Genomic DNA, 71,962 nt, shown 5'->3' on the forward strand with positions numbered 1-71,962 from the left:
ATTTACTGTTCTCAGTTCTAATTAAGTAAATTGAAAATACCAAATCACTACAACTGCTTCAAGGCTCATTAAGCTTCAATAATTCCCTTCTTGTCTTAGGGATAGACTGAAGCAAAATGTTCAGTATTCCCCTTTCACTTGTGAAAGATAGCAGAGGTTTCCATTATTTTTATTATTGTTTATGCTAGAACGGGAAAAGAACAACAAAAAGCTCAAAAACACATGCCTTTTTCAGAATTATTTGGAATTTTGCACTACACCATCCAATCATTATTGCTGTGTTCCACAGTCCCTGAGCTGCAAATGCATTTTGATATTGGTGCTAATAAAATCGTGCAAAAAGCTCTGCCATACTTTATGTTTATGGAAAGTTTAGGGAAAAACATGGTATTTCACAATGAAATTGGGGCATGTTAGATGATTGTAGCTCAGTTAAATCTAAAAAAAAAATAAAATAATGTGTTTTCATTTTTCTGTCTAACCCTACTCAACCCCAAATTTAGTTTTTAACAAGTGAGCCAATACAGCTTTACTCACATTGCCCAAGGGTACCTAAAGTTATTCTTTGATCTTATGAAGGGCTAGTGGTGAACATATTTTATTTTAGTCCATAGACAAATTGTGTTTCTCAGCTGCAATTTAATCATAATAGCAGCAGCATTTAACCCTTTGTAGTAAGATCTCAGAAGCTGAGCAAGTCAGGGGTATCATCAAGATAAGTATGGAAGAACTCCAAGGAAAATCAGGTATTTTGCCAGTAGGTGGCACTCAGTCCTCTGGACCAGAATTTCCACGTACTTAATTTTAGTGATGCCACTGTAGGAGGTACCTTTCTTTGAATGAAGTATTAAAACCATACATCATCCATATGGGTGCTACAATTCAATGCTGGATCTTTGGAAGTTAGTTTTCTCCTACGTGTAAGGCCTTTTAAGATCCTTCATGAAAAGTGCTATATAAACACAAGATTAAACAATCTCTATATATATCTATTAAATGATAACTTGCAAAGAGTATTCTTCAGGTCAGCTTAAACTCTAAGATATGCTTAACCAATGGTCAGGTGCTTAAACTATTCAAGTAGAGGTAGGGTATTCTGATACCAAGATAAAGTTTTCAAAGGTAGTTGAATTAAATTCTGTTAACATTACAACATATACTTAGAAAATTACATAATTTCAAAACAGCATAATTCAAAATGATTTTTAAGCATTTAAACATTTGAAACTGTAGAAAAAACTATAGACATGCAACAGAAGTCCAAGTTGAAAAAAAAAAAAACTTTTCTGTTATTTCAGTTTCTGGAAAAAACTGAAGCCAAACCCTAAAGTCAAACAAACATCTTGTGAAAATCTGAATATTTTTTTTTTCTGTATATGCACATCCTTATGTTAAACTTTTTTTTAAAATTTAGCTTCATCTCTGTTCTGTAAAGATCAAAAATACTTTAAAAGGGATTATAATATAATTCATATGCAGAGAGTATTTCATGTAACCACATCATGCTTTCCTTAACTGTGACTTTATTTTCTTTGTATCTGTTTTTTTAGAGAGAATTTGTATCTATTATGCTACAGATCCAAACAACAATGCCACACAGCTGCACCCCAAGGACATCTGTACCAGAGACTTGCATGTCCACAAGGCAAGAGGCAGGTGTTTCACTGGATAGTAAGCAGGCGGTGGAATGATTCAATAAGCCCATTGCTCTGAGGATGTCCCTGGCACATATCAGCAATATTCTACCCATGATGACTGCATCAAACCTGGTGAACATCCACTCCAGCTGTACATTGGGAAAGGTGATGGCGCTCTCGTTCATCAAGGTATATGTTTCAGGCCACTTCAAGAAACAGTCCCTCACGACTATGAGCCTTATTGATGGGGGATGCATGTCAACCCCTCCTACTCTAGCTGATGATGTTGAAGTGTGTCAAGATCGATTCAGGGGACCTTTTTGTAACATGTACACATCACAAGTCTGTCAAGGTTGTTGTGTGTCCTAGTGGCTTAGTCCCCAGTAGAATAATATAATAAATAACCTTTATTTTATATACTGTAAATCCAGATCTAGTGCGGGATTTTGGTAAAGCTGAAGTGTCACACTCTTAGCTATCTTTGCACTGCCCAGAGCATGTCCTCCTAGAGAACACAAGGAATCAAGGAACTGCAAGCTAGTCGCCAAACTAGATATGGAATCCCATCTCTTACCATCTAAGGATCCCACATGGAACACAGCACCTTGATAGCTCAGTGGCGGGGAATGAAGTACTTCATGAAACAGATATTAGCCTCTAGACTTACAATGAAGGTCTAAACCCCTCTTGGAGTCAGCTTGCCCAGGTGTACTTCCAAACTTACCAGCAGCCAAGATGCTACTTACTAGGTAGTGAGCAGAGCTGTTTTTCCTCACACAAGGGAAATAAAAATATGAACTGCAATATACACAATTATGATACTATTAAAATCCTATTTAAAAAAGAATGTCTTGAAATTTGCCAGGTCATATTTTCTGCTGTTTAGTATGATACTTCCTCAGCAGGTTACTTCAATGTCTGTGTCTTCTCAATGCAAACCCAGTCCACTCACTCTATATTGGACATTTTATTAAGCTTTAATTCCTGTCAGACTGGAAAAGCTTGGAAAAGCTTCTTTTCACGTAAGAAGGTCTCACCGGTAGGGTTGCAAAAGTGTATTGTAGTTGGAAAATATTTTAAAGGAATTTGAAAACAATTATGTAAATTTTCCAGAACACTCTACTGAACATACTGTATAGTATTTTTTCCATTGAGATTATTATGTTGCAATTTCAGAATCCATTATTGTCAAAGAGGATGTTGCATAATCTGGGTAAAAGTTTGAAGGAAACTCTTCCAATAAAATATGAATATTTAAAAAGAAAAATGCAAGAACTACTTTGTTGTGTAAAATTCTCCTGAATTTTGATGTGTAAAAGTCAAACAGAGTTATAAACAAATGCTGCTGATAGTATATTTCTCATGCTGTTTGTGCATCACACTGTCATCCATTGGATTCTGCAGAGGTCTGAACTGACTTTTTTACTGAGCTACTTGGGCACAAGTTTTGTAAACAAAATCTTTGAATTGGCTCTTTGCATTACAGGACAGTTTCTCTGCTTGTTCCATCATTGTAAAGGAACTGTGACCGGGGAATTGTTTGTGTCAGCATTTTTTCACAGACATTCAATTTTAGCTTGAATTCAGCTTTAAAAGTGGCATTGAAAGGCAGATTCATTGCATAACTCCCCGAAATTTTATACTGATTAGTTTACACTGATTTCTGTGGGCAGAAATTCAATTTCAGCTGACATACTGTGACATATTGTGACAAGTTATAAATGATGTACAGATGCTGTACAATAAAATAATGTTGCAGAAAAGTTACACTTTGGCTTTGAACCTCACACGTTTCTTAATGTATTTTTTCCTTAGAGAACATTATGCACACATTAACTTTCTCTATTACTTCATTATTCATGCTCAACAACCTTAGACAAGTGTTCAGTCCTCTAGCGGTTGGAGTCCAAATAACACAAACTGTATGCCAAATTAGAGAAATGTGAATTCCACATCTCTCAAATACACTATCTTGGTTACATTCTCTCTCCACAGGGAGCGGAAATGAATCCAGACAAAATATCTGCTATAAGGAACTGACTCACTCCTAATAATCTAAAACATGTTCAACGATTTCTAGGTTTTGCTAATTTTTACAGGAGATTCATTTGCAACTTCAGTTCAGTCATCACATCCATCACGGCTTTGACCCACAAAGGTCTGAATCAGGGTAAGTGGACTCCTCAGGCCAAAGGGGCTTTACAACGCCTCAAACATTTATTAACTACATCATCCTGACCCCTCTTAACCTTTTGTCATTTTGTCGCCTCAGGTCATGGTGTTGGTGCAGTTCTCTCCCAACCTCATGCTGATAAGGGTATCCTTCACTCTTGAGCTTTCTTTTCCAGATGATTGTCTCCATCAAAAATGAATTATGATGTTGGTAATTGGGATCTACTGGTGATAAAACTGGCTCTGGACAAATGGAGGCACTGGCTGGAAGAAGTGCAACACCCCTTCCTTATTTATACAGATCACAAACACCTTATTGTGACTTATTGTGTAAGATCCTCCGTTCTCCAGTGGGGGCACGACTCACATTTTGCGGGTCACCCAGGTATACGTCGCACCCTGGAACTCCTGATGAGGTACTTCTGGTTGCCCACCAAGTAAGAAGACATCTCCGACTACGTCCAAATATGCTCCATCTGCACCAGAATCAAGTCACCTTGTACGAAACCAGCAGGCCCACTTCAACCCCTACCTGTACCCGATCGTCCCTGGTCTCATATCTCAGCTGACCTTATTACTGACCTACCCAATAGTCAAGGCAATACCACAATACTGGTTATTGTCGACAGATTTTCCAAAGCTGTACATTTTGTACCCTTACCTGCATTACTCTCTGATCTAGCGATGGCCGACTTGTTTGTCCAGCACGTCTTAAGACGTCATGGACTACCAAAAGACATATTCTATGATCGTGGACCCCAATTTATTTCCAAGTTCTGGAAAGCTTTTTGTAATTGATTAGGCACCTTGGTTTCCTTAATCCACAATCCACTGGGCAAATGGGATGAATTAACCAGGAACTACAGACTTACTTAAGTGCTTAAGTCTCATCTACCGCAGAATGACTGGGTGCGTCTCCTACCTTGGGCAGAATATGCACACAATTCATTGTCAACCTCTTCTACAGGTAAGTCTCAGTTTTGTGCTCCTGATTTGATAGGGACAAATCAAATCTCCAATAACTGCAATCTAAAAACACTCCAGCTTCAGTGTATACATTTAGAACCATCAGTTTAGACTGAGTTTGAGTTTTGTTTGAGTTCACACATGAAGCAGGCACACTTTGTAAAGTTACAGCATCTAAGATCATCAGACGTCATGTCTCTTAAGACAGTCGCATCGAATGGAAAGCTAAGAAGGTGTCCACACACCTCTTCCACACTGTACAGTTCGGTTCCGAAATAGCAACTATCTAGAGCCCAGTAGCTACCTCAATATGTTGTATTTATAAGTGCAATATGTGTTTTTGTGGTTTTTATCTGGGCTGCACTAGAGCAAATTTAAATCAACTTTGTTGACATGCCCCCTCAAAAATTGAATTGAAATCCAATCTCTCAAACATGAGCAAAAAAAAATCCCACAGATAGCACCCTAGGCCTGGAATTGAACCCAGGACTCCAGTGCTGCAAGGCAGCACTTATAACTATTGCACCACTACACCATCCTAAAATAGGACACTATTTGAATAATATATAGAATACAGTACTTTATTAATAAATTTTTTCTTATCCATGTTAAGGCCAGCTTGCACAGCATTACTACCTTGGCAACTGGCAACGTTGCCGTGGTAATGGAAGCGGGATGGTTATTGAAACCACCAGACCACTATTAAGCCGATAATTACCTTGTACCAGCAAGTAATAAAGCCCAACAGTAATAGCATCCATTGCTCAGTCATCAAGTCATTTCTTTGCTCATTGCTTGCTTGTTTTCCATGACTAACTTACCTTTGTCTTTGACCACACCTCTCCGATCTCCCTTGAATTTGATCGTCTTGTCTGTGTTTTAACTCCCGCTTTCCATGACCTTGAATGAAATGAGCTTCGTACAGTATTTAGACCCTGCCTGTTCACTGAACTTGCTTCTGGATTTTCTCTTACTTTCGCTCTGTTACCCAGCTTGAAATCCTACATTGTCTGACCACGGCTTTGGTTACAATTCTGAGATATTTAAAAATATCTTTTACCACACATACTGTACATCTTCTCTGTATGTTTGCTTGCACTTTTAGAGAGAGATGCCTTTACTATAAATTCTAAATTAAAGTGTACAATATTTGGTTTTCAGTGTAAATAGAAATAGTCTCTGTGTGTCATGGAATCTGAAATGTATCTTTCATACTAGACGTAATGTCAAATTTACATTCCAAAGTCACTGTGAAGCAGTTCAAGTAGGTAGCTGTGTCAGCATGCATAGGCTGCAAAGGAACAAGTAAAAGTTTATTCCATGCTGAAAAGACAAGAAAAGAGACACAATGTTTCAGCTGTTTATTTGTATTTGTAGCTGCTGACTTTCCTCTCTTTCTCACACCAGAAGAAGGCTCCACAGCCGAAACATTGTGTTTCTTTTCTTCTCTTTTCAGCACAGAATAAACCATTACTTGTTCCCTCACTGTGAAGCATACAACTCTGTAGCATAATTTGAAACTACCGAGCAGTGGTCATTTCAGTGACTCCATTTCAGTGGAGTTTATCACATTGTAATCTGTGATGATCCATTATACAATTTGGAACTAACAATTGACAATTACCCAAGACATCTTTCTTCAATTAACTTTGCTCTGTGTATCCTCTTCCCATTTTCAGCCCCCTAGGTGTGGGAGCCTGGATTTTATGCACTTTTGATGATAAAGTACCATAACATATTGAAAGTGACTTGTGGTGCTCTTTTTCTTCCACAGGATTTCAAAACTTGTTTTATAATTTTATAAGGCAAATATGCAATTTCAGAGTTCACACTGAACATGTTTGAGGCAAACTCTTAAATTAAATTAACTAAAGTTGAAATGTGAATTTGTATCACACTGCCTTCAACCTGTTTCACTATTTTTTGAAGTAAAAATTAATTTTCCTTGATGTAAGATTAAGTTCACAAATAGCAATTGAAATTATTTTTTAAATGTTTAAATAAAATGATTAGCCCATACAGTATGTCAATGTCCTTGTGTTTTACAGGTTGAAAACCACTGCTCTATAGGATGTTCTGCTCTCTAAGATTAATAGTAAATTCTGAGAACTGTACACACCTCTTTTCCCTTACATTCACTGGTTTTGACACAGCAAAAGACACTCAGCGCAACAGACCTGAACTGCTGGAGCTGTGGTTTGTAAGAGGGTGAACACCCTTGGCACTCCTGCTCTTCAGTCCTGGGGACAGAGAAAGAAAGAGACTGGGAGGAGTCTCCACTAATAAATTAATACATGAAAAGCTAGGTTTCGCTTTGTGAGGTTGAATAATGGATTCTTGAAAGAAGTGGTCATTGCTCACACATTCAATCTAAATCTGACTTTCTGTTGCAGGCCCACCTCTGGGTGATGGAGAGACAACGCCTTTCAATTCTGCAGACAGTGGAGATGATAGATATCTATAGAGACTTCTTCACTAAGCACTTTGAGCTCAGTTTCTCTGATGTTCCTTTACCCAGATATTCTCTGCTTTGCTGAGTGTGGTCATTTTTTTTCCAGTAAAGGTCCAGGCCTCAGATAGCAATGGGATGAATTCCCCAGACTGTCTGGTTATAGCAAGAACACAACAAACAGCTGCTCTCTTTTAACACTTTATAGTTACTCATACCAGGGCCATAGAACAGTGTAGTGTGAGCACAGGAGGTAAGGCTAGGTCAGGTTAGAGGGTCAGAGGGCAAGGGTAACACAAGGTGCCTTTTCTAATACTCATAATGCATCTGAACCGAATCAAATATCGCAGACACCAACGCACGTTAACAACAGGATTGGCAACACAAACCAACAACCCTCCCCAGCATTTCACTAGGCTAAGCAGTGTCACTTACAATATTAAAAATACTTACTGTACTCACACATTCAGGTTTTGCAAAAATTAATTAGGAAAGTAACTTCAGCAGGGCACAGTCTGGGACCATGAATATAACAAGATGGGCATGAATATGGAAACTAAAGACATTCAGAGACATTCAGAGTCTTCTATTTTAGTTGTACATGGGGTTTTATACAATAGATTAATAGATATTAATAGATCTCCCACAAGGGTGCCAAATAAAAAAGAAACATAAAAATGCAAAAATAATAATCTACAAGAAACATCTTAACATTCCTAAAGGAATGGTGCTCTAGTTACTGTCCCTCCTTATTGGTGGCTGGGGCTATATACTGTAGCAAGATTCCCTGTCAGCGGTACCAAATGTAAAAATGATGGGGTCACATCATGGCATGCTAGAAGTCATGCTTACTTTGGTGCAGAATGAGGCACAGCATAAACACTAAATATAAATAGTGTTCAGTTTAGATAGATAGATAACACTTTATTAATCCCGTAGGGAAATTGATGTGTTACAGCAGTCCCGCCCAAGACAAGCAAAACAGACATCAGAATAGTTATATAACAAAAGACAAACAAGATAAGTAAAAATAAATAAATACATAGGTGTGTGCAAAATGTGCTGATCATAGTCACTGTAAAAACAATAAAATATGTGCAAAATGTGCATAGGTTTATACATAGGTTTAACTGGAGTTCTCTCATTTCCTGTGCAGTGTAAACACTATGGAATTTGACTAACTGGTCACTTAAGACAGATGATAAAACCCCTCTGTAAGTAATACTGTCTTACCAGTTGGGGGTTGCGGTTGGTAATATTTATTCAGAATAGTATTACTCTTAAGAAAAATGTAAGACACAAAATCTTAAAAAGTATTTTTATCTCTTCTTTCTTCCCCCTAGTAATCATTTTTTGTATTGTACTTTATCCTGTTACAAGTGTACAACTTTTATGTGCAAGTAAAACATAATACGAATTATAAATTACCACTGTTCATTTTTAAACTATAGTAAATGTTAATTTTATGGTCTCCCCACAAAGGTAATACAATTATATTAACAAATGAAAGTTAGCTAAAGACTAATGACAAGAATAATTGTTTTTTCTTCTTCGCAGCACATCCTAGCTCCTGAGCTACAGTATACTATACGTGTTCTTTTTGTTTGGACCAAAAGAGTGCAGCGGTTCCCACCTCCAATCGTCGGAGTCAAAAAGCAGGATTTCTCTCTTTAAGTTTACAGAAAAAGCTTTACACCTGAGTGAAGGGCTAAGTTCGTCCAATCAAGGTTTAATTAAATCAATTTAATTAAAATTCCACAGGTCCTAGCTAACATTGACACGTTGTGAGCAAAGGTATGATTTGAGATTGACATACTGTATGCATACATAATGGCTATAGCGTTGGTAACACTAAAATCCACAATAATTTCTTATTATTTTATTTTGCTGCGAGTGCAGTTTTTATATTACCACTTTTCGTGTTGACCTGAGATTATCTATCGCTTTAAAAGGAATGCTGCAAGAAGATCAAGCAAAAATACGCAACGCTTGTAATCAAACTATCACTTTAATAAATACCTTGATAGCTACACATAAAACACATAATACCTTAACGGCACATATTTGAAAACATACTGTATATGCTACACAATTGAGTAGTTCAACCTACCAGCGCTTAACACTTTTAATTTAATTTATATGATTAAGTATGTCGATAAATACAACTTCAGCCCTCAGGCAGACCTTTAGCAAACTAATTCCCTCAACTACCTGTACTTCTGAAACAGAATAGCTGAACGACAAAGCGTGATCGCGTTTACCTGTGTACCCAATGTACCCAAGTCAGCATTGTCTTACAGTTCGCACTAAGACAATAATCAAATATGAAATATTTAACCTTTGCAGACAGTCAATAATACGAATTTTGCTGCGCAAATAGTATTTCACTACCTGAAAAAAAACCCATCGTAAATTCAGATATTTGCAAGGGGGTAGTCACAAGACTTTCAGGACATCTCCGTACAATTCATCAGCTGACTACTTTAACCGGTCAGCCGCACAACAAAGTAAGCCACAGTAGTCGGAGGCATCTCCATCTGAGCAGGTTTTCGGGAACTGGCGATCCAGAGAACAGTCCTTAGTGTTTTCAGTTGTTTAAATGGGAATTTCCGAGACGAGTGGTGCCAGTTCAGACTGCCTAACATAAACTAACTAGTTCTTTACTGAGCAAGTGGGATTTTCTGATTCAAAGGAATAGAACCAATTCGGAATTGCGACTTCAACGATGATGCACTGCAGAAAGGAGGGGCATGAGCTGAAGGGAGCAACCACGAGCTGAAGTAAACGAAACATGCCTTGACTGCTTGCCACCCACCCAAAGTCGACTGTATTAAACTGAACTTGCTCTTGCTGAACATATATAACTGAGCCGCATGGTAGCTAACAAGACACAAGACGAGACATCCTTCCACAGGCTGTTACCTGCATCAAAAACAAAATCGGCTACGCCAGGAGTTTTTCTGTAGTATCAACTTTGTCCAGACTTCACAGAGCGTAAGCATTCATCGAGAGCATAAATTGTAAGTTATACATAAAATCAGCTTTTGTATTGTACGATATTATTTAAAAACATTCGACTATTTCTTAAACTATGTGTCTGTTTACCTCTGTTTATTCCCAACATTTTTAGCAACTGATGAAACACCAAAGTTTCACTTCGTACCACATCATATTCTCGTCCACCTCGGTCATTCTAAAAATCTGCGTCACTTTTTTTTGTTGTTTTTTAACTGCCGTACACATTAGTGCATCCTTTATCATTTCCAGGTTGTGTTTTGTCTGCAAACAACTGCAATAAGTGCTGTTAATATTTTACACAGGCGTGCTTTTCCACTACCTGGGGCGCAATGTAATCATAGCTGTGGCTAACAGTTTTAGTGAAACAGTTACTCTTGTAAACATCTTGAGAACGTATGCAATGATGACTAGGAAAAAAAACGTATTTCAGCTCTATTAGGATAATATCAAAATCACTTCTATCCTAATAATATAATTTAGCAATAATTACCTATTCCTTAGCACAGTGCTGCTAACGGTTATCATGGAATAGCTAAATACTTCTATCTTGAAAGTTTGAAGGAGCGTTGATGGAATTGATTCAGCGCATACTGTATGCACGGAATGTATTTTTTTTTAAGATTAAGGTTTTATACTCAGTACAATTTAATGACCAACAACAGAACGCAAACTAGAAACTGTGTGAAACGGCAGTTCACCAAAGACGACTTCTGAAAAACACGGCTTAAATTTCTAATGAGAAATATTAATACAGTATATAATCTGATTTTTCTACAGAGTACAAGATAGTTCTAGAGAATACGTATCGCCAGCGAACTGACACAACCTTTCCCACTTTAAAGGAGTGTGTTCAAGTTTATAGGCAACTACAGATCTTCTGAAAACACAAATATATACAGCATACAGGCAAGACTGGATGAAGTCACTCATACAGTATAATATGAGGATGAGTGCTTAGTACATCTGAACTAAACCCCGGATTGCTGTGTGCGGCTTTGGTAAAACCTTTTTTCTAATCCGTTGCTATAAATGCGCCCTAAAGAGATGTTAGTTATGGAATGGAACCAGTGATGTGGGAGGAGAGTCAGCTCAGTCAATTAAGGTAGACTGGCCATGTAGAAAGAAAAAGATAGGGAGTGTGGATCTGTTGCAGGAAGCTGTATGTATAATTACACATATTGTTTTGTCTCTTTGCATATGCAGATCTTAAGCGATGCGGGCTGAAAAGAAATGGCACGTACTGTTGAGCATTATCTTTCTGCTGGTCACCTCGGGCCAATGTATGGACAGCAAGGAAGCCAGGCAGAAAGAAAGAAGAACACTTCTAGACCTCATCTTGCAAGTCATTGGGGACAACCAAGGTGACAAAAGTGTCTCCAGGCGCTATACTAGTGGCCTCTATTCTGTAGATCAAGACTACAAATTTTCTTCTCGTGAAAAGGCCTTGTTTTTTCCCAGGCTGGACAACAGCAGACCAATAGGTAAGCTGCTATATTTTATTTTTAGCTGGTGATGACAGCCTCTAATCCTCCAGTTATTGTATTTGACGCTGAAGAGATAATAGCGCACAGACACAACTGTACTGTAGAAGAAAAGGCATTAAGGCACCTCAACGTCTGCTTGTGTTTTGGTGCCCCACTGAATTTAAATGTTAGGATTCTCCTATTCATCGGTTTTACTACAAGAATATGCACTTTCTGAGCTTTTTGGGGGAAAAAACGCAGTAAACTTAGTTTGAAATGTACATGGATGCCCCGAAGCATTATTCTTTTTAGAAGTTACTATATGTGAACCGAGTGAGCGTTTGTGCGCGCGCACACGCTTCAATATCCATTTTAAACAGAAAAAAATAGCATTTGTTGTATACCCTAAAAGAATAATCATTTGAGATGCTTTATTGATTGTGGTGATGTTACTTAACAGATATTTTGAATACTCAAGAACAAATATCTAATGTACCAAATTCGGAATGTTGAAGAATATGGTAAATAAACCAGATACAAAGTTTTTATATTTTTCGTCATAACTTTTTAACGAACTCTCTTTGAAGATACACTGATATCGTATTACTTCAAAATAGTTTCAGCGACACGCTGATCAGTAATGATTTGTATAAATAACCTGCATGTACTGCATAAAAAAACATGGACATGTGTTCTTCGTTATGTTAAATTAACCGGATTAATTTACTTGTCAGTTTCCGATTATTGCTTATGACGTTAGAAATCTTCTCAATGTATTGTATGGATGAACACATAGTCACACATATCAATTAGCTGCGTTTGTTGGGTGTTTTTGCGTGCAGAATTTATGTATAAAGCCCTTTAAAGGCAAAGCTATTCTGCAATTTTAAATGTCCTTATTTTCTCAAATAAGAATCTTACATTGCAAAAATTTGTATGATTTAAATATACGTTTTTGAATGATGTGGTGGTTATTTGGTATACAAACGTTTACTCACCTCTTACATCCAAATACAATATTATCGTTTAAAGGTATCGTTTACTTAGACAGGAAATTGTGAGGGTTGATAGAAAACGCTGTGTTAACTTGAGAGGAAAGCAAACTCGTTCAAGTAGAACGACCCTAGCGACTGATCTCTGCATCACGTGCCCAAATCCTTCAAGGACAATTGAGTACATTTCAGCAAGGACAAGTTTTGCTTTAAGACTTTACTTTAACATGGTTTATGGACCAATTATAAATGTCGGAAAACACCTCTTTGTAACAGGGCATTACTATTTACATGTACAGGTTACCAAGAACAGAACTCAGGTTTAAACAGCTATGCCTGCAGAACATTGCTGACGGCAAGTACAGTATGAAGAACTTTCTGAGTCCTGTCAAAGACCAAAGACCAGCCATGGAATTGCCTGTTTATTTTTTTTTATATCGGACATTGCAGTTAAAGATGTTAAAGAGGGGAATACATGGTCACAGGGAATTCCTCAGATGTGTTCTTAACTAAAAGCATGCAGTGTCGAATGTAAAAAAAAAATCATTTATTCTGATTTACTCAGTATAACATATTTTGCCTTAGGAAAACTATCACAGGATTCTAAAGATGGCTATCTTAATCTTTAATTGCAGAGGTGAAATTAAAATTACTATCAACAACCTAGGAAATAAGGATTGAGTGAAATTCCAGAGCAACTTTCATGTGTAGAACATGATTCATAGAACTGTCAGATTTAAGTCCTATTATAGGATTTATAAGCAGAAGTCATATTTGGTAATGATTATACTTTTATGGCTATAATAATTACTAAAATTCTTAGAACGTCTTAACCATTAGCTTTAGAGACAATGTTGAATATTAAGAAACATATTTTTAATGTTTTAAATAGTGAGAGTTATTAGTAATCTGTCCAACAAAACTCCCTGTTGAGGAATATCATCAGCAAAATAGTATAATTTACAAACTAAAAGAGAAATAAAAATAAACAGTATGAGCTGAATGGTGATCAGTCTAGTCTGAACTAAATAGGAAACAAATTGTGGAAATAAAAAATCACAGATCCTGCAGTGCTGAATATGTATACAGTATCTCTACTTTGAAATTGTTTTCCACCTTGCAACTCAACTGCATGACTGAAATAAAACAGATAGATACAAACAGATATTGTTTCATGAGCCATAATTATATTATATATATTATATTGCCTTACATTAGTTTTTATGATCTTCTACTGTGGTTTGTATGAAAACGGTACTTCTTTTTCCTCAACGTGGTATTTTTGTCTTGCATTTCTGCAATGATATTTTTAAATTGTATGTTGTTCTTTACATACTGAGTTCTGCTCTTGTCCCATGGAAATGGGCTCTGTGTGAGATGTGTTATTTAGTGATGGCAGTTCTATGACATGGATGTGCTGTACAGTCATAACAATCATGATCTCAAGATTTGCTTGGAGATGCTTATCTGTACAGTTCTTGGCTTTGTTTTTTGAAAAAAAAAAACAGCTCTTTGTCAGCATCCATTAAGGCATGTTTTCCTTCCCCTTTATCAAATCTTGTTTTTATAATCTTCTATGGGCTATCAGTCTGGTCAGATATGTTATGTGACATTTTGTAGATTTGCTAAATGACCACACTATAACTTGTCTTTCTGCATAACAAATTCAATATTTTTTAGTGAAAAGGGTGTCCAGAGTGTTTTAGGTTATATGTTTGTAACAGCTACCTTTTTGTACCACATGAGTACTTTGACTGAGGATGGGACGCCTCATACTTGGAACACTGAAATAATGTTTTATGGAATCTGCATGAAGCAAATACTGTAAAAATCTAGTGAGTATTACCATTCAGTTGAAGCTAATTGTTTTTTAGCTACCAGTTTGGCAATGACTCTCATGGCACTTGTGCCCGATGATTATTGGATGGGGTTACTGAAACATTAGGAAAGCTTTTATAGTATAATTTAATGACAAATAAAAAAGTAAAAAAAATTACAATTATTTCCATCTGTTGTTATTTTTAGTATTTTCTGTTACAGCTAGTGCAAATATTATGTTATTTTGTTATTGTATTTGTTTTTTAATGTTAGATTAAATGAGGATTTTAAGATATGGTGCAATTGCAAGCTACTTAAAAAAACAGTTTGCTTTTAATTAGTTTATTAAAGTTCTTCTTTTTATTTATTTTTAGATGTGTTTAGTTAGTGTTTGGTTATATATCCCTATAAGAACTGGATTTTGCTTAAGGGTGTTTGTTACCAGAAGTTTCAAACCAAGATCTTTGTATGAAATAATACAGTAAAGGCCCTTATGATGAAAAGGCTCTAGTTGGATTTTTGGTCTTTAAACTGATAGATGCAACTTCAATATAATATTTCATCTTATGATGGTTAACAGGAAGCTCCTTTACAATTTGAAACAATAAGCCAAGAATCAATTAGTGTTTGGTCATATTGTGCATATCTTACATTTACTTCACATGTGGTCCTGTGTTTTCATGTTAATTATTCCATATAGTTTATTTTTTTCTTTTCAGAAAGTCTTGTAATTTCAATTAAGGGTTTTAGAGAACACTAGATCTATAACCTTCCTCCTCAGTAGTAAGAGGGAAGGATACAAAACTGTGCCTTACTATTGATTGTGTTTGACTGTTACTATGGCTTTGATCTAGCCTTGCATCAATTTTCAGGTAAATCACCAGGTTAATTCACTGCTTCTCTAACAAATCAGATTAAGACTGCAGTGATCTTGGAAAGCCTAGTGTGTATTGACATAGAAACTTGGCTTACACCATCATGCAAAAGCATCTGGAATTTCAGTTATTTCCAAAAAATTGAAATTTGAATGAAATGATATCATTAGCATAAGTTTTCTTTTGCTACTTTCATTGCATACAGCAGCTTTACCACCTTCTAATTCAATGTTGTCAGAACTCAGGGAATTAGCAAGAATGGGCCTGTTGAATATTGGGATGAGACAATTCTGAGGAGAACAAGGTTGCAGCTATAAGGAAGTAGGTAAACCAGTAGGTGGCACTCTTTCCCCTAGACCACAATTTCCAAACCAAAGCCCCAATGTGGATGAGACAGTAATGCAAGGATTTGTCTGTTTGGTGTTAACAACTGTCCTCGTTAAATTCCACTCTTGACTTGCACAGTCTGGTTTACCCAAAGCTCCTCTTTAAATTAGTAACAACATTTCCAACATTACCATCGGAACTGCTGTGAATCGGGGCTGCTGGTGTAGAATGGCTGTTGCTTGTCATCTAGGATGATGCTGCATTTCAGTGGTGGATGAAGTGGCCCTTCCTTTATGTAAAGTGATTTGGGATCCTTGAGATGAAAACTGCTGTATAAATGCAAGGAGGTGTTATTGGCAGTAGTATACTGGGCTGCCGGTAATGCTTCTTAAACTGTCATGTATTCAATTAATAACATAACATCACCTTTCTGAAAATCTCCATAGAAGATAGCTTGTGGTAGATGTTAGATAAAGGAAATAATTTAAACGTTTGTGGTTTGGACTTGTAATACAACAATAAAATAATAATCAAAGAACGATTCATCCTACCATGGTCTTTGGAGACATCAGAATCTTTATGGTTATGATCACTCTTGATATTTAACAGTAAAATGCTTCAAGCAGAGCTCAGAATTGGAATAAATATTAAGTTAATTATTTCAGCCTTTAATATAAATATTATTGGCCTTTCCTTATACTGGTGACATATTTGGCTTTACAAATTAAAAATGAATAGTAGGATTTTAAAAAAAAAGCAGCTCTTAGGGAAACTGTATAATGCAGTGCTTTCTAGACATATTAGTTTAACAAACTCATTGTGTAACACTAGTCCACATTAAAATTATTAGCAAAATCCAAGTTAATGTACAATATACAGTGGCAATGGTCTTCACCCACTTAGTTCCAAAGGGTTGTGTGCCCCACATAACTTCATGAATTGCATGCCTACACAGGTATCAATATTCCACCAGTATTTCCTATTAAAAAATACTTCAGCTTACATTTTAAAATGAGTAAAACCACTCTATCTGCTAGTGAAATCAGCTAGTTTTAGTTTTTTTAAAACAAAATTGTAAAACTAAATATAAACATAATTAACCAGTCCATAATTTCAGGTTTTTCAATTATTGGGTATTTATCATGTGTTTATTACATATAAGTTTGCAGAACTTAATTATTTTAGAGAAGGATCCTATTCTTATATTTTTGTAAAAAATGAACTCTTTTATGTATTTTGTATTTATTTACTTGATAAAAAATTAGCCATGCATAATTACTAGTCACGCAGGGTGTGTGTTGTTGTTATACATTGCTTCTTTGAAAAAGCACTACTTACAACCTTCTGATAGTACATATATTACAATATACAAGTTTACTGTGAACAAGTACAATAAGGACATACAGTACTATACGTTTGCTGTTTTGAGAATTTAAGAGCGTTAGTGCACTACGGGGGTTAGAGTGACTGAAGAATGTAATTGAGAATTGAGACAGCACAGATGCTATCTGAACAGGTGATTGTGCACAGTGGTTCTTTTTTGGCACTGTAGGGTTAGGGTAGGGAAAGAATGTGATCAGACATTGAGGTTGTGTAAGATGAGGGAAAGGACTTCAGATAGTAGGAACAGGAATAGGAAAGAGTTAGGATTTTAAATTGGATGTACAGGTATCTGCAGTCGCTTCATTACTCTGCTCTCCTCCCCACTGATAGCTGATGTGTGGTGAGCGTACTGTGTGCACTATGGCTGCCATCGCATCATCCAGGTGGGGCTGCACACTGGTGGTGGTGGTGGAGGGGAGTCCCCATTACCTGTAAAGCACTTGAGTGGAGTGTCCAAAAAAAGCGCTATATAAGTGTTAATTTTTATTATTATTATTATTATCTGGCAATATTGGAACGATCAGTTCTTTCCGGACCCTATGCGGACGACACAATCCAGAATAGTGAGGAAGGAACAGACTAGGGAAAAGTCATGCAGGAACAGGGATGAAAAAAGGGGGGCGTGTCCACACAGTGCTGGTGATCCGGGGAGGTGTGGCCGAGGCGAACAGTCCAGAATAAATCCAAAAGGGGGAATCCAAAAACGAAAGCAAAAGCTCCAAGGCTGGGAAATCTGTCCAAACAGGAGATTAAAATCAGGTGCCGGGTCGGGACCGGCAGGGGGGAACAAGGACAGGAGCAGGAAATTAAAAACATAACGGAGCCAGGCACGACCAGGTCCCGGGCTCGCACGATGCGGGGATCAGATGCAGAGCGCTGGGTGAAGTGAGCGCCTGGCTTTTAAAGGCGAACAGAAACAGGGAAGAAACAAGGAACAGGTGGCAGGAATAATACAAACGAGATAGGGCTGGAGTGCCCTTAAGAGGAGGGGTTGCGATCGTGACAAATATGGAGCCAGTGGAAGGACCCACAAATGGTACTACAAGATGGTTAAAAGAACATGTGATCTATTGTCCCCAATATCATCTTAGGGAAAGCTTTGAAATTCGAATACAAAGATGATAATCCTAATAGCTATTAATGGGAACTCACAAGAGTGCTTTGCTGTTGTATCAGCAACAGAAAGGAGCAGAAATTTTTATGTGACAAATCTATATAGCTCAACATTGCGCTGAACTGCCAGTGACACTAAAATATGTTTAGTAGAAGGAAGTTGGGGGTGCAACACTTTGTATTTTTTTGGCAAATAAAGAATATAAGAAAGGTTCCAAATGAGAAGAGGCCATTTGGCCTTCAGTAGTTAGTAACACATAAATTAGAGAATCTCATGCAATCATATCTTGAAATAAGACAGGGTACTGGCTTCAGTAATATGGATAGGTAGCTTGTTGCAGACTCCCACAACCCTATGTATAAACCAGTGCCTCTTGCTTTGGTTTTAAAAACAGTTAAACTGCCAAATTGATTTTTAAACTTGGTTTTACCTTTAGTACCTGAAACAGTTTTATTTTTTTCTGGTAACAAATCGTGCAAGATTGTAATATATGCATAAACCTTTATAATGTATTAAAAGGTGTAACAACATACAACTGTATCTGTGAAAACGGTGTCCTGAAAGACCACTGGGAAATAAGTGAAATTGTTCCACAGCTGTTACTTGTTCTTTTTACACTAGTACAGAACATTCAGACAACACCCCACATCTAATAGTTGCTTGGCTATGCAAGCGATTGCAACATTCTTTGGCTTAAACCCACTTAGCTGAGAGAAGACAACTTGGGCAGAAGGACAAGGTAGTCAGAACCTCTGTGTGGAGTGAGCCAAGGTGTTATTGAAAGAGCCAAAGTGGGGATGGTGGAGAGATGCAAAGTTTTACTGACCTGTAATTTTAAGGGGGGGAATTATGTGAATGCCATAAGTTAGGTGTTGTCCTATCAACAGATATTTAGTTTGTTAAACTCTATCAAACACCTACGAACCAGGCTTTAACTCAGTGATTCTTAAAAAGCACAGAAATCCAATTTTGGATTAAAGAAATCTGGCTAACAGTATTTCAAAATAATTTAAATTATATCATTGAATGCATAATTACTGAAAAGATGGCAATTAAACAATGCAAACAGCACTTCCGTTTATACAGTAAATATTTTCTACAGGTGCATACCAGTTAAATTGTAATGAAAGCTATACATTTAAAACTTCATATTGTTCAATGTTCCAGTCTGTTGTCTAGAACAAAGTGTATTGATTGTTTAGCATACTGTTTGTCTTGTTATAATTTCTTTTTCTTAAAAATGCAGTGACACCTTCTTTTAAGGATCACCTGTAAGATATGCATTGCTACTTTGTTACTGAAACAGCATTTTGAGTGCTAGTAAATGGTCAATACATAGATAATGCATACAGTATTAATAAAATATATAGAGTAGGTATTAATTATTCAATTAATAGATAATACATACCTTGAAAAAGTTTATTTAGGGTTTGCCCATCATCTGTCAAATGCCGATGTGTAATAAATATGTGGGCACATAATACGAGCTACAAGGGTGTGCAGGTTATTCAGCTCATCAGGGTGGTTTGTCATAATGTCATAATTAACTCTTGGCTTACAGGCTACAGCAGAATAAAATATTAACAATAACAGTGTCTTAGATCTGTATGCGAAATATGTATTTATTTTCTGGACCTCGAAGACAATACTTTAAAGTATTGGCTTGAATTTGGTACATGAATAATATTTCAAGTAAAATATATTAGTATAATGAAAAGGCCCAATAAATGTTTATGTGCAATTATAGGGCCTATTAACAACTGACAAAGTAAAATTAATTTTATGTAAAATTAAAATATAGTGGAGCCTTGTACTGTACCTCCCAAATGTGGCCCCACTGCCACAGATCTGTAATTTTACCTCCTTCTACTTTTCATTGTGGATTTAACTACGTATTCCTTGCCAGCTTGCACTCTGATTTATCTCGCCTCTCAGAACCTCTTTGGCAACATGTGTCCTGAAGTGCTTTTGCAACATTTTACAGTTACTTTTAACACAATTCCTAGCATAATTTTTTTCCAAACCTAAAATGCCTGACATTTTAGCAGTAAGTTGTATGTGTGTTCTCATCACACTGTTGGGTAAGTACAGTAGATGATTCTGTGCCACACCTAATGGCACACAGGGCCAGGGCTTATCCTGTTTTTAAGGCTTGAAATTGGAAAAAGGCACATCTAACTACTTCAAGTCTCTCCTGGCCAGCCCCCTAGTTCCCACTCATACAGTTAGGCAGACTGGAGCAACTGGGCTAAAATCCATTTCTCAAAGTGCAACAGCAGTCCGCCAACAGGATGTGAGTTTAAACAATTACCCACTATGTTACATTGCCTCCATATCTTTATTAACATGGCAAAATGGTTGAAGTACCTACATGCTACAGTTAGAACGGCAAACTTACTTTGCCGGTTTCCAAAAGAAACTGAAAATTAATCTCTTCAGGACATACTGTACTTAACCCCAGAGAGGCCTCACTTACTGTCTGATACTATTTTTTCACTATGCATCAACACTGGAACTCCTTAGCACTGCAACATCCTAACACTTAATTAACACTGCACTTACTGTCTCTTGTGGTTTAACTGCTGTTTAATGCCACTGTTTGCATCTCGACCAGATTTGATTTAAGTAACTCTGGGAAAATTGAGGGAAATTAATAAATCTAAATGTACACAATTTAGAGTGTAACATTCCAAGGTAAACATAAATTAATTACACATGTTGAAAAACAATGTTTGAACAGACTTAACTTTTGAGGCAAAACATCTTCAAGTAATATCTGTTTAGAATGGCCCCTGAATCAACAAGACCTACCAAAAAAGTAAAAGCAAATGGTACAGTATATTTTTACACAAAACAGTTTTAAAATAAATAATAATATTCTAGCTGATTTGGTGTTTTTATGTACTGCATTGAGTTTCTGCCACCATTATGACAGTCAAATAAAGAAAACTACTTTTTGTTAAAGTGTTGATAGATTATTTATAATTGTCTTGTTTTATAAAGTTCCAAGACTTTTAACCTCTTTCAGTCTCGTGACAGCCTTTGATAATTTTCTATAGCGTTTTGTGTACTTATCACTAGACCTTTGTTTGGCAAATGATTCTTATATTTTTAGAACAGGTTTTCTCAGAAATGGGTCAGGACCGGTCATCCCTTTTTAAACATCCTAATTTGAACTTGTATCACATTGATACACTGATTCAAAGTCTGCAAACTGTAGTTTGTGTTTAGATCATATTGGTGGATAAAAATGTAACCATGTTCTAAGTATAATTAGGGATGTTTCTTATGGCAAGGTAATGCGTGTTGAGTTTCTTTGAACTGAACAACAAGTTTTAAGTTATTTTCTCCTGTTGTCTGTTAAATTGGATTTTTTTGTGGTGCTAAAATATTTATATCTTTGAAAGTATTACTAGAAAAATGTAGGCAACATACAGTTTTATTAAGTCAAAATATCGTCTTTTAGCAAAATGAATAATTAATGGAGTACAGTTCAAATGATTACTGTCTAACCTGGTAAGACACCTACTCTGTAAAAGGATCAACAGTGCAGACATATTAATAATATATATATATTAATAAAAAATGAAGAAACTCCTTCAGAAAGCAAGTCATTTGTAAAAGAGTTTCAAAGGATTTTGTAAAGATGTACATTACTGTAGTTCTGTGTACTGTATATCTGATGAGTTTAAGTTTCAAGATTTGTATTGCTATCCATTCATAATTAAAAAGCCACTTATCCTAGTCAGTGCTGCCTCAAGTCGGAGCCTGTCTTTGAAGCATAGCGTGTAAGGCAGCACTTAACGCACACGACTGACTGCCCCCAGAATGGGACTCCAGTCCATCACAGGGGAGAGATTTATTAGAGCAAAACAATTTTCTTTACAAAAGCCATGGGAACGAGTTCTCTGATCAGTCAACAGTCATAACTATAGCCAGATTTCAGACCAAAGGCATCCTGGGCCCTTTGGCTTAACTTGTACACTGTGAAATTTGACATATTAAATTAGAAGGTGAGTCACTGCAAGGTAGGCTTTAATTATGCCTGGATCTGTTACATGGATTTTGCTTTGGAAATCTATTTTTCATAAAAATGTGACAAAATCCACATTGTTCACTAAAAAACTCCTCTACAGCCAATAGGACATGTATGTAAAGAGAACAAATAACAAAATTGTAATTTTGAGCTTACACAATATTTATTGTTTACAAATAGCTTAGATAAATGTTTTATTACATACATACTGAACAAAAGCTACAATGTTTATCATATTCATTTAACCATTCATTCCAAAGGTGGGAAATGTGTAGTTAAGTACAGTAATGTAATATACATACTGTAATATTTATAAATGTGTAGCATGTGCCCATATGAAAAACAGAATGTCTACTGATGGAAAAAAGAAACACAACACCTCCTCCTCCACACTCTGGCCCTCCCTTCTGCATGGAACAAGTTGAAGAGTGACTCATTTGTGAAGAGGACCTGATGCCACTGCTGACGAGTCCAGTGAGTGATGTCTAGGAGGTGTGAGCAAAGGGCCTCTGACAGGTCGCCTTGCTCTAAGGCCAGCAGCATGGAGCCTCACTGTCCTGTCACTGATGCGGGCATTGTGTCTGTCAGCAGTTTCAGCTGCAGTACGGGTGGCAGATCTGAAACGATCTCTCAGGTGGTCTCTCAGTTGGTCCTGCTCTGGTGTGGTCACTTGAGGGCGACAGGATCTTGGACGGTCATCTGTCCTGTCGGTCTGCTGAAACCTTCTCTGCAGTCGGGACACAGTGGAGCGGCTTACTCCATAGTGTCTGGCAATGCTGGCACTTGGCATGCCTCCCTGCAGCATGCCAATGGCCCTCTCCCTTGCTTCTGGTGACATTTGAGGCATTAGGGAATGCACAGAAAACTGACTAAGTGTGGCCTTAAAAGGTGACCTGATCAGGCATTGTTCCACTTGGACCTAGTTGAGTGAAAGTGCACCTAACGATCTTTCGTGTGATTGGCAAGTTGCAATGCCTCACTGCACAAGCTGTATTGCTGGTCAGGGGGCTTAAAACAAACTGACAACTTTTTGTGAAAGTACCTAAGCTATAACTATAGTATTCTCATTCCACAAAATGTTCCATTTCTTTTTTACATCAGTATAAAATGCCATTAAAAATAAAACTAACTACTGTATATTCTGTTTTTTTCAATTAAATTAAAATTATTTTAATCTCCAACACAGGTGACACGGTAGCGCAGTGGTTAACACTGCTGCCTTGCAGTGCGGGGCCCTTGGGTTTAGTCTGTCTGCGTGGAGTTTGTATGTTTGTCCTGTGTTCATGTTCAGGTTTCCTCCCACAGCCCAGCGACAAACTGGTAGGTTAATTGGCTTCTGCAAAAACTGGCCCTGGAGTGAGTGTGTGCGTGTCTGTGTCTCTTTGTGCTGTGCAATAGAAAGGCGTCTCATCCAGGGTGTACCCTGCCTTGAGCCTGTTGCTTGCAGGGAAAGGCTTCAGCTCCCCTGTGACCCTGAAATGGATGAAGTGGTTAGAAAATGGGTGGATGGATTTTCTCCAACAAAATGTTGCTCAGAGTTTAATGAGTTCCAAACCCTTGAGATTTTAATTCATGATATTAGTATGTGATGTAATGATTTATTCTGAACTATAATTTCAAGGAGCACTGACTTTTTTTGCCTTCAGTGATTGAGTTTGACAGAACACCTACTGTTGGAACCTTATTTGCAAAAAGAAAAAAAATGCTTGACCTGTGAGTGTGTTAAAGTAATAGAAAATATCAGAACTGATAAAAACATATTTTATATTACAATAACATTTGTTATTACAATGGATTTTGTTATTTAAGTGGTATATGCTCCATTTTATGTAATCATAATGTTATCAGCTCCATTTTTGGAACATTTATAAACAATGCAAAATAAGAAGTAACTTGGGTTAGGCTGGTAAACCATGTAAGATCCATTAATTTATCTGTTGATAAATGAACTTTTTGATATTTTGTAGTTGTATATACATTTCAATAATCAAAAGTGAAAAAAAGGAGTATAGGAAGGATACAGGGATTTGTTTGGCTCTAAATGCTCAAATGATCTGATTTTCTTCATAACTTTGAACAGTTACTCTTCCAAATGCAATTATATGTTGGCTTGTAGTATTTTTGTGGTTGATATTGAATTTATTACAGTGAAAGCATTATCCGCTGTTTTGTGGCTTGTTGCCATGTAGGATATATATATATATTGTGGCTTGCAAAAGACAGAGATAGTTGAGCATATAATGTAATTTAAATAATATAGCTAAATAGGAAGTAGAGGGAAGCCGATAATCTCCACAGACCATTGAAATGATTTCCTTTGGGAAGCTATCACTTTTAATTTATGGTTTTCTTTTCTTCATTAGCAAGCTAGCAAGGATAAGCAGTTGCTCCAGATGACAATGTGAGATCGTAGTTACTTGACTGTGCTTAAACACTTTCTTTTCACTTGAGAAATGATTTAGCACTACTTTGTTAAGGAAGGGAATAAAGTTTCTTACTTATCACAAACTGTTGCTATGTTTCTGAAAGAGTTTTCCATCATCTGTTCATGTTAATATGCACAGGGTATCTAGAATTATACCCAATTATTTCATGCCCTCCTGTTTTTTAAGAGTTTCGGTCTCATATCTTGCTATATGCCTCAGAATGTATTATGCCGTTTGAGTGGAATTGTAGTTTAATGCCACCTATTTTGACCAAAGGATCTTTTTTTTTGTTCATTTTCATTCACATTAGAGTTATTGAATTTGTTTGAAGGATGGCAGATTGTGCTACAGTAAAAAAGGTTGTGCACTTAAGTTAATTTAATGTGGAAATCTTTTAAGCCTTTGAAAGTAATACTGAAATCCACCATTCTGGAAATATTCATTTGTACTCTTAGGGGTTTATAGTAATTCATTGTGATTTTCAAAAAACATTCTGTCAATGGTTTCTCAGATCATAATTAATTACTTCTTTGTGGATAAGGTTCACACTTTAAAATTTCTAGAATCATGAATTTTTACCAGATCAACTTGCATTTCCCTGTTCCTGTTTCGTATTCTGTCATTATTCTGCTTCTGCTCCTTAGAATATAATTTTACTTTTTAATTATCCTTCATTATTCAATTTTGTTTTATGTTTTTATTTGACTTTTAGATACTATACTCATAGCATATGTATATAGGTAGGTAGAATAGTGCTAGGACAATAACTGTAATACATAAAGAAAGCAAAGAGTTTACAATCTTGGTGTTCAGAAACAAGTTAAAATTTAAAATGTGATCTTATAGTTATGTCCATGTAGAAGTTCATAACCCTGTTTTCTGAAGAACATATTTCCATAGTTATCAAAACCTTGTTCTAGGCTTTTTTTAATTTTGCTAGCATAGTGTTCATACTGCCACAATGCAATCTATCCCTGTTAGATCCTATTGAAGAGGGAAGCTGACACCCTTCATGAGAATGAGTTTTTGTCCTCTCTCAATCAAGGCTTAGACTGGTGTTAAGACACATTCTATAAACATTTTTGTTTTCAAAACATTGTTGATATTTAAATATAATAATACTGGAAATGTGAAATTTGCATTTAACACCTCTTTTAATATAAATATTAAGTTATAAATACAAAATCTTTCTATATTAGAACACTTACACATATGCAAAGTTTTATAATTGTTTATTAGAGGCAATAGGCTTTAGGAACTCATTCTTTTTTAGATGAAACTCAGGAGGGAATTAGCTGAATTTTATTCTATAGAATTCAGCACCATCACTCTTGGACAGCGCCCTTCTGTTGAAAATGAGAGGTACTACCAAAGGTATTGAGGTGTCGAGGAGAAAATTTTTAATGCGGGCAAATACTATGCTACTATACTACTGAAATTACTCATTTGTAATTTCTCACTGTGTTTATTTCAATTTATTAGATACATTTACCCAATTATTGACACAAGATTTCAAAGTCACTCAGTGCCAAAACCTTCATTGTGTTTACTTGATATTTATATTTACTCATTCTTTTGTTCTAGGCTCCTGTTCAGCATTTAATTTTTTTGTACAGGAAATATTTATGTGGTGCCATTAAAATCATTCCATAAATAATCAATGTTACATCGTTGCTCTTCACAGCTGCATACCATGTGTTTTTTATTTTGTCACAAAGACATAGTTTATGGCCATTCACAACATAGTAAGTGAGACACTTGATAATTGTGGTCAATACATTGGAGCTTGTAAGTTTCAAGGGACAGGGGCAGTATTTCCTAGTTTTTAATTATGGAGCTTTTTTACCAAAAGTAAACTTTAATAGAATATCTTGAGTATTTCTTATATTGGAATCCTGATGACTCATCCACAATTATGTGCACGAATTACTGGAAAAGCAATTTTGAAGCTGGAGAGAAGCTCATCTTAGTTCTCACTTTTAAATACCAGAGTAAACATGATGTGTAGTTACAGCTTTAAAATGGTTGCTTAATGTAATTTGTGCTGACCTTAACATAACCGAAGTCATACCTTATTATTTAGGATGTTTTGGTTACGTAAGTGCAGCGTTTTTCTGCTGCTTTGTTTTACTGACATACTGTAAGATGATGTTTGTTTTCTCAGTGCTTGATAAATTAAACACCTATGTAAAACACCTGGAAATCCTCATTAATATGTTTTGTCATATTGTTTTGACTTTTTCTGTTGCTAAAAAGTTATAGTTTGGATGTAAAAACCTCATAATAACATACTGATTACTTAACAAGATGGTTTGATTAAGCTATGTTGCTACAACTTTTCACATTTTTTTAGACTTGTTTGCTCTTTATATATTTGCTTTCTACATGCTGGATATTGAATATTAGTTATTTTGTGTGTACATTGCAACACACTAGAGTGCTGAAAACATATTTACACTAAGTCAAAACTTTGTTGGGGGGGGGGGAAACAGAATCGCTTTCCATTTTCACGTCCTTTATCTGGTTCTGTTTTCCTTTCAACAGATTTGTTCCTCAGCCAGTCCTAGTTCAAAACCTTTTACAGATCTTCTTCCAAAAGGATAGTTTGCCAAAAGCTTATTCTTCCTCAGTCCTTTCTGTACTTCTCTACCCTCCTTGTTTCTCTCCTCCTTAACAATTAAAACACATACACTGGGAGACCTTCCTGAAATACCTGAATCAAATGATTTCCACCAGGTGTGCTTAATTGTTTTACAGTACTGTACTGTATATGCACCCTGCACCTCAGAGTATCACAATGTTTTCTAGATTTAGTAGGTCATTAGACCATGATTGAAGACTCACTTAAGCTATCCAAATGCAGAGCGGAGTCCGTAGTCAATGTGATTCAACACTGAACTGTATATAAAACGCATCATACATTTACTTCAAAATCTGTGAAAACTTCAGTATGATCAAGGAGTGTACAATGCATGGTTTGTACACCTGTAAATGCAGTATTTATTGCTGTGCATCTTTTTGGATGCAATTCCAACAATTAAGTGAATTTACAACTATTTTGCACTTGATTTTGATATCCTCAAAGGCCATAGGATTGCTGACTGAAATACCTGCTTTACTGTCTTGCTTCATTATTCTCAGTGAAACAAAACTGGTCTATTTCAAAAGACTATATACAAGCTACTGTATATTCAGCTGTAAAGTAACACAGGTCAGCATCACATTTCTAGCATAATATACATCATGTATTTTAAAATGGTTGATGAAGCCATACATCTTTTAAAAAGGGTTTTTTTTCTATAAAATGCCCAACTGGTTAATAATTTTACAAGTATTTAATATTAAGAATATGAACAAATTTTAATTCTGATCAATCAAATTTTGAGTAGAACAATTTGCTATTTCGTGGTTCTGTTATAATCAGTAGATTGCACACCCAGCTCCTGTTAGCTAATATGTACAGTAACTTCATGTTGAATATACTTAAAATGTTTTCATTTATCATTCTCCCAAGTAACTCCTGATTATGCTGCAGATCCCCTCTTGGATTTAAGCAGCAGAGAATACCCATGATCCTTCTACCTTAAGGCTAAAATTAGTCCGTCTGGGGAATTATGGATCTGACAGTGATAAGCATTATAAGCACAGTCTAAAATAAATCTTCATAATCTATCTGTTACCAGCAGAATGCTTGATGCACCTTGCTCTTGCTTGTGTTACTGTATGTTGCCTGTATTGTCATCTAAGAGTTGCATTAATACAAAATAGCAAGAAAGTCTTTATCCCAAAAAAGAAAAAACTCAACATGTTTAACATTTATGACAGCCAAAAATCTCCTAGAATACATCCCAGTTGATTGTTTGGTTAGATGTATTGGTTAAATCAACCAAGACAAATTGCAAATCCACATGTTGTGCAACGTATGTCTCCTCTATTTGCCTTATAATGAAACTCATGTTTTGATTCACTATTGATCCCATGTACATCCTGTAATCCAACAGGATGACTTTGTGAATTCTCCTGAGTATTTATAACATCTGAATCAAGTCTTCTCTGTTCAAGGTTAAATAGTTTCTGTTCTTTTCTGTTTTCTGTGTAAAAGTAGGACATTTTTTTCAAGTCCTGGAATGCACCTTGATTCTTTGGACGGATTCATAATCATACATTTTTGTCATATCAGTGAAGTAGGTTTGTGATAAAAAATAAAATGGAGGTAAGAGCAGAAATATTACTAATAAGACCCAAAATGACAATATATGGTAAGTTGCTTTTCATTTGCCAAATGCAACCTATCTTCAGTTTCAGTTCCAAATTATCAATATTTGTTTTCCTTTGGGTTGTGTTTCACTGTACATTCAGAATATGTCTATTGGGTTGACTTTGCTAAGGCCTTTGAGGATTTTAAATACTTGAATCAAATCCATCACAGTCTTCCCTGTTATGTTCTTTTAGCCTTTCAGAGTAGGATGTTTCTTCAGGTCCAGGAATGTAGCTGTTTGCTCTTGTCTGGATAGAGTCCGGATCAGCAATATCTTTTTGAAAAGCGGTGAATAAAATTGCTTTTAACTAAATCATAACATTCTGTTTGCGTTTATATTGCATCCCCAAATTGTCTAGATCAGAGGTTCCCAATTCTGGTCCTGGAGACTTACACATCAGCCAATGTCTCAGTTATACTGTATAACTGAATCTTTAATTAACCTAATGATAGGGTTAATCTGTAATCTTTAATAGGGCATCATGGTGGTGCAGTAGTGAGCATTTCTGCCTGACAGTGCTGGGACCCTAGGTTCAATTCTGGACCTGGGGTGCTGTCCTCGTGGAGTTTGTATGTTCTGACCTGTGTGTAACGAACAGTTCTTTCTGGACCCTATGCGGACGACACAATCCAGAATCGTGAGGAAACACTAGGAAAAAGTCATGCAGGAATACGGGGATGAAAACAGGGGGGCGTGTCCAAAGTGCGCTGGTGCACGGGGGAGGTGTGGCCGAGGCAAACAATCCAAAAGTAATCCAGAAGGGGAATCCAAAAAAACACAAGAATAAGTCCATAGCCATCCAACATGGAGTTAAAACATGAACCGGGTCGGAACCGGTGGACAGGGAACGGGAACAGAGATTAAAACCTTAACGGGACCAGGCGCTTCCAGGTCCCGGACTCGCATGGTGCGGAAACCAGATGCAGAGCCAGGATGAACATCAGCGCCTGGCTTTTAAGGTGGGCTGGGAACAGGGGTCAGGTGCACAGAATCAAATCCAAAGTGAAAGAGCCGGAGCGCCCTTAAGGAGGAGGGACTACAATCGTGACACTGTGTTTGTGTGGGTTGCATGGTTGCTTCAGTTTCCTCCCCCAGTTCAAAGACATACTGGTAGGTTAATTGGCTTCTGGGAAAACTGGCCCTGACGTGAGAATGTGCTTGTCTGTGTCTGTGTCAGTTGATGGACTGGCATCCTCTCTAAGATGTACTGTATCCTGCCTTGTGCCTGCTGCTTGTTGGGATAGGCTCTTGCTCCCTTGCAACCTTGGATTGGAAAAAGCGGCTGGAAAATGGATGGATGAATTCTTTCATTGTTTCAGGTCATCCGCATTATGGAGTTTTCCAATTAAATAGTGTGTTTATTTAGTCATTTTAAAATTTCCACTTCAGTTAAAATATTTTTATTTATTTATACTGGGTGCAACTAAGCAAAGAGCTCGTGTGGAACAAAAATCAGCAGGTATATGAATTTCCAAGACCCAGATTGGCAAACTCTGTTATAGAAAATGTAAATGATGTGCCAACATAAACACCGGTCTTTTCCACAAGTAGCTTCTTCAACCTTATTCTGTGTTTTTGTTTCCTACCAGCATATAGTGATCTGCACTTGCCATAAACATCACTTGCCTGGTGTTGGCCCAGTCTATATCTTTTTGAATTGCTTTTGCAGTTTCTACAGTGTGTGCCAATCCACCTGTTTTGGTATTCCAACTAAATTTCTTTCATAGCTTTACAACATGCAGTATTTAGATATAATTTAGGAAGAGCAATGCAGATCATTGTGGTATTTAAATAATTATGCCATCCCAATTCCAACATTGACCTCTTATCCTCAATCTATTTTGCAATACTCTTATTCATCCTTATTAATATAGCTAATATGTGAAACTTTAGTGAGGTTAAATATTTAAAACGGATGCTGATTTTCAAGGCTTTAGCCTACATCACAGCAGGTGATAACCATGGATTTTACCTAGATATACATCTTGGTCTTATTTTTAAGATACAAAATTACATTTTATATAAATAGCAAAAAGGGGCTTGTTTGATAGCACCACTAAAGATGTTTCTGACAAGATCTTCAGGACTTTTTCCTCTGTTATCCACAGGTGATCCACAGGGACAGTGTAATGCAGTGGTCTACTGGTGATCCACAGGGACTATGAAGTGATCTACAGGTGGGCCACAGATCAAATGTTATATAGTGGTCCTTAGGTTATCCATGGGTAACAAAAATGGAAATTTGTATCCCTAACTAAATACCTAATGTGCATGAAACAATGGAGTTTAATAAATTGTACACTTAACCTGTGGATAACCATCTGTTGATAACTTGGAGTGTACTTTGGATCATTGCTATTAGGGCTAATAAGTATTTCTTTTAGATAGGTAAAAGTATATGTATTGCACATGAAGCACATTTAGAAAAATAAAATAAAGAGCAGGAATATTTTCCTGGTTTTGAATATGTTTGGATCATGTATTGCCGCTGAAAACATTTTGATCCCGTTTCGTTAATTTAAGCAGAATTAAGCAATAACTCCAAAACAGTTTTGTTTTGTCATTTATTTATTCATCATGTTCAATATATTCAAAAGGAGCTGGTTCTAAAAGGATCTTGCATTGTAAGTACCAGACTTGATCTGCATTTGGATTTTTTCTATTTCATTCTACAAGTTTTCAATACTTTTAATACAAATTTTCTGTGAAGCCTTAAAAAGCCAGCTATGGATAGCTGACTAGTCAGACATCAGCAATTAAAATTTTCATTTAAGGTTGAATAATAAAATAATGAAATGTGTTAGTTGTGATGTGGATAAAAATGAAAAAATATGGGTCAAAGTTTAAGGAAGTTAGAGAAAATAAAACATCCTTATGTTTATTTAAATCCATTTGTGAGTTTAAACTAAGTTGTACACCACACTAGTCTTGTTGGTAACTAGATAGTCAGACTTTTTAGTCCTTCAGTCATTTTGTCTTTATAGTTAGAAGAGGAATAAGCATCCATATTTGATTGTTTTGTCTCTTCCATTGACAGGCCTCTACCTGTTGTAGTTCTTTCTGTACATGCATCTATGTGTATGTGCTAGTATGAAAACACTTCCACGTTATGGTGGCAGTTAAGAGCAGCAATAAATCATGTGTATGACTATAGATTATCTCTTTGTCCACTAAATTGGCTCTTTGTTCAAATAAAATACTACAGGAGACTGTAGTCTTAAGACTTCTGCTTTGTCTAAAGACTTGTCATTTGTCTATTGCATCACGTATGGTAGTGTCATAAATATAAATGTTTTTTAGTTTAATTCTCAAGGCCTTCAACCTTAATTTAGAAGTACCCTGTAAGTAGTTTAGGTCCTGTGAAGATTTTGTGGAGGGTTTCAATACATTAAGCCAATTTTAAACTATGTTATTCCCTTCAAACCAAATTTGCCTCAAAGAACCTGGTATTGATGGTGTGAAGGTATAGGGTTACTAATCACAACAGTTTCAATTAAAATTCATGTCTGATTTGCTGTAAAAGGTAATTATTTATTATTAAATAACTCAAAAAGGAAAGAAAGAATGTATAAAATAACTGATTTTGTTTACTTTCTGACCATCCAATTACTAGCCTTTTTATTCAGTACAGGGATGTGGCAGAGCCAGTGCCCATCCCAGCAAATAGGATACACCCTGGAACTGAAGTTAGTTGATCACAGGGACACACAGTCTCAAACATGTAGACACACACTCAAAGGGGAGCCAGTTTTCCCAAAAACCAATTAACCTGCCAGTATGTCTTCAGACTGTGGGGGAAAACCAGGGCATTCGGAGGAAACCCACATTACAAAGGGAGAACATGCAAACTCCACGCAGATAGCACCCCGGGAATCGAATCCAGGGCCCCAGCACTGCAAGACACCAATGCTAATTTCTCTCTGGTCCTTCCTTTGGTTTCTACAGAGTATTTTGGTTTATGTATTATCGCCCTTGGCAGCCTCCAAGGATCGGTAACCATTTAATTAATTAGTATATGCATGATTGGTGAGTAAGAGTGAATTAGCATATCTAAAGCTACCTATTTGGACTCATTTTGAGCAGTTTCATTTGTACAGTTTATTCCAGCAGAGGCATAGCTATATTCAAGAAGCCTTTATCACATTAATATTTAATCTCCGAAGTTACTGTGTGTTTATGTGTATGTATGTTTCTGCCAAGTTGTACTATTTCAACTTGTGTGCACATAACCATTAATTTTTTTTTTATCTGTACCATGCAAAGGGAAATTCCATTTAATCACAGCCTGTGGCATTTGGTTTGTGCATTTGGTGGGCAGTGACACCTTATTTGAATTATCTATTGCTTTCATTTGTGTCTTTTTATTAATAAGAAATACAATAGAAATAAAAAGACTACGATATAGGAAGTATACAAGTATTTTAGTATAGAATAATGGGATTCATAATACATTTATTATTAAAGCCTTCTATAAGAATTTCTAAATTAATTAGAAAAAATGAATTTATTGGTGTGTGGCTGTTATGGTAGTTAATAGCATACTTTCACAGTACTTTGTCCATGCAGTATTGGTATTAAAACTTATATCCTTATGCTATTTAACTGTAAAAATTAAGTAATAACTATACTGCAGGTATGCTCTTGAAACGCTATACTAGATAGATAAGACTTTATTGATCCCAAAGGGAAATTGATGAACTGTACTATGCTCTTGAAGGCCTTTGAAATGACATTGAATACTATGATGAACATTACAGAAACATAATGTCATTCCATTTAGAATAATATGTTCTCTGCAAATTCTATTTCTATTTATTGAAAATAGATTTTTCAGTATTTTTCCAGCTTCATATCAATAACCAAAAACATATTGTATGGAAACAACAGAGATAAACTAGGAGACTATTTGCAAAATAATGGCATTTTTTTTAGAAACAAGTTGACATGGATTTAGAAGGGAAGGTCTTGTTTAGTCAATCTGTTAACTAGTTAAGTAGAATTAGAAACCTGTACTTAATGTACTATAATTCCTTGAACAAACAACAGGAATGTATTTATATTTCTAGCACTTTTCTGATCAAGTTTCGCATTAGCTGATACTCAACTGGAAAACCATGGGAATCCAAAATAATGTACATGGATCAAGGACTTAACGAACAGGAAATGGTGCATCATCTTAAGGCAGTGGTTCTCAAACTTTTTGGACCAAGTTCACTACATTAATCAGGGCGACAAAACTGTCATTGATTAATTTGTTCAATAACTGAAATGATTTAAGTAAAAAATGTAAATAAATTAGTGAGTCATGTTTATATACAGCAAGAAAATTGTAAAAAATAAATTTTGTCAGTTTATGTTTTGTTTGTTACTTTACATGCAGTTGTCACCGGAAAGATACAGTATGATTTAACCTTGGCTTAGGAGAACAAGACATGGGCCCACATGTAATGCTGTCTGATCCTTTATTATCTTTTCCTTCAAACACAGTGTGAGGGGGCATGTGTGAAGATACAGTATTTGGAGATTATTCATACATAGGGCAGATACACGCACTAAGCAAAAACATATGGAGGAACTGGATCTAAAAAATGGTAAACATTTTATGAGTTTTTCAATGGGTCATGTGGAATTTGTCAGATTATTTCCTGGCAGATCTCTGGTTTGCTTACCTAACACATTGCTGAGTGAAACTGATGTCAGGCTTATGTTGGTCGTGGAAGATTAGGGAATAAATATACTGTATTGATTTACGATTTACAACATATGCATAGCTGGTTTGTACTGTTCATCCAAGCCAAATCCCTGAACCCTAATATTAGTTCTGTCTTATTGTATTACAATACTGTTAACTGTATAACATTTCTTAAACAATTAATGCAGTGTATTATCAGCATAACCCCTCCCAGCTACCACCCCCACCAAAAATCCCGTATACAGTGTTGCTCTTAATTCAGTTTTCAAAATTTAATTTTCTCCTCCTTTGAGCCATATCTTATATAGAAATTTGGAAAGTTTGTTGGAGGTTGTATGAATATATACAGTATATAGAAGGATGTTTATAAGGAATAGAAGATGTGTATAGCTTCTTATCACCACAGTTCCAGTCGGTGTGAAGCCTGTGGGATTATACCATACTTATCTTAGCTGTCTCGTTGTGAAGGGGATAGATCTCTGAATAATGCCAAGTACTGGACTAGAGAAGGAGTTTGAATTATGTACTAAGTACTATGAAAGTTTCTTAGATCCTTAGAAATAATAATTTTATTGGTTATGGCATATCTTCAAAGGGGTCACACTGGCTATATTTAATTTCAATACAGTATGCTGTAGTAATTCCATTATAGAAATTTCAAATACATTTTATAATGGAATACTCCTAGAATATTTTAAGTCCAACCAACTAAAATATTCTAGTGGTTTAATGTGATGGGGATAAATAATCAAATCCTTTTTGCAGTGTACAGTGATGGAATACTTTGTGTGACCTATTTTGGATCAGTTCTTAAATATTGCTAGCAAATCTAAAACATAAAGCGACAGTAGTCTTTAAATTGTAAATAAAAAGCAATTTTGCTTTGACATTCCTTTGATATTTTATTTATGTCTTAATCAGGCATTTTCTACAAACCTTATAAGCTTTGTAACATATTTAAACATTTAAACTGTTGTTTAAGTCTGCAGGTACAACAATAAATTATTATTGTTACTGTATTATTATTATTATTATTATTACTGTATAACTATTACTATTATTATTATTATCCTGTATTTATTTACCAAGTGAGAAATCAACCCAATAATTTATCTCTCCTACACTCTGATCTGATCTGCAAGGTCCACATCAAATTTGGAATTAATAAGAAAGGGTCATTTGCTTACATTATTTTTCTCTGACTAAAGTAAGTTCAGTCCCCTTATTCTTTGTGACATAAGCGGTTGTGACATAAAATTTACTACTCTTTTATTTTGTTCGCAATATGTTTGGGAGTGGGAGAAATTTGTGAAGAAATCAAGAAAGATTGACATTTTTCTGTTGTTGAAAAAAATCTTTTCAAACAAAACTTTATTTGAAGTAATATTGGTTTCAGCTATATCTTAGTAGTTTTTGTTTATGTATCCTCTGCTGACCTATTAGTTTTACCATAATAATATATTATATAGTCTTTTGTAAAGCTTATCTGATCTTGTTTTTGGTTTTAACAGAAATCGTCCCAAGAGATGTTAACCTGAAAGACAAGTTTATAAAACATTTCACAGGTAAGATACAAAGTCACCCTGTGACAGAAATTTGTATTTGTGCTTTTCCCAGATGTCAATTTAATATACATATTAATATTCTAGTAATCTAGAAATTATTATTCTATTTTATGCCTGGAGTACATATACTGTAGTGGTACATTCAACTTCTTTTCTATTTCAAAAAATAAAAAAATGCCTCATTATAGAGACCAAAGGAAACCAATTATTAAATGGCTACTTTCTTTTGATGACAAACTATTATTTTAAAAATGCCACAGATGTGATTCACTTCATTGTTATTACATATAACATTCATAACATAGCCAATGGGTATGTCAGGTGCTCCTTATTTCAGTATATTGCAAGTGGTACAAGATGTAATAAACCATAAATAGATAGTAGTTAAAATATAATTTTTAGAATTCCTTCTAGCATGTTCTTTTTTTACTCAGTGGTATGTTAAATAATGTTATACTGTAACTCAGAAAACAAATACAGAATTTGGATGAAAACATTTGTACACTTTATTTCATCAATTAAAAATAATTCCTGAAAGGTTTATATAAAGGTATAGGATTATTTGAAGTAATTTACTGTTTGGAACAACTGGAATGTGCACTGCTTTAATAGAAAGAGATTTTATCTTTGTGATGAGGTGCAATAATTCCATGCTTTGCTCCTAATAAATACGTTACACAGAAAAGAAAGGCTCACTATATGTGGAATAGCAAGTCCAAGTCTTTATTAGACAGTTTCATGTTTTCATTTGTCTACCGTGATTCATTCACCAATATGTTACACCTAGAAAATAACACTGGAATGTTAGTTTCTAATCTCTCTTCTTAAAAATAAAAGTTTTTACCGCAAATATATGGTTATAATGAAAAGGAATGAATCATATTTTACTAAATGATTTACTAAAAAACTAAATTTCACTAAAAGACTATATATAGTGCCTTGCAAAAGCATTTAGACCCTTTCTTGGTGTCCAATTTTGTGATATTACAAACACATTTTTTAAACTTAACATTTTATTCGTAACCTGGATGCTCAAACATGAAGGCTTCTTAGCATGAGATAAATCATTGTAAATGTCAGCAAAAACTAGAAAAGTAAAATATTTTAATTGCATAAGTGTTCACACTTGTGAACTCAATATTTAGTAGAGGCACACTTGGGTCAGTGTCTTGGCACTTTCCATGCTGGATCAGTGCAATTTTTGCACACTCTTGTTGGCAAATTTGCTTTCTCAATTTGCTTTGATCACTTTAGGATTTTCAAGTCAGCATATTGACTAGCCCACTCAAGGACAGTCACTTTCTAATTCTTAAACCACTTCAGTTTAGCTTTGGCTTTTGAATCATTGTGCTTTGGAACATTACCCTGCTCAAAGGTGAATCTTTGTCCCAGTTCTAGATCTGAAGCAGGTTTTCCTCCAAGACTTGCCAGTAGATTTCTCCATATATGCCATTTATGTTCTCATCAGTCTTGACAAGCTTTCCACTCCCTGCTGATGAGAAACAGAACTAATGCCAAGGGTTGCCAGCACTATGCTTGACAGTAGGAATGGTGATAAATGAGTGAGGCACCTTTGCTGGGTTTGCATCAAATGTAACACTTCATATTTATACCACAAGTTATGATTTTATCTTGGGGTTTAAGATCTTTTCTTTTCCATACAAGCCTCCTTTGTTAGGTGACAAGGATGTTGTTTATCCATACACATTTTCTCCCAGCTGAGCCACTGATTTCTGTAACTCTTTTAAAGTTGCTCTGAGCTTCACATTGACATTCCTAACCAGTTTCCATCTTGCCTGCCTACTCAGTTTGGAAAAGCAGCCTGATCTATGCTGCGTATGGATGCCTTCCACTCCTTAATGATCCACTTGCTTGAAGAAATATCATGGGTCTTTGAAATATTTGTTTACCCTTCTCCAAATCTGTGAATTTATACAACTTAATCCATGAGCTATGTTGAAGGCTGATTGATCTTCTTGGTTGACTCATTCCTGGAAATGTACTGTCTGACTGAGAGACCTTACAGAGACAGGTGTATTTATCCTGAAAAAATTGAAAAAATTTTACTGTACACAGGCAAACACTTTTCAATGAACAGTGTGGCTCATTAATATAATATTGTACACCTATATTATTTTTTGTTGCAGCAGTTTATGACCTTTCCATAACTTTTCCTTTCATATTTATTATTTGTTTACTTCTTTATTTTTGTTTTTGCTTAAAATGTGTGGGATAGGTTGCAGCTTAAAAGTAACATAGTTTGAAAACTGTGCAGTTGTATGAATATTTGTGCAAGGTATTGCAGCTACAGTTAAAAAATAATGCATGTTGAAATTAAATATTGTTTTTATAATGAGTACATAATGAGTGCTTTTACTTTGCTTTGTTTTCAAGCAGGACCAGTCAAGTTCTCATCTGAATGCAGGACACATTTTCATAGACTTTACCACAACACAAGGGACTGTTCCACACCAGCATGTATGTATACAGTTTACTGTGATACAACATCTTTCTAGCAATCCAGTATGAACATAAATTCATTTAATAGTTTTGTGGCTGTCTTGTTTATATGTTTACGTTTAGGTCATGCTCATTTTAAATAAAAATCAATAAGGATAGTATTTAGATGCTGTATATCTTTTTAATAAGTGTGCAACGTTTATGTATACAAGTATCTCTGACTTGAAAGTACATAATATGAATTATGCCATGCTGAAAAGAGAAGAAAGAAAATACAACATTTCGGCCATGGAACCTTCTTCAGGTGTGGCACCTGAAGAAGGCTCCACGGCCAAAACGTTGTGTTTTCTTTCTTCTATTTTAGGCATGGAATAAACCTATTACTTGTTCTTTTGCAGCCTATGCATGCTGACACAGCTACCCACCTGAACTAATATGAATTATTACATACATTTTACATGTTGCAGCTAATTCTCAAGCTTGTTTTTTTAATTTTTTCTTTCAATCTGTTATGTTATTTGAATATTCTGTACATCAGTGAGGAATTCTATCCACTTACTTGAACTATTGTAGAAATATGTGTGTCCTGATGGATTGTCTTTTCCATTTCTGCTTAGATATATACATTCTGATGGTTTTCATGGCTCATTAAATACTTTTTTTAATAAACTGTAGAGTTAATTAGTAACTTATAGAGTATCTCTTTTGATTTTAGATTAGAATTCTTGAGTATTGTTCCACATAATAAAAACTCCAACAACAAAATACAAAGGTTTTGCATGGTTTACAAAGACATTTGTCTTAACCAATACACTTCAGCACAGCACATTACTACTCACTACACATTAGTTGGTAGTTGACTGTCATTGTGTAGCTCCATTCTTCTGCAATAATAATACTATAATAACACTGTGAATATTTAGTACTTTGAATGAGTTATCCACCATCATAATCATAAGAGTTCCATATGATTCTAAGAAGCAGTAGATTGAAACAAAAAAAAACATTTTCTTGCACATTAATTTTCACATTCACGACTCTTTAAACATCTGTCTCTTCATTCCTATAACAAGGTGCCTTGTTTTGCAATTAATGGCTATATACAAATTGAATCAAAAACCTAAACTGTTTGTGCTTCCCCAAGACTAGGCCTTATAAATACTGGGATAAGTGAGTTGATGATACTGATACTACAGTTATCCTTTCAAGGAAATATAATATATGGTTTTGTCAGAGGATCTTATTCTTAGTCATGTTTTGTCTCCGGGGATCCAATTCATTATTTCTTTTCTCCTAAAAAAATTATCCAATTCTTCTTATTATGTGTGCAGTCTGTTACTGTTTTTTTACTAAACTCTCAAGAACAATTGTTTTATGTATTTGCAATACTAATTAGCAAAAATAGCCAAATGAAATTGCTGTGCATTATGCATACTCAAACTCATTGAAAGTTTGAAAGCTTCTGTCTCTATCAAAGCTATTACCTTGTCTTTACACTATACAAAACAATTGTAATTAAATAAAATATAAATTAGTAATTAAAATAGTAATTAGCAAATACAAAAGTTACATATCAGCCAAGCTTTAACACGTGAAAAGTAAAATCAGATGAGTTAGTTATATTTAAGGGGTCCTGGAAAAGTGGATGGTAAAACTTGTAAGTTTGTATCAGGTCAGCAGATATGATCTTTGGCTAGTAAAATATATTTTTGTGCTACATAGACTAATGGAATAATAGTATTACAGGAACTATAATCCCCCTTTCTGTGATAGGGTATAGGTTATTTTGTCTTTAAGCTTTAAAACACAAATATTTTTTCTGTATTGCAGCCTGAAAACTGAAACCACTGTGTCATAACATTTTTTTTTTAACAGATTACAAAAGATGTGCAAGATTACTAACAAGGCTAGCAATGAGTCCACTCTGCACACAGTCCTAGAGGTCTGCCCTGTAAGTATTTCTAATTACTAGGATGTGATTGAATCCTAGGATAGGGGTTAATAAGAAAACACAAAGTTATCTAAAATCCTTGCTGTGTGAAAGCAACTTTGCTTTCTTTGCATAATTTTGTTCACAGTAAAATCTGATGTTGTGTCAATCACCTTTGTAACCATAGATAGACTCAGATTAATATTATTATTAGTAGTAGTACTAGTATTTATATTAATATTAATATTTTACATCTAATGATTTCAGAGATTTGCAGGAACTTTTGCAGGTAACTCGTCCTTTTACCTTTTGCAGGTAACTTTTGCAAGTAACCATTTCTTTGATTTTATACTAAATACCCTGATGAAATTAAACTATTTTGTTTTTCAGAAAAAAAAGAAAAACTGTTAAAATCCCCATTGAGACTATTGGTATACTATGCAGTTTGACAAATGCCCATAATTAGGCAAAAATAACTTTTCTAGTGCCCAGTGCCAAGCAGGCAATTTTCCAAAAGTAGCTTTTTTATCTAAATGTTGTAAAGTATTTTCAGGGATATATTACATTTATCTGGTATGAATTAAAATAACTTGATAATTCATTATTTTTTTACCTCCAATTACAGATTCATTTTAAATATATTAAAATTATTGTATAAAGTCATACGAAGAATGTGTTACTGTACTTACCTTCTAAATCTGCCAGTGATTAACTCATATGCTCATATAACCTAAGGGAGTGGCAGGGATGTGTGTGTGGGGGGTCACAACTGACATCAACATGTTTTTGAGTAGCCAAAAACTTTCTAACTTTGTCATGCACTGAAGACAAGCAGATATGTGCAATGCTAGGACATTTGTCAGATTTTTCTGACCTAATGTGGTGTAAAACCGTTCACAAGACAGAAGTTAAGACTAAGGAGACTTAAATCCATTGTATTTTAAATAATTTACGTCAGTTTTTTTTTTAAAAAATAGAATACTTGGACTGTATAGATTTATGTGTTTAATTCTGTCATCTCAGAATATCCAATGTGATGGCTCTTCAAAAGGAAATAGGGGTACTGGAACATCAAGGATCTTAAAACTCTTTTAAAAGATTTTGATAATGAAAAATATAGTGTTTCATAACAATAAGTATTATGAAATAAGTAAAAGTATTAGTGTTACAGTTTATTTGAAATGTATAACTCTTCAGAATTCAGATATTACTGGCATTCAACTATGGTTCATACATCTTAATCAATGGCCAGTGTGTTTAAACTAGAAAGGTTACAAATGAGAGGAGACCATTCAGCCCTTTGGTTAGTAGTTAATTAACCAAGGATCTCATCCAGAGAAGACGCTAGGGTACTGGCTTCTACAACATAGCGTTGTAATGTTGCTTGTTCCACACTCCCAGACCACTGTGGTAAAGAAGTTGCCTTCTGTTCATGATTTTACATGCACTTACACATGCAGTATTTTCCATTTGTGCACTCTGATTCATGTTTCGCTGCATCAAACATTCAACCTGCCAATAACAGTTTTTATTAATTCCCTACAAACTGCATTTTAAGTAATTACAAATAGCCCTTTCTGTTAAATTTTAATATCCAAAATAAGATTATACTTATTATATATATGAAATCTTATTTATGCATTTGGAATGTTCTTTGGAAGGTCCAATTTCTTTGACACTGGGAAATCATATTTGAATGCTAGATGCAGAATGTAGTTATTACCTCTGTGTACTATTACATTTAATTGCTATTGTTCAGGACCTACAATATATCAAATCTAGTTGGAAGACTATTAAATGATTCTAAAAAGTAATGAGAAAGTTGAACTAAGTTTTTTGTTCTCTGAAACAATCAATCATTACAAGATGTAATATCTGAAGTTGAAAAATGGCTCACTTGAAATAGGAGTAATATGAACAAAATGAGTAATATGTCAGCAAACTTTTTTTCGCAACATATTCCTTGGTCCGAAACTACATCGGGAATTCATGCAGTACATGCTTGGCTTATCCCTATATCTATCTTAAGACTGGTAGGAACTCAAATAAAAGGATATTGTATGAGACACAAATGCATAATATACTGTATACTACATTACCAGGCAAATATGATGTAATTGGAATCACAGAAACCTGGCTACAAATAAGCAATACAACAATATTGGATGCACTGTATTCCAGAGAGAAATGAAAGATGGATGAGGGTAGGTTAAGAACTACCATCAAAAGGAGCATTCAGACACAGGAACATGACCTAGATGAATGAAAGTTCTCTCTGATCTATATAGGTCAGACTTATAATAACATTTAAAAGTCTACTGTCAGGAGAATGCTACAGACCACCTTTTTCTTATATTAATTATAATTTAGCATTGTATAATGAAATGTACATAGGAAGGAAGGAATTTTACAGTAAGAAATGGCTAAATTAGATCCTTGGATTTATAAGATACTTTTAACTAAACAAGCAAATGGCCAATTTGCATTTCTAACCTTTATCTATTAACCTTTGTTACATAGCCTTTTCACACACCTGAGGATAACATGAGAAATGTGTGACCTCTTATATATGGTACAAAATGAGTACTTAGGAGATTTCTTGGGAAATTGTGATGTGTGCCCACATTAAAAACACACATGTACACCAGTTTTATTCATACTGTAGCAACGCTGTGGCTCAGTAAAAGCACAAAAACTAAAACATGATGTGGGAATTTTGCTGACAGAGATGACTAAACTTGAAGTCACTATCCAGACTGTTCAGAGTCCATTCATCCACCTACTACAAACCTTCAGGAAGCATTTGTTATCAACTCAGATCCAGTCAACTAAGTGTAATGACTCAATAACAGGACTGGGAGTTGAAGGGATCAACTTAAATATAGCAACAGCTATGTCTTCCAATACATTTTGGTTATAAGGAAGCCTTATAAACCAGATTACAATGATCAGGCCTCTCTTATGACCTCTGTTATGATATAATCATTCAGTGTTACCTGGCTGCACAACTGCATTGTGCACAACAATATTGTTAACTGATCTATGGATACTGGCCAAGACAGTGTTTTGTAATGATATCTAATGTATAATTAATCATAATTCCATGTCTCATTGGACGATGATGAATGTACTGTATGACAGAGTATGATGTCTTACTCCACAGTGAGATGTCCTCTTCTTTCATTTTGCCTAAGTGGCGGGAGTGGATGTCTCCAAATAACTGAGAGATATAGTTTTATTCTTAGAATCAATATTGATAAATGATTTAAGAGCCTGAACTGTTAAATTGCTTGAAATGTACGAATCCAGCATCTAGGATTCATTTGGGTTAATCCAGCACATGAGTTAACTAAGTGATACCTCAGACTGCAAGCTGATTTATGTAATGGTAATGTCTATGTTACCATTGGAATTCTTTATATTGGTAAAATTTTCAGATTAAGCATTTCGGTGCATTTTATTGTTCTCTGATTTTCTATTATCTTATTTCATGTATGATGATTGATGCATTAACATTAAGACACATTAAGTCTCTAAGAGATACATGAAGGCTTAATGTAATTAAAATAAACTTTCTTCAAAATAAAGAAGTAAATATTTGAAATAATGAGTCAAAAGTAACATTAGAACACCATTGTGTGGTGCTTGTAATATACAGTATAATGCAACTAAAGTACAAATTAAAGTTGCGAGGAAGGCAAGTGTCTGTTACTGATAAGTGAACAGGAGAATATTTTGACATTTGTAAGGCAATTCTTAATTGTTCTCTGTGGATTTCTGAAACAGTTGCTAAGGATTTGTGTTGTTAATAAATGAAATTATTATTCTACAATGAAATGCCCTGTGTAGATAATAGGGAAAAATGTAAATAAAGGATCTAAAGTTCATAGGTTTTTTTTCTAATTTAGTCTATTTTAAATACATTAATATAGACATATATTAATTTGGAATAGGTGAGTAAACAGGCATAGTGCAAGTCTGTCTAGAATATTAACTCAGAGAAAAGGCAACAAAAGAGCATAAAATGTTACAAGAACATAAAAGACTACAAGCGATAAAGACTGAATGACTGCAAGTAATAATCTCTGTCATCTGCTAACAGAACCAAATCTTGACTGCCTACTGTCCCTTTTCTCCAAAAGACTGGTCATGTGATCTTGGGCCATTTAATATTGGAGTACACATAAAGAAACTTGTCCCCCCCCTGCATAACCATATCTAACATAAACATTTTTTTTCTCAGAGACAGATAATGGAAATGTCTTTTTCTTTCCAACTTGGCTTTCTATCTATTGTTGAAAACAGCTAGAAGAAATGTTCACAAGCACTTCTGCAAGTCTTGGAATTTTTCAGTTGAATGTGCAGTGTTTTCTGTTTTGTGTGTTTTCAGGCACAAATGAACTGAAGATGGAATTCTTATTTGCCTAGAAAGTGCCTTGGAATCTTCCCCAAGATGGTTTTACTCTCATCTTGATTGCATTTTTGTTTTGTTTTGTTTACAATACTGTTTTATTAATGAATGCTTTTTATTTTCATATATTTGAAACATTCATTGTGTTAATAAAGAAGATATATTTTGATTTATAAAATTACATCCTAGTGCTGAAGTAAGCCAATTATTTATTAAATACTATGTATATAATGATCTGCGTGATACAAAATATATATTTAAATCATAAGCAGATATACTATTTAGATATTTCATTTCATCATACTCATGCCATTTTTGCTCAGGCTGATGCTCACGTATTGCACTGACCTTAATGCAAACTAACAGGTAACTGTCATGTTCTGAGAAAGCTGTAAACTTTTTTTCCCATTGTTTCTCCCTAAACTTCTCTTACTGGTTATTATGACCTCTGTGAATAAAAAAGTTGCACACTGATAAATATTACTCAAATATCTACCAAGCTCTTATTATTTGTTTAGCTGTTATGATTATCATCATTTACATTTGTATTGGTACAAAGTTCACAAATAATGTAAATATATGACAAGGACTGGAAGACCGCACTGCAGCTTAGATGGAATAAAGATTATTGATCAAGCACTTTTTTTCTCTACCCGGTTATTGAATTTAAGTGTATCAAGACATTGTTTCAAAAAAAAAGGATTATAAACTTAAGATGAATGTTGAAAATTTCTCTTTGTCCATATGCTAAAAATTAGCAAGGCAAGAGTCCTAGAAAAAAAACTTTTAAGCCCTGCCCTGATAAATGTACATTTTGTGTTTCTGATAATTGGTTTCAAATACTATTTTAAATATCAATATATGTAAATAATATTTAGACTTTTTTTAATAGATTCAATGGATAAAAAAGTCAGACACATTTTTAGAAAAAAGGTTGACCTATGTCTGGTTACTGGATTGTTAGTTATTCAACATACTCTATGAAAAGTGGATTATGAAATTCCTTGGTTGCTTTGCATGTGACAGTAAGCCTATATAATAGGTCTTTGGCATATGTGATACTTAATTGGGGAAACAGTAGAAAGTAAATAGGCAAGAATGAATAATAGTTCCACTTCCAAGAACTTAGTACAATAAGGCCAGGCACAGCAGGGCAGGGCCTCTTTGTAAAAAAAACGTACACAACTGGGAAAACTGTTCAAACTGTTCAAATCCAAACTCTGCCATAACAATATTATAAGTGGACATGCAATTAGATATCTAAACACAACAACAAAAGCAATTTAACTAAAGTTTATCTACATTGTATAATTTATAGGTTATAAGCACAATTTGCAGGTTATACTGAACCCCACTTCTGCTCGAAGTACTGCCTAAAATACAGTGCTTTTACTGTGGTCAGTATAAATAGTATGTTTTTTAACATAAATGAATTTTGTTAAACAACAATGCAGCATGCTATCAATTATTTATCATTTATTTCTGTACCTTCTTGTACAAATGTAAGATATTTAATTAAAAAAAAAACAGAAAAACATATATATCATATTTTAAAATATTTGTAAAATATTTTATAGTTATTTATATTAGTCAGGTTTAAGTTGTGCAGGTACAGATCATTATTTCTTAGACTGGATATTGTTTGATTGAATCTGAAATATCTGTGTCCAACTTGATACTTCAGATCCAACAACAAACTCCAACTGACTTCTGCACACCAGAATAGCAACTCCGTATTCTCATCTACAGTAACCAACCCAGCCATCATTACCACCCATTATGAGGCCCAGAACCCCAGCAGTCCTGCAGAATTGCTGTGACAAACAGAATCAGTTCATACACAAGAGACGCATAGTGCAGCATTATCTCTATATTCGGGATATGATATTTAGGTTTGACAATGCTTGGAAAAAAATAAAATTGATGGAGTTTTGTTTGCCATATTAGACTTTTCTTTAATACAGGTTTATAAAAAATATTTGACTACATTTGTAGAGGGCACAAATTTAGGTAAGACAGAGACGTGGGGCCTCTAAGTCTTTTTAGCCCACATATTCTCACTTTGTGCATGTGCCGGAAGTACAGTATAAGAAATTGAATTATTTGATTTAAGTTGAACACATAATTCTGTATTTCCTCTTGTTCATTAGGATTGGTGGAATAGAAAACACCATTAGTAGGTCAGGTAAAAACTACAATTCTTTAATCAAATTAAGAATAACTATAAAACCGTACACAGTAGCATGTCCTGGTGGACATTATAATTAAGATGTGGTTGTAACAATTGTAGCACTCTGCAGTACAGGCCATGTATTGACAATGTAATAAAAAGGCAACAGGTGACTTCTTTGTTTGCACAGAAAAGGTTGGAATTCTGTATTTGCATAACACCATTTTACATTATGGGCTGCGTTTCATCAAGAAAATTATGACCCAGTATGTAAACAAAAAATATTAGTGCAATCTGTGATGTGTAATTCTGAAAACTTTTAATCTGCAAAGTTTCAGTTCAGTCTTACTGCTGTCCCCAAGACTGAGTCAGTTTAAAAATATCCTACAAAAAATGGCAGTCAGGCAAATGACTTGGTTTAAACATTTCAACATATGATAATTGAATAATCACTAGAATGATAGTTGCCAAGCTTAGAGTAAATTGACTAAAAGGCTTTGCTCAGATACAGTTTCTAATACAGGATGCATATTGACAAAAAAAAGGTGTGTTCAGATAACCATTTTGGCTTCTACTGGAACCTTGTTTTATTTTATTGTCATTGCATTATTACTTGAATAGCACTGCTGAAGTCTGCAGTTAATGGGATAAACAGCTTTTTAAGAAGAGCAGTTACCAGTATGTGGTGCGCTTTGCCAAGCACGTGACTTGTCGTGGAAAAGTGTCTCTGCAAAATGTGATATGCAAGTCTGAAGCAGGCCAGGTGCATGGTAACTTGCCACATTTCAGGTCAATATGTACAATAATTCACGTGATCATTTCCCATCCCATGATCCCATCATAAATCCCAAGATTATTTGAAACTGGGAAACAAATAATAGTCAGAAAGCCATTGTAATTTGTAAAGGATCCCCATATCACTATATGTGAGCTGTATTGTCACAAGAATGATACCCACCATGTTTGTGTTCAAGGGCTGTTGGTGAAACAGTCCATAAACAGGAGCTGTTTGCAAAAGAGGGCACATTTTTCCAAGTAGTTAATAAGCTGGAACGGGCAGGAAAATGATTACAGAAATTTGTAAGAGGTTCAAATCAGAATCAGCTTTGGATGTTCATGAAATCTGCCTGATTTCTATTAGAACAGAGCAGCAGTTTCCAAGAAAGAGGTAGGCTGAGCTGTGAAAACAAAATGGCAATTATATAGTCATGTGGAACAACGATCACATCACAATCACAACAATTAAATTGCTGTCTAAAATGATATCACAATTGGAGGTAATTTACCAAAAAGGCTTCTAAAGCCAAGTTGGTGTTACTGATCTTATTTGGAAAATAAAAGATAAATGAAATGATGGCCAGGTGGCCATTTTGGGATCCATCATTTTCACATATAGGAAGATATGAACACATGGTGCCTTAAGATTAAGGGGGGTATAAAATAATTATTGTTAAATAATTAGGTAACATAATAATTAGTAAGCAAAGACTGAGTTTGAGCCGCTCTATTCTATACAGTATAATGGTAAGAAACTGTAAATGTGGTCTTCACCATAAAGTTAGTAAAAACATGTCATACCACAATCAAAAGAGATTTAAGAGACAAACTGTAGTTTATGCTTCAAAGAGTTATAAATCCATTTGTAATCCCATCTGGGGTCCTCTATCCATCGACTGTCAAACAGTTTACAAATGGAAAATATTGAAGACGACAATAATTCTACCTGGGACAGGTCATCCTGCCAAGATCTCCCCAAAAGCAAATATTCCAGGTTGATCCAGGAAATCACAAAGAGACCCAGGTTAAAATTGAAGGATCTGCAGTCCTCTCTCATTGTGGCTAATGTTTCATGCCTCAACCATCAGGAAAAGACTGAAAAAGAATTGCTTTCATGAGAAGACAGCCAGGAAGAAGCAATTGCCCTCTGAAAAGATAATTGCTGTCCGTCTTAAGTTTGCCAAAGAGGTCCTTGAAGATCCACAACATGACTAGAAGACTGTTCTCTGGACAGACAAGTCAAAAGTGAGACATGTCTCAACAAGATGAGAAATATTTTGCGTGGCAAAAACCAAACACTGCCTTTCAGCAGAAAAACCTCATCCTGACCATATGTTTTGTGGCTGTTTTACCACCACATGTATGTACGTTTACTTAAAATACATGAATTTCAGGAAACTAATACTGCCACAAGATCTGCTCTGACATGCTCCTCTGAGTTTTCTGAGCAGACCAGGTGTCCGAAGAAGAGCAAACATTTCACATTAAATAGAATCATCACCGGCGCTTGGTTTGTTCTGGCTCAGACGTCTGTGCCGGTATGACATTCATACTGTATGTTGTATGACATTTGACATTCATACATGGGTCAATTAAACAGTCACAAAAATATGATTGATGGTCATGATGAGGTTCTTCTGTTGGAAGGCAGTGTTTGGTTTTTGCTACACAAAACATTTCTCATCTTGTTGAAACAAGTAGCTATGATATGACAAATACAGTATCTTAAACAGACACCACTGGGTGATCACATTGAGACAATGTAAGAAACAGGAAGTTCTCAACTTGGTCTCTGATCCACATAATAACACAGGACTGATGTACAAGGCTGTAACTTTGTGTTGAGCTACAGTATATAGTTGAGCGCCAGATGTGATTTTGCAGCACACTGTGTTGAGCAGAACTAAGGAATGCAACATCTGGTTGTAAGTCACACTATCTGATATAAAGGAGTGAGTGCTCATTTCTTGCTAATGAACAAGTCTGCATATCTACCCCCAGTTGGGAATATGTCTGAATAATACAACGTGTGTTCTCTGTGTGGCTCCTCAAAGGTGAAAAGAACTGTGAACTTTGCACTGAAGGTTTCACAGACACCACCATAAAACCATTCTACCATGAAGGAATATGAGTTAAAAATGGCAATTCTCAAGTCAGGGAGAGGAGACCCACTGCTCCATAGACAGGATCATAAAATTGGGGTCATAAAAGAGAGGATGCAAAAAAGAACATTTGATAGGGTTCAGTTTTAAGAAGTTAGGCAAACATACCTTATAGTCATCTATATCTCAGCAAATGCATTAGATATCACTTTGGTCTTCAATTAAAGAGCTACTCCTAATAAAACAGATTAAAAAGACAGAGTTCTGATTTCAAAAAGCAATATTACAAGGATTTTGAAATTAGAGAACAAACTATTAGAAATTCAAATCACATGGATTGAAGGTCCAGCTTAGAATACCGTGACTCCTCTAGTGACAAAATGAAGTTTGACACATCCCATTGCTTGTATTGCAAATTAGAATTTAGAACCAATGAAAGAGTATGCTTCATTTATTTGGGTAAAGTAATTGGTTGACATATCACTTAGATCTTTCACTTACAGAAGAGTAATGTGTAATGTGTAATTAAAATACCATATTATGCACCACATTTATTTGAGGAAGAAAACAAGTATGCTTGTTTGATATTAAATTAGGGGGGAGCTGCAGTCCCAATTCCTTAGATTGGCCATGAAATCTCAGTAACAAAATAAATTCATTGACATTATAGAAAAACTTTACAAATTTCGAATTAAGCACAAAATCGTGAAAATACTGTAAGTCACCATGTCGTCACAAACTCGCATTCGAGTTCCCATGAAATGTAATGTAATGTGGCCATTCCTGCTCATTATTCACCGACTAATGTAATGTGATGTTACGAATAAACACGGGTAGTGCAGAAGATATTTCACCATAGAAATGTTCAAACATGCTCTGCATGCAGAGTTAACAAGTAACTAGTATTTGTTGTCAAAACTGTCTCTAAATTGAGAACAATGTTTCTGTCGGATTAAAAGAGCCTGCTTGTTTACAAAGTAATGAGGCTGCATCATGTCACCAGATGTTTTATTGACTCGTTCTGAATCACAGAACAATGCGCTATGTATACCAGGAAATGTAATTTTGTAATGTAAATTAGAGGTTTTCCAAGTTACATTTACATTTTACTTTGATTGTGGTTTAAAAATGCACTCATCAATGCTGATTCTTCCTAACCCCAGAATAGAAAAATAGCATTGTGTACCCCTTTGATGGTGCAAAAATGAGTTGTTCAGAATTCTAAATATCAAAGCTGTGCGAATCACACATATAAAGTTACAAGTTTTAACATACAGGACATTTTGTCCTGCTTCTCCTGAAGGAAGTGATATTTAAATAATTAATTCCTGAAGTTGTGATATGCAATTGACCAACTAAAACCCTGGCAGACAAGACTTTGGAATGTCTTTAATAATTCCTTACACTTATACACTTACAGTATAGGCTTTTCTGGACACTCCACTCAAAGCGCTTTACAGGTAATGGGGACTCCCCTCCGCCACAACCAATATGCAACATTCACCTGAATGATGCAACAGCAGCCATAGTGTGCCAGTACACTCACCACACACCAGCTATCAGTGGGAAGGAGAACAAAGTGATGAAGCCAATTCATAGATGGGGCCATGATTGGTAAAGGCCAATGGGAAATCTGGCCAGGACACCAGGATTACACCCCTACTCTTTTTCAATGACCACAGAGAGTCAGGACCTCGGTTTTACATCTCATCTGACGTAGGGCACCTTTTTAAAGTATACTGTCCCCATCAGTATACTGGGGCATTAGGACCCACACAGACCACAGGATGAGCGCCCCCTGCTGGCCCAACTAACAACCTCTTCCAGCAGCAACCTTACTTTTTCCCAGGAGGTCTTCCATCAAGGTATTGACTAGGGTCACACCTGCTTAGCTTCAGTGGGTTGCCAGTTGTGACTTGCAGGGTGATATGGCTGCTAGCTGTCTTTGTCCATGGCTAATATATAGAGCAAGCTAAGAACCAGAATTTGGAAGTCTATTTGAGAAATGAGGTTCGGAAGTCAAATAATGAAGTCAGGACCTTGACGAAGCCCAAAGTCAAGAAGGGCAAAAAGTGACAAGGAGCTATAATGAACTAGGGAAACAAAGTCCGATACACTGCTCCACCCTCCCCAGCCAGCAACTCATCTACTCCAAAGGAGCATCAGATCAGCTCCAATGCTGGATCATGCTTCATCTTGCACAAAATATTCTTTAAGGATCAGGTGATGCCTTTCTAATTTGTGCACTTTCCTAATACATACCTGTAATTATAGTAACTTCATGCCTTTTGCCTCAAATGAAAATTCAAGTCTTGTAACACTCAAGTTGTAACTCTCGCTTTTCTAATCTTTATCATTTCAAACCATTTCCTTAATTGTTTCCATCAAGTAAAGTCTTTGACATTATTTTTATTCATAATTAACTCGTCTATTATAAGAACACAAGCAATTCTGAATTGAATTTCCCACAGTTCAACCTCACCACGTTCTTGAATGTGGGTTTTAAAGCATTGTTTTAATAATCATAAACCAGCTAGTGTTTTCTGAGCACGTAATCAATTAAACATTTGTGTGTTGATTTATATTACATCACAAGATCTGTTTTATACATTCCCTCACTGTTTCAATTACATCTAGGACATGTGGTATGAGTCTTGCTTTTGAAAATCCTTACAACAGGGTCTAAGGTTTAGCTATGTGTGCTATTCTCCTAGAATACATGAGGTTCAAGCAACCCTCCTAACCAATTATATCCACATGGCAACACACTATGGTCACAGCAACACCCCAGATAGGGGTTCACCACAGATAAGTATAAAGGGTATACAAGGTCCTGACAAAAAAACTGGTATTGGTATTTGTTTCGACAAGACAAACCCTTCATATCTTATAAACTCCTCTCCATTCATTACAGAAGGTGACAGACACTCTGCATGGAGGGTTTTGAGCACCACAGGTTAAAAGAAGAAATTCTATTAGGTGATCACTGCCTTAATTTTTATCCAACTTAAAAATAATTATTTCCCTAAATACATGTATTAAGATTTATTTTTAATATGTTCTTAAACACTACACCTAATCCAAAAATGTGTGCAGTATTTTGAAATATGCATTTTATTAATTCAAAGTTTTCTACCCTAGATATCCCCAAGAGATAAAGCATCCGTTTTTCTCAGGCTTATAGAGAACAGCAGCATATTTTCGTTCACATCATCCATCAATTTTAACAGCTACCAGGAGGTTTACCACAAAGACATACAAACATATACCCTAAAATTAAGTTTTGTATCTCTTGCACACAAAACTTTACATTAAACAAATCATCTGATAAAATGCAATTTTTCTTACATTTGAAAAAAACTGGTTTATATAATTCTAATATTTGATGATTAAACTGTATTGGTAGAAACGTTGTCACCACATGTTTTGAAGGCCCACAAGTAATGGCTATTCTATCTTTATTTGTCAAATTGCTTTACTTTATATTCAATTCTTTTATTCTGAGAGAATGATTTTCTCACTAAATCATAAATCAGAAATTCCTGGGTTTTGCACTCAGATCAGGAAATTTAAGTAGATTAACTAGGTCTCTATTTTATATACTGTACAGTAATTGTATATAATCATGAACATTGATTTGTGCAATGATTTATTAAATTATATCATCTATTGAATCAATTACACTATATGACCTCTACAGTCATGCATTTCAAGACGTCAGTGGTAAACATAACAAAAAAACACCATATCCATTGATTGCAGATTTAGTCCATTTTGCATTGGAAAATTAAAGTCCAGCATTCATTTATTACAGTAATAGTTTCAGAAGATTTTGAGTAGATTAATTCATAGAAATCCTTTGGCTATAATCCACCTGGCTGAAGTACTGCATGCAGACAACGAGGACAAGGTTACTGGATAACTATGTGTGTGGGTTATTAAGGAAGGGGTGGCATAGAAGTGTAAATGGAGAGAGATGTGGAAGAAAAATAAAATAATATATATAATAAAATTGTATTCTATACCGAACTATAAATGTCATTTAAGCACTCGAGAAGGAACAAAGATGAAGAACATTCTCTGATTTTAGAATTTTGGCAAAAAATAATTATATTTTTTGAAAAAACAATTATTATTAATATATTAAAAATATGATTTTCCTGAATAAAGTACGGTTGATATGTACTGTGTTCCTTCTTTAATTGAACTTTGGCATTTAAACCGCCATTTATGAATGTATTATTTCTGTATAATACATTTGTATCTTTATACTGATGGAAAAAAGAAACGCAACACCTCATCCTCCACACTCTGGTCCTCCCGTCTGCGTGGAACAGGCTGAAGAGTGACTCATCCGTGAAGAGGACCTGATGCCACTGCTGACGGTCCATCGCAGCCTCTGTCTGGCCCAAGCCAGTCGGGTGTGATGTCTAGGAGGTGTGAGCAAAGGGCCTCTGACAGGTCGCCTTGCTCTAAGGCCAGCAGCATGGAGCCTCACTGTGCTGTCAATGATGTGGGCATCGTGTCTGCCGGCAGTTTCAGCTGCAGTATGGGTGGCAGATCTGAAACGAGCTCTCAGATGGACAAATCCGATGTGTCAGTCGTGCTCTGGTGTGGTCACTCGAGGGCAACAGGATCTTGGACGCTCATCTGTCCTGTCGGTCTGCTGAAACCTTCTCTGCAGTTGGGACACAGTGGAGCGGCTTACTCCATAGTGTCTGGCAACGCTGGCACATGACATGCCTGCCTGCAGCATGCCAATGGCCCTCTCCCTTGCTTCTGGTGACATTTGAGACAGTAATGCACAGAAAACTGACTAAGTTTGGCCTTTTTCTTGCAGTGACCTAAGCTTTGAATTAAGACCTTTTTAAAGGTGACCTGATCAGGCATTATTCCATCTGGATCTCGTTGGGTGAAAGTGCACCTAACGAGCTTTCATGTGATCGGCTAGTTGCAATGCCTCACTGCACAAGCTGTATTGCTGGTCAGAGGGCTTAAAACAAATTGACAACTTTTGAAAGTACATAAGCTATAATTAAAGTATTCTCATTCCAGAAAGTGTTGCGTTTTATTTTTCCATCAGTATATATTCCTCAGTTCTGTAAACACCAGTAGCTATATTATTTACCCTTGGGTACAAACAAGATAAGCACTCATTGCAGGCGGATGGGGGTGGGGCAGAGAGTGGAAAATTTGGGGATTTTTTTATATACTGTATTGTTTTGTATTGTTTCTTTCCCTTGAAAAACAATGATCACAAAGAATCTCTAACCATGTATCTTTGTTAAGCATAGGAGTAACAATCGAAACAAAATCAGACCTTGTCCTTGTTTTATAATGGCATTGTTAAATAACAGTATTTGATTTTCTAAATCTGTTATTAATCCATTATCTTAATGGTGTCAGTACTGTGACGGGTCTGTGTTTTTATCACAGGTTGTTGGGCAGGTTTCCAATAGTTGAATGAATAATTACAACGAACTAAAATATAATACGATTTCCCTCAGTGAATTAAAACAATCCAGAAAAGGCATTTTTAGTGTGGGACAAGATACATAAAAATAAGTTTTCTTAAAAATACTATAAACACTTTTGGCATCTTAAACATATGCTCTGAATCAAGTCTTGGAGTTACAGTATTATGAGAATTCCTGCAACTCACAATGTTTGGTAGGTGGTAGGTTTTATTATCAGTAAATGTGGTCACATGCCAAGTAACTAGATAAGGCTTGCCAAAAGGATTCACTTTAGTCCATATTTTAAGGTTACAGAAAACTTTATATTAATATACAGCCTTTCATACTAGAGTCCACCCACATTATGAGATTTTCCAGCCACATGTATGCTGAAACCATGTTCCATAAGATCTTCCTCACTGAAAAAAAAAACACAAACTAAAGTACAATTGTTAAAATATATTAAGGAGGCTCATACTCATGTAGCGGCAATGCTTGTAATAAGACAGAGTTAAGCATTGGTATGCTCCTAAAGGAGGCCCCATCTCACCCTCCATCTCTGTGGTGCAACCACAGAGAAAGAATTCATGCAAGTTGATTTAAGATGTTTTTCTTTTGATAAGAAGCAAGCTCCCAAAGGGGGATGCACTTAGCTAAGTCTGGCTATCATGATCAATGGTCATCCACTGGCGCCTATCAGTCTAGGGAGTGCCGGATGGACATCTGGACTGCATTACTAAGTGTCAGGACTAAGTGACTCATATCTCACCTTGATCAACCAATCAGGGACTGGTAGGGCTGAGTAACCCACATGGGACTCTGATGCCCATGGAACTTTCAGCCAATCAACGAGCTGAAGTTCCTCCAGGTAAAAACAGGCAACACAGGCCTGGAGATTCAGATTCAACAAGATTCAGATTCAACAAGATTCAGATTCGGGAGATTCAGTAAGATTCTGGAGAGGATTCTGTGGACTGTTCTAAAGGGAATTCAAAGGAGAATTCCAGGGCAGGACGGCCCAGGAGCAGAAGGCTCCCAAGGGCAGGACATTCTCGCAGCGCGCCTCCTGACCATCCCGAGACTCAGCCCGGACAACCACGGAACGGCCAGTGTGTCCGAGTGCCAGAACTTTCCTTTGTTCTAAGAGTCTAGAGTGGAGGTTGCCAGAGAGTAACCAGCAGCAGGCCTCGTGGACAGGTCAGAACTGTGGACAGCTGAATCACTATTCAGAACTAGCTCTTCATCAGGAACGAACCGGTCCTCTTCCTGACTTGCTGGGATCCACAGTCATCTTTTCTCCTGTGCACAAACTTTGCTAGTTAAAGCCAACACTAACTAGCCGGTCAGTGAGCATCAGCAGCGCACCGTCGCAAGCCGCACAGCACAGCCTGGCACGGAGCCAGAGAGCGCGGATTGGACAGCAACAGCCTGCAACTGTTTCTTTGTGCCCGCAGGAGATCTGAATCCCCAGAGATTGGATGAGTATTCAACTTCAATGCATTACAGCTCGAGAATTCAATTGTTATCCAAACCAGTTGATATCAATTTAATTCCTAAGAGTTATGTACTTGTTTTGAGTATCTAATGTAGAAGTTATAACCAAGTTCATTTACGAAACGGTCTTAATGAATGATATACTGAACGTATGTCCTCTTGATATGTGTAACACTTCGTAACTGATTGAATATATACCTTTTGTATTCTGATAACCCTCACGATAAGATCTGTTAGGTTTATATGCATATTCTATGTATTAATAAATGTATCCTCGTGTATTAGTACCTGTGTGTGTGCGTTGTTTGAGTTATATCGCATGGTTGGATTCTAAAGCCATCAAAAGAATCAACTTTGTGATTTACTGCTACAATTGATAATTGTCTCAGTAAATGCCCAAACCGTACAGAACTGGTGCCTTCAGAGAGCCACTATGATTACATATTTGGCGTCCCTGAACGGCTATGAAACACTACACTCATAACAGCTGTATTTACCCAACTTTCAGCCTACTACCTGAAACATATATAGAAAATATTATACCTGGGAACCTATAAAGTAATTCCTACAAATTGAGTGTCTTTAAACTGATGAGTAACCAATAGACAAGTAATTTTCATCAGTATTGCTACAGTAATTCTTCATTTAATACATATGCATTTTTATTTTTTTAGCCCAGGATATATTTGAAAATAAATAAACCTTGCATTTACTTTTAAAATCAGTTTCAGAAACAAGTTACTGATACTCAATATATGTTGCAGAGAAATGCATGCATCTGCAATCTAGCTGTTACATTCTGTCCAAAAAGGTGAACTTATGAAGGGCAGTACTTTGGGGATTTTTTATTGAATGAAGCCAGTATACAGGAAACCTCATCTAAGGAATGGATGAGATTCTTACATCACTAGGCCTATTGAATGACTAAATGGTAGACAAGGCAAGGAAATGGGCTTGTTGTTTTTCACTCTCCAAAAGACTATAAAGGAACTTACTGTAATATATTGCAATTTCTTATAGTGTATTTTTGTAATTAAGTTTGTTTTACTTAATATTCATGTTAAACAATTATTATATTACATTCACAGATATTTGGTGTGTTGTGAACATGTAAAAAATCAACATCTTTAATTGTTCTAAAAATATAAATATAAATTTATATATATACAGTATAATATATATAGACTTGGATCATTTTAGGGTAGAAGGTTTTGAATTATATTTAAATTAAAGCAGACAACTTTGTATGGGACTTCTGTTCTAGAAAAGTGCATCAGTATGTAAGCAAATGAACTGAATGCTTAGAACCTATGAAAGGTTAGAAATAATAACAACATATCAACATACTGTAACTACAACAAGACAAAGGTGAAGACTGGATTTCATTATTGACTACATTTTATAATTTGGCTATGTTTAAAATGTAGCATTCAGTTTTTTATTATGATTTATAAGAGCAACATTCTTGTTTTTTATTTTTGATCATTGTCATAGCATTTTCTAATCATGTATACCTGTAATGAACTTCCAAGTATGGAAGAGAAAGTAATTCAACATTACAAAAGAGACTAGTTACTTACTAAAATAGGAAAAGACATACAGTATGATTTAAGTTTACCTTAATTTAACAAGAAATCACCATTGCAATAGATTATCCATGTGCTTGTACCTTTTTTTTTCAATGTGTAAGTGACAATAATCCCCATTGACTTAGTGTTTGAATCCAGAATAGTTTCTGAGGGGAAAAGAGGGCTTAAAGCATTAATGCCATCATATTAAAGGGGTGAGTGTTCCATAATACGTTTTAAAAAAAGAAAAACCCTCATTCCTGGCATCCTAGACAAATTCTTTTGGGCCTACAAGGTAAATGTAAGAGGAATTAAAATCCATACTGTATATTCAAGTTAATACTGTACTTCACCGTCATAAAATAATGATGACTAAAATTATGTAATGTTTTACATTAATATTATGACAATGTAAGACAAAAACACACAGAAAATAACTATACGAATTGACCAAAAACAAAAGGTCAGACTCTTGTAACAAAATTTCTCATAGCCTACCATGTTGTTAAGATTGGATAAGTACAATTAATTGATTCATATTACATTTGTCACAGAAACTGAAAATGGTAATCTCTTCAGTTTCTGGATGGAATAAAAAAATATTTCTTTGGCAGGCTAAACCCTCCATGACTGCAATTAAAAGTGACCCTTTCTAGCTGCAATGGAATGTTTATCTGAGAGTCTAATGACTGGTGTGCCTGGAAATGCAAGGAACGTGATTTTACTTTGGTGGTTGAAGACGTCTGTTGGGCTGCCTAAAAAGGTTTTGTTTCATTACAAACTTTTGCTCAAATAGTTCAAAGAGTACAAGTGCAATATTGTCAGTTTTTGGAGCCACAAAAACTATAGTCCATTTAGTTTTAACTTGTCTAAATGCAAGTCAATGCAAGACTGTTAATTTAGGATTGTGACCCTAATTCAATTTTGGAAATATAGATAGATAAGATAAGGTCACTTTATTGGCCATATACAATATACAATTGGTCTTTCTTCACATACCCCAGCTTGCTCTCCATGAGACACACAGACAGGGAGAGAAGCTTGGGGTCAGAGCGCAGGATCAGCCATTTATACAGCACCCCTGGAGCAGCTGGGGTGAAGGGCTTCGCTCAAGGGCCCAACGAAGTATATTCCTCTGCCGGCCGCGGGATATGAACCAGCAACTTTCCAGCCACAGGTGCAGATCCTTGGCCACAGAGCTAACACACTGCCCAGAATAGAATAATAATAAGAATAATAGCTACCTGCCATATTTTTCTGTCTTAAATTTTGAAGAAACAGCTAAATGAGAATCTTGGATCAGTTAACTACTATCAAACAAGTTAGATGAGCCTCCTCTCATTTGGGACCTTTCTTATATTTCTCACAAGAAAATATCACATGTGGTGAATGGAAGTATAGAATCAGTGTGATGATACTTGGCAGATGCTGTATCGATTTTGATTTTGGACAATGGGTGGTCAAGGTAGTCTTGTACACTGGATATTGACAGTAGAATACTCCCCCACACAACTCACTAATTACTGTAAATCCCTTTAGGGCTGCAACAGACAAAAACACACTACACAGATCCAGTCCGTTTAACTCTTTATTTACAGTTTGCAACACGGGGGAGTGGCACTGTGGCAGGACAATTAACACTGCTGACTCACAGCTCACAGACCTTGAGCTGTCCATGTGCCTGTTCTCTCATTGCTCCCGATTTCTCCTACAGTCCACAAACATGCTGTCAAGGATATATAAGTACTTCTTTTTTGTCTTTAGTTGGAATTCCTGCAAGAAAAATAGTACTACCATTAAGAAACCAAGGTCCCTCTATACAGTACATCATTTTGCTTTATCAGTCTCTAAGGCTCCACGTTATGCAGCTTAACCTTCCTGAAACTCTTGGGAGGCCAATAATGTGAAAACTACTGCTGCTGCCACAATATGTGGTGGAGTGTGTTCTCTAGATTGAATGATCCTCTGGGTCAATCCAACTTGACACACAGTTGTAGCTATCATTTCCACGTTACTTAACTTATTTACAGTCAGTTATTTACAATTTTATCCAGCATTTCTAGGGAGTTGTATAATACTTCTACTATCATCAATATCATCAGTTCATATTTTCTTCCAGTCTGCATTTTGGTACTGAGTAGGGAATAGCTAAAGACATCTAGTCTTATATGATTCTCCTAAAATTACTCATACAGCACTATGTAGTTTCTGTAATATCTGCACTCCATCTGCATGCCAGACCACCATGTCATTATGTTGTTCTCCTAGGATTAGAATTCATTTTTCCCATTTTGCCTGAACTCCCTGAACTTAAATAACTCAGCTACTTCTGCTTAATTTTCCCTGGCCACTTTAACATTCTATTACTTTGTTTACCAAAGCATAAAAGGATGAATAAAAAAGGTTTGTTTCGCCTCTTTAAATGAAAGGTTTATTATGCATTATATATAATGTTATTAACATTGCTATATTGTTACATTTAATTCTTTGTGTTAATTTAAATGTGTAATTGAAGTACCAGCAACATGACACAATGTTTAATCGTGCAAGCTCAAAGCAGGCTTTCTGAGTCCCTGTCCAGTTGATCCAGCTTCTCATAGTGACTGCTTCAGATTACTCACTATTAGCCTCAATATGATATTTAATTTCTATACCAAATTATTTCTGTTTGTTTACCTTACCTGTTTCATTAATACTATCTCCTTCACCGAAGAATGCTTTCTCTTAATTTTGCAATCTACATATTATCTGGAGCTCTTGGAACAGTAGTAAATCTTCTGAGGAGTGGCCGGCCTGCCAAAATTTCTCCAATATATTATCTGCATATTCTAATTGCTAAGCTATTTCCAAGATCTCTTTTCCATACTTCCTTCACAACTGTCACCGTGTGTCCTTCATAAGTAAAGAGATATTGAAGGTGGAGAAATTGATGAATGGAAACAATTAACAGGGGGTGTGGAATAAAAACTATGATCAGCTAGGTTTCCCATAGTATTAGCTTGCTTGAGCACACACCCCACCTTGTAAATTAACTTAATATTTTATTTGCTCCATTCAACCACCAGCGAACCACCAGAACCCTTTTTTAACAATGTGTATGAATATAATTATATCGTTATTAATTTCTTTAGATACATGATCCCATATTATATTCCCTATTAATCAAATTCTAAAAAGTATGCTTTTGTTTACTGCAATAACGAGAATATCCGCAGAAAAGGTTAAAACATTATAACTTTTTACAAAGTATATTAATTTAATAAGGAGCATGTAAAAACTTTTCCAAAATAACCACAGTATGTAACCGAATGAAAGACTTTGATGCTTAAAATGTTTAGGAAGAAAGTGGAATACTGGTATGTATTTTTTATTTAAACTACCAATACCAGCCATATACAGTTTACATAATATGTTTATGTTCCTAAATATCATTTATGAGCATGTGAAAGACATGGTGAATCGGAAATTCTCAAAACTTACTTTGTATGATTGGAAACGAATGTGTGATGGGATCAATGAAATGCTGTGGTGTTACTTTTTGTCAATGGAAAAATACGTATTTTCGTGTTGTAACAGTTAAACTGATGCAGATGGTTACAAAGAAAGTGGACCACGGTAATACTTTGAGCTTACAACCTGTCCAAGGTCATTCATTATTAATACTATTAGTAATATCTTCCGTGATATTACTCTTCTGTAGGAGACTTTGATGCATAAAATATTTCTGCATAATTAAAATATTTATGATGAAGCTGGAAGGTTGTGTACTTTTGTCCAACTGAGCAATCTTGCTTTTATAAAATATACCGACATTTTAATGTTTAATGATTAACATGCTGTAATACACAGTTTAAAATTATTAAAAGTCTAAAGAGTATACAACCTAAATTCTTAATCTGAAAAAGATTGTCCCTCAGCAGTGACCGAGATTCGAAACCGGACTTTTTCTGGCGACAGCTCAAATGCTGTATATGAGACTTTAAGCTTTATTAGCTCTACCTGGCAGTTTTACAAGGTGATTCTGGATACTATTATCATATCTGCAGTATGTGACGCGCCACACCTACTGCATTTTACCACAGCGTACTCCGTGCATTTTGAATGGCTGCATCTCTATAACATCAGAACAAGTGGGGCCTTGACTTTCCAAAACAATCACATAGAGACGCCTGAGAATATTTGTGAGGGCCTTCAGCCCATTAGCAATGCTTTGAGTTCGGATGAATGGTCTGGAGGGCTGATCTCATCAGCAAAACCTACAGATAGTGGGCTTCTGAAAGCAGAGGAGAAGGGGTGAACCCATGAACTTATAATTTAATTCCCAAATATCATTAGGGATAACAGTTAAGGATAGCAGTAATTGTGGACAGGGCTCCTTCCGTCCAAAGCTATCTATCTGAAGAGATAAAACTTGATCACCACAAGGAATCACCACGAACAAGACAAAGACGTCATACTGCCACTCTGCTAGAGTGTATCCACTGCTTTAAAATGGCTCCAGGTTATTTTTGTACCCAACCACATCACAGCTGATGTGATGGTGAAGCAATGGGCCTTCAGAGGAGTAAAGAAAACACTAAGGGAGAAAAGTGTGTGAAGCACAGACTGCACTTCCCTGCAAAGCTACAGGTCTACTGTGATTCCCCCAGTACGAACATTTGAGTCGCTTAGTCGGCTTAGCTGCTGACTTTCCTCTCTTTCTCATACCCGAAGAAGGCTCCACAGTCGAAAAGTCAGGATAATTCTACTATTTTTAAACACAAAATAAAGGAAATTATAATTGATTTTATAAAGAAATGTTTGATTTCTACGATCCCTGGAACTCTTAATTAAACTGATATTGAAACTGTAAATGATTATAAATACCTTGGCACTTTTATCGATTGTCCTGTACTGTATATTGACTTGGACCATCAATTTGGAGGCAAGGTATTCGAAGGTGCAACAAAGGTTGTGTTTTTTAAGTAAGTTGAAATGTAGCTAGCACAAAGTTGACACCTTTATAAGAGTTTAATTCAGAGCATTCTAGCCTTTTATTCAAAGCTGGGGTGGTGCATTGTTTTTGAAGAACAAAAATAAGTTAAACAAAGTAATCAGGACTGGTGGCAAGGTTATGGAGTGACATATTATAAATCTTGCACATAAAATCTTAGATGACCCCTCTTATCCACTCTTTTTAGAACATACTCTCCTACTCTCCAGAAGGAGATACCAGATCCCCCATATAAAGACTAAGAAAGCATTTACTTCCTTTATACACAAAAGCATTAGATTGTTGAACAGTGAAAAAAAAATATTTGTAGATAAAGATTCTACTGGGCACTGCGGTGGCTCTGAGGCTAAGGATCTTTGCCTGTGGCTGGAAGGTTGCTGGTTCATATCCCGTGGCTGGCAGAGGAATCCTACTCCGTTGGGCCCCTGAGCAAAGCCCTTATCCCAACTGCTCCAGGGGTGCTGTATAAATAGCTGACCGTGCACTCTGATCCCAAGCTTCTCTCCCTCTCTGTGTGTCTCATGGAGAGCAAGTTGGGGTATGCAAAAATATAGATTCTTAATACAAGAAATTGTATATGGCCAATAAAGTGATCTTATCTTATATATATATATTTCTCAGGTCCCTGTATCACTTGTCTACCTACTTAAAAAACCAGCCCAAGTCAACCATTTAATCTACAGTATTATTATTCCTTTATAAACCTTTTAGACTCTTTACAAGCTACAGTAATTAACAGTTTCTTAATCTCTTGGTACTGAAAGAGTTCAGCTTGAGCAATGTTGTTGTTATTTTGTGTTACAGTATTGTACTGTTGTATTATTGTCATATATGTTATATGTTTATGAGCTCTTGATGCGCAAGACAAATTCCTGTGCAATAAAGGTAAATTTGATTCGATTCAAATCAAAAGAACTTTACATTTTCCTTTTTCTGGAATCATACCATTTGAATTTTAAGTTTTATTGTCTGTTTTACAAAGCAAAATTAGTGTTTCCTTATTATCTAGCTGTTTTACAATGACAGGTGTTTTCTTTTCTTTCTGTATTTGACTGCCTATTTTTTTGTTTATTATTCATCCCCTGTAGCTCCATTCATTCTAAAAATGGAAAATATTCCCCTTTAGTCCTTTGTCTTTACTTTCTAAGCAATTTTTGTTCCACAGTTCGCCTAGTGTTACGGTACCAATGTCAAATCTCCTCTAGGAAAGTATTGTGTTTTACACCACTGCTGACCTGTTGCTGCAGTGCAGTGTACAATCTACAATGTTGTGAAAAAGTGATTTCTTCTATTATTGCGTATTTGTCACAATGGATGTTTTCAGATCTTTAGACAAAATCGAATATTAGCTAAAGGGAAACTGAGTGAACAAATAACACTTTTGTGTTATTATTTAATTACCAAAGTTATCCAACACTCATATCCCCTGTGTGAAAAAGTAATTGTCCCCTTACACTTAATAACTGGTTGCACCACCTTTAGCTGCAATGACTACAACCAAACGCTTCTTATAATTCAATATCAGTCTTTCACATCACTGTGGAGAAATTTTAGCCCACTCTTCCTCACAGATTTGCTTTAATTCAGAAACATTGTAGGTTTTCGAGCATGAACTACTCATTTCAGGTCCTGCCACAGCATCTCTATTGGGTTTAGGTCTGAACTTTGACTAGGCCACTCCAAAACTTGAATTTTGCTTCTTTTCAACCATTCTGATGTGGACTTGCTTTTGTGTTTCGGATCATTGTCTTGCTGAATGACTCAACTATGCTTCAGCATCAACTTACGGACAGATAACTGGACATCTCCTTAAGAATTTTCTGATACAGAGCAAAATTCATGGTTCCTTCAATTATGGCAAGTCATCCAGGTCCTGAGTCCCCACACAATCACACTACCACTCCCATGTTTGACTACTGGTATGATGTTCTTACTGTGGAATGCTGTGTTTGCTTTATGCCAGACATAATGGGACCCCTGTCGTCCAAAAAACTTTTGACTCATCTGTCCATAGAACATTCTCCCAAAAGGCTTGGGGATCATCCAGGGGCTTCTTGGCAAATGAGAGACGAGCATTTATGTTCTTCTTGGTTAGCAGTGCTTTTCACCTTGCTACTCTCCCATGAAGCCCATTTTTGCCCAGTCTCTTTCTAATTGTGGAGTCATGAACACTGACCTTAGCTGAGGCAAGAGAAGCCTGCAGTTCTTTGGATGTTTTTTTAGGATCCTTTGTGACTTCCTGGATGATTTAACGCTGTGCCCTTGGAGAAATTTTGGCAGGCCGGCCACTCCTCAGAAGATTCACTACTGTCCCAAGAGTTTTCAATTTGGAGATTATGGTTCTCACTGTGGTTCGGTGGAGTCCCAGAGCATTAGAAATGGCTTTGTAACCCTTTCCAGACTGATAGATGTCAACAACTTTTTTTCTGATCTCTTCAGGAATTTCCTTTGATCGTGGCATAATATGCTTGTTGAATCTTTATGCTGGCAACTTGACTCTGATGATAAGGGTCAAAATACAGTAAGTGAGGTTTATATTGAGCAGAGATGGCTGTAATCAAGCCTGGCTGTGTTCAATCAGCTGACTCTATCCCTTCAATTGGGTTGATTTTTGCATAGTGCCAGTTGGTGTTAGATAACTTTGCTCATTAAATAAATGAAATAAATTTACAAAATGTGTTATTTGTTCACTCAGGTTCCCTTTATCTAATATTAGATTTTGGTTGAACACCTGAAAACATTCAGTGTCAAAAATTTGCAATAATAGAGGAAATCAGGAAAATACTTTTTCAAGGCACTGAACCTCTGGAGTTAATTTTTAGATTAAATTCCCAATATCCTAGCATATGCTACAGGACCTTAGTTCTAAGTATACCATGCTTTATAAGGAGCTGTTTAGTTGAATCTACATCTAGACTGAGTAAAAACCCTGAGTGGCCATCTAGTTGCCTCCTATCCAAAACAAAGAGAGACTATATGGGTAACTTGACCTTGTGCATACTTTATTCCCCAAAGAATGCACTATATTAAAACTCAACTTAAGTGTATGGTGACATATGATTCCGAATCCACTTTCACTCTTTGGGAAACAATAGAAATGTCCATAAAAATGATTCTACCCCAATGTTCGCATAAGAAATCAAGGTCAGATCATTTAGCCACATTCATTACTGAAGACACTGAAATTAGACATATTAACAAGTGTTCTAGGAGAGAACCAGGAATACAGGACTTTATGAAAGTGGGTAAAACACAAGAACCTTTTCCAACAAACAAGAATATATTTCCAAAACCTAATGACATCTGAGCACTTTCAGAAATGCACATTTCTGTCCATAGACATCATGTACAGATGATAACAGACAAGTTTTATACAGAATGAAAGAGTCTATGAAGGGTCACATAAAGTGAGGAAAATTTAAGTGGGTGCTTAAAAATAAATTTGTCCAGGAATTATTTTTTCTGAAAAAATCAAATTCTTATAAATTATAGTGATAACTAATAAGGGTTTCTATGAAACTACAAACTATTTCATATGAAATACAAAAACATAAATAGATTAAACCAGTCCCCTTGTCTTGTGTCTGTGGAGATCAATCACTGGGGAAAATAAATAGAAATATGGAAAATGTAAGCAGAAGAATGCCAATTTTTCTTAATTTTTTTGAATATTTCCATTAAATCCCAAGATGTTAACTATATTCAATTATAGTTCCAAATCTAGGGTAGTGTCCAAATACACCCTAGCATGACAAAGATATTCACTGAATTATGTGAGAACATGAAGGGATGGGAATACTTTTGTCTATAATGCCATAGTTGGTCTGAAAGCACATTTTTATTTATAGTATGTTTGAGGATTATTTAATTGGATATTTATTTGCATTCTACTTTAAAGTTAAGTGTAATTTATCATTATGTGCTTTATTCTAATACACAGCCTGGTGTATTTGTTCTGGCCTTCTGTGTGTTTTCATTTTGTCAATAGAGGACACATAGTTGAGTTTCAGCCAGTTCAGACTGCAACCGAATGTCTTGTACACATATTCCGTTAAGTTCTTTCTCACAGCTACAGAACATGCAGTATCCTGTTTTACTTGCTGGAAAAGAAATAAATATGTAAAGAAAATATTTGTGAAGAAATAGCAAAGTATACTTGTCACGATCGTAATCCCTCCTCTTAAGGGTGCTCCGGCTCTTTCACATTTTAGTTGATTGTGTGAACCTGCTTCCAATCCTGCCCCTCCTTATTTAAGCCAGATGCTCGCTCTATTCCAGGCTCTGCATTGGAAGACTGACACCCGGAGGCCCGGCTACCACCAAGCCACCCTACGTCCGGGGCTTGGGGGCATAGGCCTCCTATCGGCGTCCTGAACCTGCTGAGTCCGGGGTTCAGAGCGCCTGGCCTCGTGATCCTGTTTTTATTCCCTGTCCCTGTAACAGATCCCGTTCCGGTTTTTAACTGTGTTTTGTTTGCGTCACGGATCTACCGGATTTGGACCCTGGACTTTGCCCTGGATTTCCCCTTGGGCTCCCTTGAACTTGTTCGCCATGGCCACACCCCCCGAGCACCAGTTCACTGTTGTCACGCCCCCCTGTTTGTCAACCCCTCCTGATCCCTGTCATCTCCTCCCCGTTGTCCTACTCCACTCACTTCCAGATTATACCGTCTTCATAGGGTCCAGTACTACATTTTTTGACAATACTGAGCTTCCTAAGATACATGACATTTAATTGCAACAAATTCAAAAGCTTTTAATCATAACAATTACAATATTCTTTGCTCCAGGTGGGTTATGTTATGTTATGGGTGTGTAAGGGACTGGGTCTTTACTGATGAAATGACTTATAATGGCAGCTGACGAATGAATCCTGACATTTACAGAAACATTTATCTGCTCACGTCAAAGAAAATGTTTCCACATTGATCTGCTTGTTCTTCATCATTTAGCCTGTAAATTACCCAAATTCATTCAAGGAGTTAATAAGGAGCAGAATTAAAAAAAGTAAAAAATCTTAGACTGGCCAAGTGAATCCAACTGAGTGAGCATTTTGCATGCTGAAGAAAAGGTTGGAAGTTAGAACACCCCAAGAACATAAGAAAGTCTTATAGTTGATGGTTCGACAATCCAGATGTTTTGAAATAAAACTGTGACTTTAGCGATAATAAGTGATCTGTAGGGTGGGTACCAGAACAAAACCTGATGGCATCACAGCCAGTCACAAACTTGTGATGTTGTACTATAAAACTGAAAAAGTAATTTTTTGCCAGTTAACTTACTGACTTGAAATCTCCCCATCTTAAGTTGCAAACTGACTTTTATAACCATGTGACTGGGAGCAGTCCAAGTCAGGACATCCAGAATATCAAAGCATGTTCTGAACAAAAGCTATAGCTTGAACAAACCAAGTTCCTTTGTCTTCCCTGTGACTGATCCTCAAGAAGACAAACTACACAAACTGGTTTAAAGATTGAAGTCGGCAAGATGTTACTTAGGCATAGCTCCCTGAGCCCCAAAACAAGGAAAAGCTCTTTCTCTATCTCCCGACACAGGTAGCCCAGCTTTTTACCAGCACAAAAGTTAAACTCATCAGGGGATGTTTGGCCAATCTATGAGTGAACGATCAGCATTCTGTATTCACAGCAGATCGTTTCACAGATATACTCTATTAAATTTGTTGTTTGTTGAAGAATTCTTGCAAGTTAGTTAAATGACACTTTCCCTTTCTATACCCATGTTGACTGTCTCTTAAAATAACCTTATTTCTAATTTAACTAGAAAACAAGCTAAATTTAACTTAAATTAACATAATAAAATCTCTAAATGAATTGAGACTGATTGGTTTATAATTTCGCAGTTCAGTCTTGTCTTTAGTTTTGTGAATTTTTGTTACATTTGCAGCTTTCCAATCTGTGAGTACTGCTCCCATTCTAAGTGAGAGATGAATTATCCTAGCTCTGGGTTTATGAATATCATTCTTAATTTTTAAGGATGACTGGGAAAGTACTATAAGGCTCTGGCGATTTGTTTTTATGTCATCCAAGGCCCTCTTCACAATCAGTTATGCTAATATTACCCAGCACATCTCGAGACTAATATACAATATAACATGGGGCAGGGACTATTAAAAGACATCCACACCGAGAAAGTTTACCTTGTAATCCACATGCGATACTGACTGAACAATTTGTTTAGATCTGAAATCTTAATTAGAACTATACGGCCAAATATTCCACAGCAATTGTTCAGGGTGTGAACCCTTTGTGGCATAAAGTATTAAGCTTCATACTTGAAAAGACTGCATTGGTCTAGTCAATACCTTACCGATGTTATGCCGTCTGAGGCATGGAAATGCCAATGTGCAGAGCTTCTCAATAGAGAACTCTATGTTGCTTTGCAACCACAGTTGAAGGAAGTCTCTGTTCTCTGTGAGGTTCTGTATGAGCCTCCCCTAGCAGTAACAAGATGATTTGCTAGGACTGATACTAAGAGGCTCGACATTTACTGAGTCCAAGAGTCCACGAGCTGAGGACTCAGAAATACAAGTTAACCTCAAGAAAGGACCTAGGCGTGAGTGAGAGAGAATGTGTAAGCATTAGACAAGAATCAATGCAAGAGATGATATTCTGATATACTTCTCACACTGAGGAAGACATGTCAGAAGTACAAGTATGAAACTCTGTGAGCAGAGAGCTCTGAGAATGCTAAAATTAAACACACTCCAAAGGAGCTGTGCTCTGCGGCTGTGCTGTTCAGGGCTTCACCAGGTTGCTGGGTGTGGATGGGTTTTCAGTTCTATTAGGGTCAGTCCAGGCTCCTGCAACTAGGCCCCCAGAGAAAGGGCCATGTGGGGTGGCGGAGAGCCTGCTGGAGTTGCCTGGGATGCAGGCAGGTAGAGTGAAGGACTGAAACGCTGGAGAAGAAAGTGTATGGATGGCTGGTGCTGGATAAGGAAAAGCCATTAAGGTCTGGAGCTTTGCTTCATTCCTGAGTGCAGTGCAGGGCTGAGGGGTTGATGCCAGGCAGGATATCCACAGTCGGGGCAGTCATCCACTAGACGCGTCTGCCTCTGGGCTGAACGGGTGCCAGGCTCATTGGGGGTTCTTCTCCGGAAACCAGGTGGGCACGAACCATTAGGATGCACTACACAGATGCCCATAGACTGGGCCAAGGAAGTCTTCAGCTGAGGTCCAGGTCCAAAGCTGGGTCTTGACTTCTGGTCCACAATCAACAGTCTGGTGAAACCCTGAACAGCACAGCCGCAGGCAGAGCTCCCAGATGGAGCCCAAGGAAAATGGAAACCGGGAACAGAAAGTGCTCCGCTGGGATGGTGGAAGGTGGCTCAGGAGTGAAGTGATGAAAGTCTCAATGCAGGATCTCCAAGTAGAGAGTGAGAAGGTGGAGGTGTGGCTGATTGCCATTTCAGCTGCAGCATGTCGCACAGTGGTATCGCAGGATGCATGCAGCACCACATTGCTGAGCCAAACGGGGTGAGTACATTTAAAGAATGGATAGGACTAGCATGCTGCAACTGTATTCTATTTTTGTTTCTCTGAACATGACAAAAAATGAATAGAAATGGATGGTGGCATAGTAGTTGGCATAGAGTGGACCTGGGCACTAGTTCTGTAACTGGGGTCCTGTCTGTGAGAATTTTGTATTGTATGTTATTCCCCATCATCTCATGGGATTCCTCCTGGTGCTCTGGTTTCTTCCCACAGTATAAAGATATACTGGTAGGTTTATTCACTTTTGGGAAAATTGGTCCAAGTGTTAGTGTGAATGTCCATGTCTGTGCGTTTCTTGCGATGGTCTGGCATCCCATCCAGGGTGTATCCTGCTTTGCGCCCAGTGATTACCAGGATAGGCTTTGGTAATACTGCGACCCTTTATTGGATAAAAACATTGATGGATTTCTATTCTGAATTAGGTTTTCTTCTTTGATCACTTCAATTTAATACATTTAACATATTAAAGGTTACACATGATTTAGAAATAGTAGTAAATCAGGCATTTCTTTAATTTGCTAACGAAGATGAACAGGTATTCAGTCTGTCTCTTCTGTAACATACAGTGTTTGCAAATACAGAATAATAGGCTAATATGTTGTGATTGTGAGGGCGGGTGGCTGTTGATTGAGAGAACCTGCAAGAGACACAGCTGCTCTGGATGAGCGATTAGTATTCTGAGGATGTAAGATTCCATGTAAGGAAAAGCAGCTGGTTTTTCATGTAATAAGCCACTCCTCTGGGTAATGAAAGGCTTATAAGACCATTATGCAAAAAAGGCAGATTGTCTAGAATTCAGGTTGGGAGAAGGTGAAGGTGAGCTGTACTGCGGGGAAGTTCTCATCAGTGTCAGATGTATTTGGTGTCCTAACCTATGATACAGTGAGATAGGGATACTT

General features: G+C 36.1%; 1 protein-coding gene across 2 annotated transcripts; it reads left to right on the top strand.

The window, feature by feature from the left end:
- Positions 1-9,840: 9,840 nt before the first annotated feature.
- On the top strand, positions 9,841-45,486 carry alkal1 (ALK and LTK ligand 1). 2 transcript variants are annotated; one of them, XM_088919159.1, is made up of 6 exons: positions 9,841-10,244; positions 11,446-11,723; positions 36,139-36,192; positions 38,587-38,670; positions 40,528-40,603; positions 44,973-45,486. In XM_088919159.1, exons 2-5 carry the CDS (start codon positions 11,456-11,458, stop codon positions 40,590-40,592), a joined length of 471 nt encoding a protein of 156 aa, XP_088775285.1. In that variant the 5' UTR covers positions 9,841-10,244; positions 11,446-11,455; the 3' UTR covers positions 40,593-40,603; positions 44,973-45,486. The 2 variants fall into 2 exon arrangements, with proteins under 2 accessions (XP_088775285.1, XP_088775286.1); XM_088919160.1 differs by having other exon boundaries at positions 38,590-38,670.
- Positions 45,487-71,962: the final 26,476 nt, after the last annotated feature.

The sequence above is a fragment of the Atractosteus spatula genome, chromosome 6 (assembly GCF_055471065.1).
Source record: "Atractosteus spatula isolate fAtrSpa1 chromosome 6, fAtrSpa1.hap1, whole genome shotgun sequence".
Classification (NCBI taxonomy): Eukaryota; Metazoa; Chordata; class Actinopteri; order Semionotiformes; family Lepisosteidae; genus Atractosteus; species Atractosteus spatula.

What these genes read in the sequence shown, in the direction of transcription:
- alkal1 (XM_088919159.1), top strand. Translation starts at nt 11,456, where the DNA reads ATGCGGGCTGAAAAGAAATGGCACGTACTGTTGAGCATTATCTTTCTG. An exon ending in GTTTATAAAACATTTCACAG is followed by an intron (nt 36,193 to 38,586) that starts GTAAGATACAAA and finishes TTTGTTTTCAAG; the next exon opens with CAGGACCAGTCAAGTTCTCA. An exon ending in GGACTGTTCCACACCAGCAT is followed by an intron (nt 38,671 to 40,527) that starts GTATGTATACAG and finishes TTTTTTTAACAG; the next exon opens with ATTACAAAAGATGTGCAAGA.